A 72089-nucleotide genomic window follows, 5' to 3' on the forward strand; every position below is an offset into this window, starting at 1 on the left:
TCTTTTATGAACTTTTATAATTAATTATAGATTCATAATGTTTAACATAATAATTATACAAAGAATATAAACAAATAATTAGGATAATAAAAATATATAAAAAGTAGCATATTCCAAAGAAGCTAATGCATTTTTCTAATCAAAAATTAAATTTTGTAAAAAAATAAAATAAAATAAACAAATGAATTAAAAAATAAATTGAAATAAAACATAAATCTCTCCTCACAGTAGGATAATCTATTGTGATAGTTTTAAATGAGTACATATAATGATTGAATATTCTAAATTAATTTGTAAGTTTTTTAAAAACTTCATTATCTACCATTTGTTAATTAGAAGATAGTTAAAAAAATGTTATTATTACCCTCTACTCTTTTTAACAACAATTTTCTAAGATTATCACTGCTAGTGATTCATCTGTCCTTGTTTGGTTTCTCTTAAAAGTATTCAATTATTCGGGAAAAATTAGAGTACATTGTCCCGAACTATTTCCAGTTCTTATATTAGCACATTAGCCTTTGGTACTCTAATGTCTTTTTATCGACATTTTTCGAAACGTTCAAACTCGATAATTTACGTCCTAGAACTCACTTTTCTCTTGAATCTCGAATGAGATAAGAACCAAAATAGTGAGTGCGACTATAATTAAATTTTAATTTGTCAATGTTTTGCTAAGTCTTGTGTCATACATTTATCTCGAATCTCGTAAAACGAGACGAGGAAATGACTCTCTCGAATTCGCCTAAGTGTGTGATGATAAACCACAAATAGGACTTAAACAAAATTATACTAGCTTTGACTCTCTTAGAGTTGTTACTTAATTTACTTATCGAGAAATTAGGAAGGAAAAATATTATTTTTTGAGTTTAAACACGACTTAGAAATTTCGATTTGGTCCGGTGTTTGGTTACACGTGAGATAGGTCATCAATATTATGTCTCAAGTACCCACACAAATGAGTGGTCTCTACTACAAACGTTTTGTCAGATTTTGAAAATATGATTTTTATACTTTTATTTGATAATTTATTCAAATCATATCCACATGTTTAAGGCTCTACCTTCTTTCTTAAACTAGATTTAATTATTGTACTCATATATTCTTAAGGCATGCGTCTAGGTTCATCATTTTGCGATATAGAAAAAAATACTGAATTTTAGAGAAATTCAAACGCACTTGTGAGTTGTGAATAAGAAAGGGTAGGAACCTGAAAAGATTGCAAAAATATGAGTTAGATTTTCAAATAATTCATATTTTAATTTATAAAAATGAAGAATTTTTTTTTTTAAATTTTAAATGCAAGTTATTAATTTAAAGGCAAAGTGGAAATTAAGAAAATAAATCAAACAGGCCTTAAGCATAAATATTTTGTGTGGTTTTTAGAAAAAAATATTTTAAAACATTTTTATTTGTTTTGGATTTTTGTAAAATCAAATATACTTTAGAAATGAGAAAATGAAATACAACTAATTAAGTTGAAACAAATAGAGCCACGATGGTCCACATACTAGACAACAACCCATGGAGCTAGGCGTATTCAGGGCGGCAGTCCTTAAAATTGAGGTCCAAATACAAATTTAAATTTGGTGACCATAAAATTGTAAATAATTTTTATTTAATCTTTTAAGGAGAAAAAAAAAATAAAAAAAATTATATATAGATAGTATAATATATATATATTTAATATGAAAAAAAAGAAAAATGATATTAATAATATAATATATAATTAATTATACTATTATATTTGAAAATTTTGAGGCCCCATAAAAGTGGGCCTCTAAGTAACTGCATATGTTGTTTTACCCCACGACCGACTCTGGACGTATGGGTACGAGTCACTGGTTTGATTGTTGGTTCGGGTCCATAGACGCGGGTCACTAGGCATATAGTAGGAATGGTCGCGGGTCAAGGGTGAACCGCAAGTGTGGACTGATTCTGTGGGTTCAAGGATCTTCTCTTTCCTCTAGGGGAACGTAAAAACCAAAGGGCTTTTCGGTAAGGGTTATTTTGGTATAATGAAGTATTAGTGCTCTAGAGACTCTAATTTGTTGCCTTACAAGAAGACGTGAAACAGATTAAAAACAATAATGTGATGCAGGCAGATTGATAAAACCAAAATAAAAGATGTTGCAAAATTGAAAGGCTCCATTAGAGATATTAGTTATGAATTAATCAAAATAAGAGATGTCCATTGTCTAGATGTTTGTTTAAGAGCAAATAAACATTTAGCAATTTACATATCTAATTAAGGAGAGAATCTGTATTTTATCCAAAAGGGGACCATATAAACTTCTTTTCCTAAATACCAGGTAGAAAAACATTAATAATATTAATTTGGTGTAAATAACCATTTTTGGCAACAATTAATGTTAACAGCATACAACATACTGACTATAGCAGGTTTAACAACAAGGAACAAAAATTTCATTATAATCAACAAAAAAAAACTTTTAGTCACTAATTTTACCTTATGCAATTTAACTTCAGCATATAAACCCACTTAAATTCAATAGATTTTTTATCTTCTAATAATTCAATCAATACCAAAGTTTAGTTTCTTTTTAGAGCATCTAACTCTTCTTTTATTGCATCAACACGTTCCTAACTTTTATTGGCTTAATCATATGAGTTTGGTTCCAGTAAAATAAAAACATATGTAGAAAACACATATACGAGTAATCTTACCATGAAGAAGTGTAGTATGTATAAATTTGTGGTGTATGGTATGAGGTCAAAACAGTAGGTTCAGAATGGTTGATTTTCTTAGTTTCTGATGATATATATCCAGGTTTAACTATTGAATCATAGTTATTCATGTAAACTTGATAATCATCCATCAATTTAGATTTATATTTGAATCATGGTCATTTAAATCAATAGAAATATTTGATTTAGATGAAGAATGATCAAGGAATACTAAACTCTCATGTGATACTTGAGTTGAAACATTATTGATTGGAGACACTATTTGTAGATGGTGAATGTTGACTTTCAACAAAAGTATTAAAATTAGGTGATGAAATATTTTTATCAAGATTTTCAACAACAACATTAATATCAAATTCAGTAGAAGAGTGATCATAAAAATTAGAATCATCATCAATGTATAACAATGGAGTCCAATATTTGTCCTCTGTTTCACACAATAATGTGAGAAAAGGAAACACATATTCTCATGTAAATAATATCTCTACTAATAATTATTTTTCCAGAATCAAGATCATATGTTTTATATCCCTTTTTTTCATCATTATATTGCAAAGGGATGCATTTAGAGGCTCTCGAATCAAATTTAGACTTGTATAGGTGAGAATTCGCAACATAGCATAAGTAACCAAAAACTTGAATACTTGAATAATCTAGATCTTGTAAATTTAACATGTATAATGGTGTTTTACACTTAGGAGAAATATGTTTATAAGAAATGTAGCAATAAGAATTGAGAATAACCCTAATTTAGATGGCAGTTTAGATTTAAACATCAAAGCTCGAGCAACTTAAAAAAATGTTTATATTTACGCTCCACTAAACTATTCTGATGTGGACTATATACACAAGTCTTCTAATGTATAATGTCATGAGATTGAACAAATTTTGACATTTTACACTTATGAATTCACTCACATTGTTTGTTTGAATTATTTTAATAGATTTATCAAACAAATTTTGACATTTAACACTTATGAATCGGTCACATTACCTATTCGAATTATTTTAACAGATTTATCAAACAGATGCATCAACTGCTAACAACTTTAACTAGTACTACTTCTATAATCTTTTACAGCACTAACAACTCTTATAATCTCTTATGAGGCTGAATCTCTCGTGTTTATGCATTGCTGAATTTATGTACCTTCCTAGGTCACAACATTTGTCTTTCCCCTATTGTACATTATGATATAATTAAATTCCAATAACTTTGATAACCATGTTTGTTGAAAGACTGTAGTAATATTTTTCTTCATCAGAACATTTTATCCTGATAATGAAAATGCTTAACATAAAGGTAATATCTTCACTTAGATACTGCCAACAGTTTATTCTCATATGTATAAAAACATAAATGTCTCTTAGATAGTAATTTTCTCAGATATGCAATGGGTATTTCTTTCTACATCAATACCGCGCTAATGCAGGCATCTGTTTCTATTTTGAGATCAACCGAAAAATCAGGTAATACTAATATTAGAGTGGTAGTTAGAGCCTCTTTCAAAGTTTTAAATATCTTCTCTACGTCTTCAGTCCATTTAAACATATCATTCGTGTGTAAATCCATGTAATGGTTTGTTAATAGTTCCAAAGTTGCATAAGAATCTTCGATAATGACCTGCCCAATAAATAACCTAGATATTCCTACTTCATTAATCCAAATAAGCATTTTGATCATTTTACCAATAGACTATTTTTTTTTTAGAATTTTCATAACTTCATCAAAACACCTTAGATGTAATTCCATAATAGAACTGTATAAAATAATATCATAAAAAAATACCAATAAAATATTTTCTTAGCCATTCTCGAAAATATTTCAATTATTAATACTTAGAATGTTGCAGGTACATTTGATAATTGAATTCATATAATCTAGAATGAGTTCTAAAAACAGTGTTGTGAATGTCCTCTTCTCTGACCCTTATTTGATGATAATTCACACATAAGTCGAGGTTGATGAAAAATGTTGCTTCATAAACATCCATATGGTACTTATCCTTGATTGTGATTTCATTTAGTTGCATGTAGTCTACACAAAACATCCATATTCCATCATTTTTCTTAACTAAGATAACAGGATAAACAAATAAAGGGATAAAGGTATAGTCTCAGATTTGGTAGAATCGTTTGAGATTAATAGAATGACCAGTTTTTAGAATTGGAGGCAGGCAGCTGGCTTAGTTCTTTGAAAACATTGAGGTACTTTTCAATTACCTTTTGAACGGACAAGTCTAGTTGTACTTCTATGATCAGTTTGTTCTATTTGAAGACGATTTCTTAATTTTAATGTGGTATATTTGTCCCACGAAACAACCCAATCCTTTTATTGGCTTTTTGCTCACTAACTCGACACACATCAAATTGAAAGTTATCTTATCCTTAATCCCGTACAAACGTATTTTTAAACCATTGATCTTTGTCTTCATTCATTTCTTTTGATAATTCTAGCTTACTTGTTTAAACTTTGTCATTCAATCAACCCCTAAACTATGTTGCAGCCTCCTAATTTGAATGTCCATACCTTGAGTGTAATTTAATTTTCCTCTGCACGATCCTATATAAAGTACCTTCATTTGCAATGGTAACTACTAACGGATTATTTTCTCGTAGGTCAAAACCCAACCCAATTGGTGTGTGTTTCCTTCGTCTATAAACGCTATCAATCAAAATAAGAACTTTACTTTTTTTGAGTTGCCCCAAAATTTGTTGTATAGAGTTATTGGTTGGAACACTAATAAAATTGGTCCATCAAACAATTAGTCACCCATATTCTAAATCAGCCTGTAAAAAATAAAAGGGATATGTTCAATCAAGCTGAGAAATGATGACGGATCCACCAGAATTATCAGAGATGTTTGGTACATACCGAATATGAAAAAGAATCTCATTTCCTTTAGGGGCCTTGGAGTCAAAAGGTCTACAGGTGAAATTGGAAAATGGAATTCTTAAGGTAATCTCTAGAGCACTAGTGATGTTGAAAACTATCAAGAAAGTAATAATTTGTATTACTATCAAGGTAATACAGTTAATGGGACAACATGTATATCAACTTCCGGGAGCAGTAACGAATTAGAGGCAACAAAGCTATGGCATATGCGATTGGGGCATGCTGGTGAGAAATCTATGCAAACTCTTGTCAAGCAAGGATTATTAAAATGTACAAAAATTGTAAATTAGATTTTTGTGAACATTGTATTATGGGAAAACAAAGGCGAGTAAAATTTGGCACTATTATCCATAACACCAAGGGTATTTAGGATTATGTGCACTTAGATATCTAGGACCTATCAAAAATCCTTCTCTTGGAGGTATACATTATTTTGTTACTTTTATTGATGATTTTTCTAGAAGAGTATGGGTGTTTACTATGAAGAATAAATGTGAAGTGTTTGGGATTTTTCTTAAATGAAAAACTCAAGTTGAAGACGAGACAAGAAGAAAGATCAAAATTCTCCAGATTGATAACGGTGGAGAATACAAGAATGATCCATTCCAGAAGTTATGCCAAGAGTGTGACATAGTTCGACACTTCACAATCAGAAAAACACCATAGCAGAATGGAGTATCAGAACGTATGAACAGGACATTGGTGGAGAAAGTTCAATGTATGTTGTCTAATGTTGGGTTAGACAAAAAAAATTAGGCAGAAACTATGTCATACGCTCAACATTTGGTAAATCGCCTACCATCATATGCACTTGGTGACGAGACTCCATTAGAGGTATGGTCTGGAAAACCTGCAACTGGTTATAATTTTTTTGCATATTTTTGGTTTTAATGTATATTATCATGGAGTTGAATCAAATTTGGATCCACGAGGAAAGAAGGCTCTTTTTATGGGATTTACTACTGGAGTTAAAGAATATCGACTCCGGTGTTTGGATGCAAAGAAAACTAATGACATTTCTTAATTTTGCATGTTCTTGATCAAATAATACTTCGTTCGAGTTTGACCACCTCGTTGAAAATCAGCGAGACAATAATGCACATTTCGTTAAGGCGACATAAATCATTGAGTATGAGTATATGCAACATCACATAAATAATATTCATCAACAATTTAAAATAAACATATATAAAGTTATTAATATAAATAAATAATTTTAAAATATAGAATAATAATTTACTTGGTTCTAGAAAGGGAAAATTTGACAATGGAGTAAGCATTGTTTTAGTTAACACCTTAGAATCATGTGTCACTCCTTCTCATCCCGTCCAAATAAATATAAATATCCTATCGAAATCACATATAGCAGCAATACATTTTGATAGCATTTCCCCTTTCCTCTTCCTCTATATCGAACTTGTTCATTTCTCAAAACAACGACATGCACTAAAGTTTCATCTAATGCACCTAGTGCCCCTAAATAAATGTTAAAACAAATTATGAAATAAAAACTGACAAATTTATATATATACATATATATATATTAATATTTAAACATTATCTTAAATACTTCTCGAAGAATATCGTTAAAAAAGAATGGGAAGAATATTGTCAAAACTTACTTTAAGTTGTTTATTCTCAAAATTAATATGATAAAACTATAATATTGTCCGCGTGGATAGAAACACAAAGTTAAAAAAGAATGGGAAGAATATCGGTTAGTTTTATAGTGTAGAATAATATTCGGTTTGAAATTATAAAATTTATGTGTTTGAGAAAATTCATTTATACATATATATATATATTCTTCTTTCATATTATAGAATATATTGTTTGTTCGTATGAATAAATTAAACTACAAGATTTTCAACTAATTTAATAAAAAATAAATATTAAAGTTAGTTTCAAACTGAATTAATTAAATGTATGTAATTTAGATTAAACCAATTTATAAGTTGGTAATATTATGTTTTTTGTCAAATTATTTATCTATTCCCACGAATGAGAGTATGAAGCATTAATTATTATTTAGTTGTTGGGTTCTAATTAAATATTTGACGATATAAGTTTTATAATTTGTTTTAAAATAACTTTACATACACCACCCCTAAACCAGAATTTACAAATTAATTGAATATGTATTAATAAGAAATTAATATGTATTTTTATAAATTTCATTATAATAGAACAAATTATAAATGCATAAAATATATTTTAAAAATATATCGGACTTTAATTAAATAAACTTAATGAATTAATAATCGGAGGATGATTATAGGCGGTTCAAACAAATAAAAAAAAGTATAAATACAGCCCATCTCTATTTTCTTCTGCACCAGGTTTACGCCAAGCCAATTAGAGGAAAAGCAAGCGAGGGATGATCGATTGATCGATCAGAACCACCACCGAATCCTCCGCGTCTCTCAGCACTTTCAGATTGAGCCGAAGCATCCATTGAAGAAGAAGGAGAAAAAGAATGTCCTATTGCAGCTCCTGTATTACTTCTTATTAAACCAAATAATTAATTCCTCATTTATTATTTAAAAACTTTTCGTATTTCTAGCTTTTCATATTCTTAGCTTTTCATAGTCTTAGACTTTTCATTTTCCCATTTCATGTATATATATATGTCTATTGTTTATCGATAATATACACAATATCAATTCTAATCTTCTCTCTATCTTATCTTCTTACTATCTTTCTTCTTGGTATCAGAGCTTCTGATTAATTTCTTTTTCGATCCTAAGTAATGGCTGAGAGTAAAAATATTCCTCTATTAGCTTCTTCTTTCCTCCAGCCTATTTCTGTGAAACTGAATCAACAAAATTTCGTACTCTGGCGATCTCAAGTTATTCCCGTTTTAAAGGGGAATCGTCTTTTTTTCTTATGTCAACGGAACTCTTCTTGCCCCGAGCCCAACTCTTGCTCCGGCAGAAGAAACTTCAGAAGCAGTCATGATCGTCAATCCTGCTTTCGAATCATGGGAAGAACAAGATCAACGTATCATAAGTTGGCTTCTCTCCACCCTCACTGAACCTATATTGGCTCAAGTTGTTGGTGATGCTTGTGAAACGTCATTTCGACTATGGACGGCCTTGGAGAAAATGTTTGCAACTCAATCTAAGGCACGGTTAGTTCAGTTACGACTTCTTATTCAAACTCAAAAGAAAGGAACAAAAAGTATGACTGATTATCTGCAATCTGTAAAATCTATTGCCGATTCACTTGCCTCTATCGGCGAAAAAGTCTCTGATTTGGATCTCCTTACCTACGTTCTTAGTGGCCTCGGCCCTGAATATGATTCCCTTGTTGTTGCTGTAACAACACGAGTTGAACCAGTGAGCATTGAAGATCTCACGGGGCTTCTTCTAAATCAAGAACAACGTCTCGAACTCTCTCATTCTAACGTCTCAAATAGATCAGCGAATGTTGTTATTAAAGAAAACAGTCGCGGATGGAACTCGAAAGGGCAATCACGAGGCTTTTCATCTTCTTTCAGAAACCATCAATATTCCTCTTCTAATGGACATGGTGGATCTAACGAACAAAGCATTCTTGGGTCTGGCGTTGATAGGTCAAGCATGATTGGGCTGAAAAATAATAGGTCCAACAATGGTTATAATGGGCCTAGCAAACAGTCCTATAATGGACACAATAATTTTTCTGGGAATCGTCAAAATTTTGAAAATCGTAACGCAGGAAATAATAGACCAAAATGCAATACATGTGATAAAACTGGTCACACTTCCAACAATTGTCGTGCTCATATACAATGTCAATTATGTAACATTTTTGGGCATTCAATCACCAATTGTCGTCGTCGATTTGATCAGAATTTTATGCCTAGTAATCCTCATACAGCAATGATGGCATCAACAACGGTTATCTCCGACCCCGCTTGGTACGCCGATTCGGGTGCATCAGATCATATTACTTCTGATCTGGAAAACCTTCATACTCATTCTCCTTATCAAGGTAATGAAAAAATAATTGTTGGTAATGGTGAGTCTTTGTCAATTTCTAATATTGGCAACTCCAAGATTAATTCTGTGCCAAAACCACTACATTTACGAAATATTTTGCATGTACCTCACATATCGAAAAATCTTTTGAGCATTGCTCGTTTTACTGCCGATAATAACGTCTTCTTTGAATTTCATCCATCATATTGTTCGGTAAAGGACCGCAATACGAAGATAGAGGTACTTCGGGGCAAACTTAAAGACGGGCTATATTATCTTTCTCCGGCACCTACAAATAAACAAGCTCTTATTGGCACCCGATCATCAGCAACAACATGGCATCATCGTTTGGGGCATCCATCAGCTTCAACCACATCATTTCTTATTTCACGTTTCATGTTACCAATAATTGGAAATAAAAATGTTCCATTTTGTGAAGCTTGTCAGTTAGGGAAAGCACATAAATTGCCTTTCAATGTCTCATCGTCACGAACTAATGCTCCACTTGATTTAATTTATTCTGATGTATGGGGTCCATCTCCGGTTTTTTCAAACTCAGGTTGCCGCTACTTTGTTCATTTTGTTGATGACTTTAGCCGCTTCACATGGGTTTATCCCATCCAAAAGAAATCCGATGTTTTAATTACATTTACGAAATTCAAAGCTTTGGTAGAAAATCAGTTCAACAAGAAGATCAAAATACTTCAAACTGACGGGGGTGGTGAATACCGTAATTTTGGATCCTTAACTGAACTCAATGGAATTCAACATCGTCTTTCTTGTCCATACACAAGCGAACAGAATGGTGTTGCTGAACGGAAAATCCGTCATCTAACTGAGATATATCAAGTATTAATAGCTCAATCATCCATGCCATATGAATATTGGGATGATGCTTGTCTCACTGCTGCTTTTCTCATCAACCGACTTCCTACACCCGTCTTGAGGAATAAGTCTCCATATGAATGTTTGTATAAACGAACACCTGATTATGCATTTATGAAGGTTTTCGGATGTGCATGTTATCCTCTAATGAGACCATACAATCAACACAAAATGGACTTTAAATCCATTCGGTGCACGTTTATTGGCTACAGTCCCGATCATAAAGGATATCGATGTCTACATATTCCTACTGGCCGTATCTACATTTCACGGCATGTTACTTTTGATGAGCAAACATTCCCTTTTTCAACTCTATCAAACCAAACCAATCCTCCATCTGAACCACCATCACCAATATCATTCATAAATATACCTATCCCCACATCTCAAACAACCATCCCATCATCTCCATTACCTACTTCTACTTCTCCCCAAATCACCCTATCTAATTCACCAATTAATGAAACACCATCATCATCTCATTCCTCTTCATATGAACCCTCAACCTCATCTAATTCCTCATCATATGAACCCCCACCATCACCAACCACCAATAATCTACCTTCACTAGACAACTCACCTAACTCACCCATTCATACACGTGGGCTCTCCACCGCCATTCATGCTCCGGAATGCTCTTCTCATCATATGATCACACGTGCTAAAACTCGTGCTCTTCATAATGCAAATCTTGCCACAATCTCCATCTCTCCACCAACATGTTTTTCCGCTGCCAACAAAGATCCCCAATGGCGTTCTGCTATGGCAAATGAGTTTAATGCCCTCATTCAAAACAAGACGTGGACTCTTGTTCCTCAATCCTCTCAGAATATTGTGGGGTGCAAATGGATTTTTAAAGTCAAACAAAAAGCTGATGGTTCCATTGAACGACACAAAGCTCGGTTAGTTGCAAAAGGTTTTCATCAACAAGAAGGCATTGATTATCTAGAGACTTTTAGCCCGGTTGTAAAACATACTACTATCCGGACTATCTTATCTCTTGCTGTCACTCAACAATGGCCAATTCATCAACTTGATGTCAGCAATGCCTTTTTACACGGAACTCTCAAGGAAGAAGTGTTTATGTCTCAACCGCCTGGTTTTATTCATCCTGATTATCCTAACCATGTGTGCAAACTTCACAAAGCCCTCTATGGTCTCAAACAAGCCCCTCGTGAATGGCATACTACTCTGAAAACTGCTCTTCTTTCCCTTGGTTTTCATGAATCCAAAAACGATACATCTTTATTCATTCATCACTCTCCCAATACTACATCATTTTTTCTTGTTTACGTGGATGATATCATCTTTACTAGCAACTCCTCTTCTCACATCTCCTCCATTATCTCTCAACTCAACAATCTTTTTCCCATCAAAGATTTGGGACCACTACACTACTTTCTTGGTTTTGAAGTTCATCGTTCTACCTCTGGTATTTTTCTATCTCAATCCAAATATATTAAAGACATTCTCCTTCGAGCCAATATGAGTGACTCAAAACCTCTTCATACCCCAATATCTTCTGGGTCATCCTTATCTCGACATGATGGTGACATTCTCCCTGGTCCATTTCTCTATCGCAGTACTGTTGGAGCTTTACAATATTTAACTAATACTCGACCAGATATTTCATTTGCTGTTAATCGTGCTTGTCAATTTATGCAGTCACCTACTACCACTCATTGGACTGCTGTAAAAAGAATTCTTCGTTATCTTCGTAACACGTCTCATCATGGACTTCTTATTCGTCCATCATCATCAATTGAACTTTCTGCCTTTTCTGACTCTGATTGGGCTGGTTGTCCTGACGACCGGCGTTCTACAACAGGTTATTGCATATTTTTGGGTGATAATATTATCTCGTGGAATTCCAAGAAACAACAGGTTGTTGCTCGATCTAGCACAGAATCTGAATACCGAGCTCTAGCCCATGCCACTGCTGAACTCATTTGGCTTCAATCTCTACTACAAGAACTTCGTGTCTCTCTCATTCAACCTCCCACTCTCTGGTGTGATAATATTGGTGCTGCCTTTCTCACCGCCAATCCTGTCTTCCATGCTCGTACAAAACATATAGAGATTGATTTTCACTTTGTCCGTGAACGTGTTGCTCAAAAATCTCTCACCATCCGGTACATACCTACTGATAATCAAATTGCAGATATACTCACCAAAGGACTTGCGACAAACCGTTTTGCTCTATTACGTGACAAACTCACGGTGTGTGCCACTCCGTTTCGTTTGCGGGAGGATATTAAACCAAATAATTAATTCCTCATTTATTATTTAAAAACTTTTCGTATTTCTAGCTTTTCATATTCTTAGCTTTTCATAGTCTTAGACTTTTCATTTTCCCATTTCATGTATATATATATGTCTATTGTTTATCGATAATATACACAATATCAATTCTAATCTTCTCTCTATCTTATCTTCTTACTATCTTTCTTCTCTTCTGTCCAACGAAATCATCGGATTCAAACATGTAAGTGACTTCACTTCCTAGATTCACTCAATTCCTAACATTCTTCTTCTTCTTTAATAACTAATAGATCTAAACAGGAAAACATTCTTTCGTCTGCGTCTGAGGCGGAGAAATCGGTGTATCCGAAAATGAAGGCGTCAATGGTGCCGGAAATTGGGGAAATAGCGGTGAAAATGATGAGCGATGGTAGTAAGAGAAGAAGATTAGAAAACTTTCAGGTATGTGCTTTGTGCAATTGCTGCGGCGCTGGCGGTGACGGTTATTGTTTACCTTCTCCTTGCTGTTATGCCATTAATTGTAATCTTCCAAACAAGCCTTTTAGTTTCTGTTCTTTCACTCCTAAAACCTACAATTGCTTCGATTGCCATCTATAAGGCTTAGTTTGATTCAAACTTATTTGTTATATTTTATATGCGCATTATTTCACTTTTGTTTTCAATTTATTTGTCAAAATCAAACATGTTCCATTTCATTTAGCCAATTGAAGGATTCGGTCGGTCAGTTAAGAGGAGAAGTGTGATCGGAGAGTGAAATCCACCACCTGACAGGTGACCGTTCTTTCCAAATCATCCTCAGGTCGGTCAGTTCTTCTCATCTCATCTCATTTCTAATAATTAATGGCTCAGACAAACCCTAATTTCCCAAACTTTTTACCATGTTTGATCAATCAATGTATTCGAGTCAATCAATAATCATGTTTCTTTAATTAGTTGATCAATGAAACTCTTTCTTGACGGAAAATGGATGAAGGTTCGCCCCATTGCACCTCAAAACATTATTAATTGGTTTAAGGGTTTTTTTTGGGGCAAACTGATATTATTTTATTTTTTTTTTGTGTATGATCGAGATTTTTCATGTATAAAAACTCTGAATTGTCTGTCCTTGTACTTTGTCATTGTAGAACATATTTATAATGGTTGAATGTAGTCAATCTTCATGTCTTGCTTCAATTGGGCCCCGTTCGTCAATCACCTACTACTGGTCTCTATTTTTTTTTTTATTAGGTGGTCTGGGATTGTTTTTTAATCCAAACAATGATTTCTTCCTTTAGAGCATATCTGGAAAACCTTAGAAGTAACAATCAACTTATACTTAACGCCTATCATTTAAACTCCACTAAAAAATAATAGTACAAATACCCCAATGCTCTTCGTACCATTTTCATCATCATCTCTTCATCTTCCTTCAACCAACAAACATTATCTTCCTTCAACCAACAAACATTATGTACTAATTATTTGATATTATAAAAATTATTCAATATGTCTATATATTTCGAAAAAATATGTTTTTAAAGTTATCTAAATTCATTTATACACTAGTAAAGAATATGTTATTAGTGGAGAAATTTAACGGCGGTATATAAAACTATAGTTAATACCTTACATATAACTACAGTATATAAAACCGTAGTTAATCTTACTTTTAATTGCGGTATATAAAACTGTAGTTAATAGTCTTATTTTTAACTACGATACATAAAACCGCAGTTAAAAGTCTTACATTTAACTGTGGTATATAAAACCGCAGTTAAAAGTCTTATATTTAACTGCGGTATATATAAAACCACAGTTAAAAGTTTATAGTTAAAGTCTTAACTTTAACTGCGATATTATATACCTCAATTAAAAGTCAGGTAATATTATATACCTCAATTAAAAGTCATACCTGGTATATAAAACCACATTTAACGTCTTATTAAGATTATAAAACATAAAATATCTTATTAATAAATCTTAGTTTCTATTATTTTGGAAATTAATTGTATACAAGTTAAACTTCTTCATTTCTATTATTTTAAAAATTAATTAGGATAAAAGTTTGTAAAGATTTGTGTAGATAAAATTATAAAAGTTAAATGATAAAGTATTTATCATCAATCAAAATAATGTATAATAAATAACTATTATTATTAATATTATATATATATATATATATGAATATTTTTATTAAATTATTAGAAATGTATATTACTAATATTATTTATAAAACGTGTTATACTATTAAAAATATATATAAATTATTTATTTATGTGATTAAATTATTTTATTGATTATATAAATATAAAAATAGAGGGAATTCAAATATCCCTAAATATAGGAATCTTAACCATAATTGTTTAACTAGTAAGAAGAGATAATTCAAATATCTTTTAATATATTGTCAATCTTCATGATAAATAACATCATCAAATTTAATCTTAATTTAGAATATATGAGCTTATTGAAAGATAAATAAATAAATAAATAAATATTTGGATTAAAATTTTCAAATCTAAAATATATATATTCTTCATAAAATTGATTGAAATTAAGAAAATCAATATATATTCCTAATATTATGGTTTGAAATTAATAAAAAATATATATATATATATACCCAATAATATGATTGAAATTATCATAAATCTATACATATATTGTTATTCTTACAAAATTAAATTAGGACGGCTCCCATACTTATTGTTAGAATTATCTAGATCTTAATTTAATTTAATTGTGAGAAATTAAAATAAGAATGCGGAATATTACTTTAATTCTAATCATGAATATTTTCTTTAGAATGAAAATGTTCTTTAATCATCTCTTTCCTTAGATGAAATGTCTTCCAATTTAATAAGTACGTCAATTGTTTTTTCTCTCTCTTGATAGGAACACAAATGAGAAATAATTGTACTTCAAATGGGATCATTACCATTACAAAATAACCAACATTATGTTAGTTATTATAGTTTGGAAATTTCTAATTTAACCTTTCATAAAATTAGAAATGACACTTAAGTATCCTCACTTTATATTCACGACAATTACACTCATAAGACATCAACTTAATTTCACAGATTGCATTATTTTAGATTATATTAAATATAACATTTGCACAATTATTTATTATACTATTGACCTTATAAATTTCAATATACATCTCTATAGTTTAATTTTATAATGTCTTGGTTGATACGAGGAATGGATGGAGCTTAATGGTGAGGTGGTTTAAGCCCACTCCTAACTCATCCATAATTTTTTTTATACTTATATAATCGGGCAAGAAGGAAAAGAACGGGTTGTGGACGACGAAATTTGGTAGGTTTCAAATGTTGTTTGAGAGAAAAAGAAAAAATGTTAGATATATTTATTTTGTTTTTTATTTTATTATAATGATTATTTGGATTTTAATTAATTTTTATGATTTTTATAGTTCATTCTAGTGTTTTTATAATATATAAATATTTTTTTATTTTTTTAATTAATTTTTTTCTTTATGTTCAAATAATATTTTATAATAAATAATTAATTTAAATAATTAACATTAAAATAGTATATTCCAATCTTTTAAAAAATTATTATTATTATTTATTGGTTACAGTCACAATTTTTTATAAATAGCCCTTTATACATAATTTTTATAATAATTGTTGCTATATTATCTAGTAGTTACTAATTAGTTTATTACAGTTTATTTAACTTTTCAAATGTAGGACGATGGCTATATATAGCTATTTATTCCTTTAATAAACTTGGTTAGTTCTCTCTTATAAAATTTTCTTATATAACTCTTTAAATTAATTTGTCAATTGGTATTAGAGCAAGCTCTTCTACGTTCCAACGAATAAGAAAAGTGAAGTAATCTATGACAACCAAAAATAATTTTGTTTGATACCGAAGTTGAATGATCACTACGAGCATTGGTGTATGTTAATGGAGAATTTTTTTCGATCTAAAGAGTATTGGGGATTAATAGAAGAAGGAATTCCGACAATTGTTAGAGTAATTGAACCAACAAATGCAAGACATAAAGCTATTAATGAGACAAGACTGAAAGATTTAAAGGTACAAAAATAATCTCTTTCAAACTATTGATAGAACGATATTAGAAATCATTCTAAATAAGTATACATCAAAGGATATTTGAGAATCCTTGAAACAAAAGTATAAAGGATCTGTTAAAGTGCAAAGAGCACAAAGACAAGCTCTTCGCAAAGAGTTTGAAATGTTAAACATGAAGACATAAGAATTTGTGAGTGATTATTTTTCTAAAACTCTTGTTATTTCAAATAAAATGAGAGTCACTGGTGAAAAGATGGAAGATGTTATAGTTATTGAGAAAATTTTGAGATCTATGACATCTAGATTTGATTATGTTGTATGTTCAATCGAGGAATCAAATGATGTTAATACTCTATCAATTGATATGTTGCAAATCAATTTGTTGGTTCATGAGCATAGGATGAATGGACATGTTTTTGAACAAAAACATGCTCTAAAAGCTACATGTGTTGATCAAGGAAGAGGAAGAAGTCGAGGAAATGGTGGTTATAGAGGAAGAGGTAGTGACCGAGGGAGACAATCATTTGATAAATCTACTATTGAGTGTTACAATTGTCATAAACTTAGACACTTTTCTTATGAGTGTCCAACCAAAGAAGGTGAGATTAAAGCATGGTTTACTGAAACTAGTGAAGATGTCTATTAATGGAATATGAAGAAAACAATGTGAGGGATAAAGAAGAATCATGGTTTATTGACTCTAGCTGTAGTAATATCATGTGTGAGAAAAAGGAAATATTTTATAGACTCGATGAAAACATTTTTACAACCATCAGATTTGGAGATGATAGAAGTTTGGAGGCTAAGAGAAAATGAGATGTACGAGTCATTGTGGAAGCAGACCTTCAAGATGTTTTTTATGTTCCTGATCTGAAAAGTAATTTGCTTAATGTAGGCCAATTATTAGAAAAATGTTTGACAGTTCTTCTTCAAGATGGAAAGTGCAAGATATATCATCTAGAAAAGGGAATAATCATGACAACTAAAATGGAATGAACTTTCATTATTCATTCTCAAAAGATGGAGAAAGAAGAGACATGTTTCTCATTTATAGAAAGTCAAACTTGGTTGTGGCATTAAATGTATGGTCATTTGAGTATTAGTGGATTAAAAACTCTTCAGGAACTTGACATGGTGAAGGGACTTCCAAAGTTTGAATTTTTTTCAGGTTTGTGTGAAGATTAGAATTCCAACATTCATGGTAAATAATATAACTCTAGAAGAACTTTGGAGTGGTTATAAACCTATAGTGGAACACTTCAGAGTATTTGATTTTATATCTTTTGTGCATGTTCCTGATGTTAAAAGAACAAAATTGGATGAAAAAAGTTTAAAGTGTATATTGCTTAGAGTAAGTGAAGAATCAAAGGCTTATAAACTATATAATTCATTCACTAAGAAGATAGTTATAAGTAGGGATGTGAAGTTTGAAAAAGGTGAAAGTTGGAATTGGAATACTGATTTTATAAAAGAAAGTGGTGTCACATTTGTTTTGAAATAATATGGTGATGAAGTAAGAGAGACATAGAAAGAAGACAAAGTGGCAACAATTTATAAATGATCAAGGGAAAGACAATATTACTCTAAGTGATAATGTGCAATTTATTATTGAAGACAATACTATTAATGTTGCTGATGAAGACAATTCTTATAATGTTGTTACAGAAGACAATTCTGTTGAGAGAATATCTAATCTAAACACACGATAAAAGAATATATAGAGATAAAGGGGTAAAGAATAATAAAGAACACAAGATATAACGAGGTTCTACCAACAATGCCTACATCCTCGAGGAGTTGTCCATTCTATTGATATTCCATGGAATAATGGTCCAATTAACCCTATGTTATTGTCTTTATTTATAGGAGTACATCAAAAGCAAAAAGACTAAACTACTACTCTTAAGCTCAATAAAGGCTTAAAGCCCAATTACAATATATAAACTCTAATTAAATATGAGCCTAAAACCCAACAATCTCTACCTTGGGCGAATATCACGCTTATTGAGATGTAATGAATAAATTACAAATTCAACAATCTCCACCTTGACGAATTCACGTCCCTTAGGAAATACAAGAGTCGTACCCATCAATCTCCACCTTGACAAAAGTCAAGCCATCAAAAAATAAGTGGGTTCAACACTTCAATCTTCACCTTTGCTCGATCCATTCTTGAGATAATTTTTCGTACCTCCACTTCTACTCAAGAGCCCTTAGAAGAATAATAATCTCCACCATCATGTATATCACGCCATCAAAAAGTTATGAGTCTCACATCAATCTTCACTACTCAAGCCATTCATGAGATAAATCAGTATACCTCCATTTCCGCTCAAAAGTCTTAGAAGATAAAATTATAGAGTTTATAACACCAAATAAATTTGGTTAATCGCGTTATTTTAACGATGAGAGACATTCAACAACTCTTCCCGATCTTTGTTCATATCTGTTGACATATGCGGAAACTGGAATTAATCAAAATAATCTTTACCCTTGTTTGCCATAAACTGAGTGTCTTATTTTTTAAGTCCATCAATCGACTAAAATCAAAATACCGAATAGACTCAAGACAAACTTATGTCATCTACTTTTTCAATATCAGATATCTATCGAAAACTGAGGACACCCAAAACGAACTTCCATCGTCTACTTCCTCAAAAATAATATATTGATCGAAAGAGAGAAGACCCAAGACGAACTTTTATCGTCTACTTCATAACAAATAAATTAGTTTATCACGACATCTCTTTTCTCTAGCACAAGTCTGACAAAGTATTTGTCACCCATCTTGCCTTGAACGTTGCATACTCAAACAACTTGAACCTCATACTTCTCCTTAAACAAGTTTTCTTGCAATCTTCTAGTTTCTTGAATCCAAAAACGCCTAGCAATCCAAGAATATTATTTCAATATTCACTATCTCTCTTCAATTGTCTTCACCAATGCTTCAAATGATCATCTATAATTTCTCTAAAAGAAATCGAATATCCTTCCATTTGAATTGATCGAACCTCTCATCTAGCCCCTTTTTCATGACTAGGAATCTCATTCAAGGTCTCAATCATCTCATTAATAAGATGACAAATCAATCATGTCATTCATCTAAACTATGATCCATAATGTATAGACAATTAAGATAGAACAAAAAATAACAAAATCATCACCTTCGAATTAATTGAGTCTCCCATCTAGCCCCTTATTCATGACTAAGAATCCCACTCAAGGTTCTTATTTATCTTCTCACATTATAAGATAATGCAACGATTTCTTCTTGATTCGTTTGAGAGTTGCTCTTAAGATGTCTCCACCTCAACTTATAAGTGTCTTTAACTAGTCTTCCTCTTCCTGGTCTTTCATTCATATTGTGTGTTAACTGGAATTGTGTCAATCCTTAATCACCCGCCAACTCAATAAAATCTTGCAATTTGGCTTGAAGGATTACCCTATCAAAATGTCGACAATGTTGTCGTTGGTAAATACCATTTAGATAACAACTTTCCAGACTCGATCATGTTTTTGTCAAGTGTAAAGCACATAATCTCACCATCGTCTTCATCTTGATTAGCTCTTCTAATAAGATAAAAGGTCATAACCAAAAAGATACAAACTTTTGGTCCCAAATAAGTCAAATAAAACTAAAATTAGGCAGACAATTTAAGCCCCCAAAAAATAAACTTTGAGACGTCCAAACCTTGATCCGACCGTTTAAAATGTAGAAGAATGAGTTACCAACCCTCTCGACAAAATCTCAGCGCAATCAGACTTCGTTTGAATCTCTGATCGTCGATTTGATGAACTCTGTGCGGTTGTAGGCGAAAATCTACTGCTAGATTTTCTCTCTACCTCTCTTTTAATTTTGACTTCTTCAATAACCATTTTCCAAAGAAAAATCTCTCTAAACTCATTTTAGCCGAGAATTTCTTCAAGTCAAAGCCTAAACATAGTAAAATAACGTCACTCATGTATGCCAAGACAACAATCGATTATAATAAACCTCAAACTAATTTTCAACAAGCATGAAGATGTATCGTTTGTTCTCCACATTCTTCTAGCCAAATCATGCATAGAAAGAATCTAACAAACCATATATATGATTAGTGCACCCTCAACTCATACCTTAGAAATTATCATTCTTGGTAGAATCCTTGAGGCATCAATACCCACTTGACAACTTCGCACCAGTACTTACCGGGATTTCCAATCAAAACCTACTTGCAATGTTTGATGCAAATCCAAATCCGACCTTTAAACACACATATCAAAAACACACTCTTGCAAATAAACATTAAACCCACATGCTTTAATTAGAAAACTCTTTACATGTTGCATCAATTGTCTTCCACAATCTGCAACATCAAATAAGCACTCCACCTTCTTTTTCAACTCTAATTTTTACAACTCTAATTGTATCCAATCTAGCAACATGTGTAAATACCTCATTATATTCTACTCTATATTCTTGATTATATCCTTTTACGTCAATCCGAACTTTGTACTTATCAATTTTTCCTTTCTCATTCAATTTAGTCTTGAATACTCATTTTATACATATCTTCTCTACTTCAATCGGTAGATTAGTCAAATCCCATGTATTGTTTTTTCAATAACCTCGATTTCCATATCCATAACATTTCTCTATTTTGGTGTCTTCATAGCTTCAGAAAACAATATAGGATCACTAGTTACAAGAAATGCTTGATATATAACATCATCTTCAAAATGATCATCCTCAACTAGATAGTCTCTCAACCATATTGGTGGTCTTCTAACTCTTGAAACCCTCCCTTCCGTTATAGTGGTATTGTCTTTTGCAACAACATTAGAAGAATAGAAGAATTGGTTGGGTTTGGGGCTCATATTTAATTAGAGTTTATATATTGTAATTGTCCTTTAAGCTTTTATTAGGCTTAGGAGTAGTAGTTTAGTCTTTTGGCTTTTAATGTACTCCTATAAATAGAGACATTGTAACCTAAGGTTACTTGGACCATTATTCCATGGAATATCAATAGAATGGACGACTCCCCGAGAATGTAGGCATTATTGGCCGAATCTCGTTATATCTTGTGTTCTTTATTATTCTTTACCCCTTTATCTCTATATCTTCTTTTATCGTGTGTTTAGATTCGATCTTTTCTCAACAAGTGGTATCAGAGCATGTTTTGAAAATGTTTAACATAATCTATTTGTGAAGATATGACGAAAACGCTAACCAACATTGAAGAAGTTGTTGGAATTTGTGTTTTTGCTGAAGATTATTGGTTATTTGAGAAAACGACATTGGTTGTAGAAGAATTAGCCGCTGTGAAGATTTGAGTCGAAATCTTCAATTGCTAACGAGATATCAACGGTCGTTAAAATATTTCATAGTTTTGGGTGACGCTCTCTTGAGAAGAAGAGATAATAAGACAATGGGTCTTTTGTTCTTCTCGAAGGCGCCAATGAGTGCAGGTGACAAAAAGTCATCGTGTAGGTAGCGACACCAGAATGAAGAAGATGAGGTACATTCTTTTGACTTATTTTAATTTGGGACATATGGTCTATTAAAATATAAAAAAGAAAAAATATATATCTCCATATATATCTCTATATATATTCTATATATATAAATATTATATTATGATATAATATAATATATAGAGAGGAGCCAAGAATCTTTAAAATGGTCAACACTAAGACTTTTTCAACTAAGACATTTTATTTAAGTCTCATTTGATTTCATAAAATAGGTTTAAGACCTATTTGATTCCAATTTTCACAAGTAAATCCTTGTTTAATTTTAATCAAATTCTCAAAGCTTCAAATTTTCACAATAGACATTTGATTAATTTTAATTATTTTCACAAGTAAATAATTCACAAGTAATCTTATTAGTTGTTATATTTATTTTTTCAGGAAATTTTGTTCTTTGTTCTTGGTTTCCTTTCCATCATTCTCAATAATCTTGAAGTATCTTTTTGGTTATGACCTTCTCAAATTTTGTGTCCCTTTATCATTTTTTTCTCTATTGTTTTTGAGTTATTTTGACCCCACTGTTGATCTGAACTATATTTCATTATCATTGCAAAATTATCAGTTTGTTCAGACATTAAAACTTCCATTTGTCTTTGAATACAAAACAACATTGCATATGCTCGATTCAGACTTGGTTTTGGATCCATAAGAATTATATGTTATCTTGCGTTATCGAAATACTCGTTCAGTCCCATTAGAAATTGTGAAAGTTTGTTAAAAGTGTCTAACTCAATTATTAACTTTGTCTTTCTACAACAGCAATGAGTTCTTGGATCACATTCACAAATAGGTAATGGTTCAAGAACCATCAGTTCATCCCATAGCTTCTTTAACTTGGAAAAATATTTTTCAAGTGTCAAATTTTCTTATCGTAGATTAATACCACTCCCAGACTTCCTAATATAAGGCCCACTCCTAGGAAGATTAAAAGAAAATCATGTATTGGTCCGGGTAAATCCATTATATCGAAAATAATAAAAAAAATAAATGAAATATCATGACTTTGTTGACCTGATCAGGAAAAAGTTATTCTATTTTTTAATACTTAGAAATTTTGAATTGATATGTCAATAGATATAGATTGCTGTAAGCACAACAAATATTTTTCTTTATCTGAAATGTGAAATGAAAGAATAATTTCTATATTTTTATTTTGAAATCAGTCCTAGAGAAAATGGATTTTCAGTCCAAATAAGGAATGGTCTTCTAGATTTGGTATGCTTGTGGGCCATTATTTTCTTGATAACATTCTTTAATATATGTCCACAAATTCAAGGTTATGGTCGTGGATGAGTAGTTAGCCATGATTTCATCCTACACCGTATTTGGAATCCAAGATCGAACTAGACAGTCCATCTTTTTCAATCGATCGAAGTCATCTACTTCTCTTGGAACTATCAACGACCCATCTATAAATCCTAATTTCGATTTTGCTTCTAGGGATAAATGAACACCACTACTCCACCCTATATAATTTCCACCATTGAAAACAATTGTCCAAATTATCGCATCTGTATTATCGGAGTTACGCATAGTGCATAGATCATTGTCGTGTTTCTTCTTGTCGGTCATCTTGTAGTTGTATCTCTCAAACAATTAAATGTGAATGATGAAGAATAATTGGTTGATGAAGATTCCGGATATTCATCTTTTTCTTTTGGCTCTTCTTCTACTTAGGAAACAGACGCTCTATCCACTGAGCTACAGGCGCAATTAATAGAGTAATTTTCCATTATCAATAATTAATGATTAAAAGAGTGAACAAATTGAGATGCAATATTAACAAAATCAGCTCTAGGCATGGCCGACGCTAGAAGTGTTTATTATTTGGTCTGAACCGAATATCTGACTGAATTCATATTCACCGAATTCAAATTACATTTTCTGTTTTTGAATTTAATTCTAAACCGATTCGAATTCAAATATGGTTTTTGGTTTGGTTTTCAAGTTTATGTTTTAACTCAAAAACCAAACCGAAAACCGAATTCAATTTTTATTATTTATTTTTATTATATATTATATAATTTATTACATATTATATATTAAATTATTATGGTCATCCTATTAGATCCCTAATATCCAGCCCAATAATTCAATAAATCCATAATTCATCATTTATTTTCCCATTTTCTAGTCGTCCATTTTTCTGCCATTTTGTTCATTCCAATTGCTCACCTCATATAACTGTAAGAATATTTAAATTCTTCACATATTTAGCTATTTCACTAGTAATATCACAATTGTCATCAACACATGTCCACTGCCATATATTGTCGTCATCAACACTGTTTTACTATCATCGTTTAATTGTCGAATATTGACGGTGAGATTTTTTTAACAACTTATTTATTTAGTTAACTTTTTTAAGAAAATTTATTTTATCTTATGGATAGGTGATGTTCAATATATGATATAAACCGAATATCCGGCTAAATTTGAACCGAATTCGAATTCACCGAATTCGAAATTATTCAAATTGGTTCGGTTTTCGAATTTGTTTAAAAAAATAAAAATTCGAAGAATCTAAACCGAAAACTCGAATAACCCGAAAACCGAACCGATAAACATTCTTATCCGATTCTAAATAATCCTAACAAACTCATGGGCTATAGCAGCACATTTAATAACAACAAAATAGGATTATTATTTAAATTTATTATTTTTTAACATAAAAATGTTTAACATATTGGTTTAAAATGATTTGTTTTATTTAGTTATGATTCAACTTTTATTAAAACAATTTTATTTTTAACATTTTTTAAACTAAAGTTATGACAATTAACTTTTTTTCATTTTTTCTACCGACTTGGGCAAACCAATTCTCGGGCCGGATTGAGTATTGTTAGAATTCATTAGGTGATATACGAGTTTTTTTATAGTTTTTGGGAACTTTAAATTGATGTATCTGATATCTGGATTTCCATTCAAATTTTTAACGATTGTCCGATGTGTATCAATTACAATGTTATTATTACGACGTTTTCTGAGATTTTCTTTCAGAAAGTGGGTGAAATTGATTGGGGAAATTAATCTAGACCGTCTTCTCGATAACTTATTAGCTCGATAACTGATTAGGTAACGTGATTGTATTTATTTTTTATATCATTTTTGTCGTTACGTTTAAACGATTCTTATCATTTTTAATTTCCATAACCATTTTTAAAAAAATAATTAATTAAGATAAACAATGTATTAATATATATTCTTAATTTAATATACAAAAGCATTTCCCAATATATAATTAATTAATTATATTCTTAATTTTAATATACAAAAGCATTTCCCAATATGAAAATGGTCCTTCCAATGTTAGATAATTATCAATTGGTTTCATTATTATTCTGTTGAATTTAAGAAAACAACATAAATTTTTTTATTTTCTAATTACGTTTCAAGTTATTGGTGATATTATTATTATTATTATTTGTGATGAGAAATGTTGAATTTCCCATTGCAGATTTCTTCTTCAGTTTAGTAGAATTGTATGAATTGGCGAAATCTTTAATTATCATCATCAATCAGACTCATAGTCCATAGCGAAGCCAAGAACAATAAACTTTGGCCAAAAGTGTAGACCAGATCAGATCAGATCCTCGTCATCTTCACTTTTATTACACACACGGCAATGGAAAGAGACATCTATATATTATTTATTAATCACTCTCCGGCAGGCCGACAACTCCAGCGGCAGCTTATTCTAGCTAGGCATCTGCAGTTTCAATGCCGCCCTCCGCCGACGCCAGCATCAATTCCGGCCGGATTTCTCCGACGACATTCGATTCATCATCCAATGCGTTCGGAAGTCCCAGTGCCCTCAAAGCCAAATGAGCTGCTTTTTGCCCTGATATCATCATCGCCCCAAATGTAGGCCCCTGCAAATTCAACAACAAATTCATATCAAAAATCACAATCAAGACACCATTCCATACCAGTCACATTAAGTATATATAATAAACTACCATTCTCGGAGCACCGTCGATCTCAGCCACCTCCATACCAGTAACAATCATCCCAGGAACGATCTCCCTCGTCAACTTAACAATAGCATCCTCAGCCGCGTTCATATCCAAAGCTTTCATTCCAGGTACACTATCAATCATTCCAATACTCTTCAACCTCTTCACACCAGTGGCACCAAATGGTCCATCATGTCCACAAGAACTCACCACCACTTTCGCCTCCATCACATTCGGATCCATACACGACTGTGTATCATGGTTCATTGAAACTAAAGCCCAGTTCGTCACCACACCTCCAACTCTTCCTTGTTTCACGATCAAATCCTCTGCAGCCACCGCATTGAATAGCTTCACATTCGGCCTCGCCAATAGCTTACTCATGATCGTCGAAGTAAACAAAGCCGCGTGCTTGATCACAACGTAGTTGTCCTGCTCATCGTACTCAATTTCTAATTCATCCAGAAAATGATGTGCCGGCTTCCGAACGATCATGGCCGAGAACAGCTGTCCTCCCAGCCACGCACCTCCTCCAGGGCTGACGGATTGTTCCACTATGGCCACCTAACCGATGACAACAATTTCAGAAACAATGATTGATTTTTAGGGAAGTTTGATGTATATATACCTGAATATTAGGGTTCTTGCTGAGCTCGTAGGCGCAGGAGAGACCGGCGGAGCCGGCGCCGACAATGACGACGTCGGTATCGGCATAAGTGATCATATCAGTCATGTATCGACGGGTCATCTCTCGGGAAACGATTGATTCCTTGATGGGATTGAAGGTGAATGAATTCAAATCGTAGGGAGGAGATGAGGAAGCGGAGACAGAAAGAGAGAAATTGTGATTGGAGGATCTGATGGGCTGCTGGGGAACTCTGATGGGAGATGAAGAAATGGCGATTCCATGGAAGGAAGAATCTAAGAAAGATGGGTTGGTTTTGGTTGAGAGAGAAGATGTAAGTGCAGTGGCCATGGTCGCCATTTTTTGTTAATATAGAAGATGAAGGTTTTCAAGTTTCAGTGATTTATGAAGAAGAACGAGTGATTTATATTGAAGAAGAAGATGAAAAGAAAATATCTGACTTTTCATGTCAGAGAGAGGATAGGACTTTAACGGTCTAGATTGCCCGATCTCTTCTTTCTCTTTTGGATTTTAATTAATACTATCATTTAATAACTAAATTAAATTTTAAAAATAAATCAGACATATTTTTATAATTTAAAAAGTATTAATATGATCTGAAATCCATACAAAATGGAAGAGTTTTTTTATAATATTTAAAAAGGGTTGAAAGTTTGTGATTTTAAAAATAAAAGTATAATATTTTTTTCTAAAAAAATATGATTAATAAAAAGGAAAGTTAATCAGGTCAAAGATTTATGTTCTTTATTTTATTATCATACAAAATATAAAGGATTAAAGTTTGGTTTGTTAATTTTTCAGAGAGTTTTGAAATAAATTTTTTAATAAAATATTTTATTTTTTATATAATGAACATTTTTAATTTAAAGTAATTTCCATATATACTGAAAATTCAATGAATACCAACCACATTTTCTCTACATGAAAAAATCTACTCACAAGTCCCATCTGAAAAAAGTTTGTGAAGATATTTTGACAAATTGTTTATTATTACAAGGAGGACTATGATTCATGGTCCACTTTTATTTTTTAAATAATGTAATATATAAATTTATTTTTCGAAAATAGAATGTAATATACAATTAATGCCCTAAAACCTATATAAAAATTGGAGTATAACCATTAGGTTAGATTGATTCCAACTTCATTGTTTTTGTTAATCGTTTATAGGGATGATAACGGGTACTTTATAGTGAACTACTGATCACCTTCGAACCCGATTTGTATTATACTACCCGACCTCGACCTCGAATCCGACAAGTATCTTTATTTTTATCCTCATCCCCGATTCGTCGGGTACTCGATCAATGACGGGTACCCCATTACCCGATTTAAGAACTTATAAGATTATAGAGTAGTAAGAAAACAAATTAAATATTACTTAGCTACCTACTTATTTTGTAGATTTTGTTGTTACAAAGTGAAGAAAATTTTGAATGTGTTTGGAAAAAATTAAGGATTGAATATGAAGATTAATGTAGAGAAATATTTTTTTGAAAAATATAAAAAAAATTAAAGTTGGAGAGGAGTGTGGATAGAGTATGATGACATTTATAATGAATATGCATTTGAAAAGTCACATTAAGTTTTAATAAAAATAAAATATTTTATTTTTCATATTAATATATTTATTTGGGCATCTCTTTCGTACACTCCACGACTAGGTACCTTCTCTCCCTCCCCATACCCGACCCTAAATTCGATTTAAAATACTCGAACCGACTATCGGGTATCCACGAGTATCGGGCATATGGGTACTCATTGTCATCCCTAATAATTTAAGTACTGTTTGGTCAAGTTTATTTGTTAATTAAACAGGTGTTATAGAGAAGATATAAAAATACTCTCGTCGTTCCCATATTAACCCCGCGAAAAGACTAACATTGATAGCTCTCTCCCACCTTGAAAGAAGGAGTGACAAATGATCCCTTTGTCTAGCCACTCGAGCTCTTGAAAAACTTAGACACTATGTCGTTGATAAGAATTAAGAACTTATGTTCAGTAACACATCTACCTCCTCAATTTCACTCCAAAACTCATATTCTCAAAGAGAGAAAATAGAAACTCTCAACTGATGATTGAAATCTTTTTCGATATCAAGGTTTCAAATACATGATGTTTCATTATTTTTTAGTAATAGAGTCAATACACTCAATTTCAATGAGAGAGACGTGAGTGATCTATCTACCTTACACAAAATACATCTGATTATGAGAAATGAGTTATGAAAAAAGGACTTTGAGCTTGTTAGCTAGAGTTTTCGCCAAAATTTTATTTAAACTCGTCACGAAGTGTTTGAGTTTTTTATCCCCTTCAATCTTTTTGACAAGGACAATAAAGTTGTAGAATTAAAATATTTGAACGAGCTCAAATAATCCTCCTTAATAAATCCCAAGACTCCTTAATGAAAACGAATTGGATCATCGAACTAGGTGTTTTATCTCCATCACAATTTGTAATAGTTTCCAAATTTTCTCAATTGTGAAATATTGTTCAATAAAGAATTTTTGTTACTCGCTAATTTTGTTAAAGTTATTTCCTCCCAAATTGGTTTCTCACAAGTAGACTCTGTGAGAGAGAAGACTATTGTAGAAAGAGAGAATAGAATCCTGAGTTGAGTTAGACTAGACGATCTCGTTCCCATTCACCTTAAATATATATATATATATATATATATATATATATATATATATATGATTATATGTTTTTTGGTAGTTCGTAAAGTTATAAAAGAATCTGTAGTTAGAATTTCTCATTAAGTCAATTACACTGCGATCTTTGTCTTGTGTTATCCTGTCCCTTTTATAAAAAAAAAATGAGTTTTTCTATGAGGGTGAATCTGCTAAAGATTTCAATTAGATCTCGTTATTCCTCTGATATGTCAATGTCATTAATAACTTGAGAAACGTTACAAATGTTAGAACGAAGAGAGTCAAGTTTGCTCGCCTCTATTCTTTAATGAAAATTTTGAAATTTTAAGTTAAAAACTAAAAAAAATATACAATGGTCTCTCTATAACTAGTGATTGATTCTCCACCATTTCCCCACTTCCGACACAAAATAATTACGAGAGGAGCATTTTTTAATCTGAAAGGTGATTTAGACTAGGTGGTTTGGTCGCAGTTTAGAAAAAAATTCTTGTTTTAGCATATTGTCTTGTTGGGTGATAAAGGTTTTTCATCTTGAGTTATAAATAAATATATCGATTGGAGACATACTTCTTTTGTTGCTATCGCTTCTCCTTGTAAACTTGACACCCTAAAAAATATGATCAATGAGAAGCGAGTCGTTAATGAAAGTGTTAAATAAGTCTATCTCCCTTGTAAAATTCATCAAGTTTTTTCTTTCTCTTGACGCCCTAACCACGTTGAAATCACCAAAAAAGTATCATTGTATAAGCCATTGATTTTGGATCTCATATTGCTCCTAGATAAAAGTAGGCTCGTTGTTATAGTCTATCGGACCATAAATAACATCAAATGCCCAAATATTCCCTTTAATGAGGTACCTAAACTTAATGGAGATTGAAAATGTAAAAAAAATAGTTTCTTCCGCTTGAAAATATATGTGCTCCAAACAATAAGGATCCCACTTGAATGTCTATTAGCATTCAAATTTCCCATTTAAAATTTTCATTCTAATTAAACTAATAAGAAGTCTTTCCTTGAGATTTGAGATCAATGTTTCTTGGAAGGAAATAATATCACAATATAATTAGTTAATGAAAGAGAAAATGAACATTATTTTTCTAGGGTTATTCAAACTTTTACATTCCATGAAATTATCTTATTTAACATAAAGATCCTTAGATTGATTGAGGTTATGGAATTACCATTTTGTTGGGTATTGGTTGGCCCAACATTGTGGCCCAATCTCTAGTAACCCGCTTATTGGACTTGACCTAATAATATAAATAAATACTATTCTCTTGGTGCGAGGCAGATGTCAAATTCCTTTGTGGTGTTTGGATGCTAGTGAGAGGGTTGCCTCCTTTGTGTGAGATAGTGGTGCAACGGAATCGATAAACAAGAAGACTGAGTCAAACTCCAATCGCATTCACACCCAACAGTGGTATTAGAGCTAGGGTTTAAGGTTTCTAATTGGAGTTTGAGATTGAGTTGGAGGATATAAGTTGTCTTCACCAATAAGCGTAGATCGGTCTTCTGTTTCTTCTTTAATCCTCTAGCTTTTATTCTCTGCTTCTTCTGCTACTGGAGGAAGAAGAAAGTCGATGCCGCCTTTGGAGAAGAAGTCGTTGCTGTCATGTTCAACCGTTGTCTGTGTCGCGTTTGTCGCAACCGCTGAAAATCAAAGCCACCGCCGTGCCACTACTGAGAAGATGAAGTAGCAAATCCCCGAGCGGGGTGGGTAAGTCAAAACTTTATTTGAGTTTCGCAAAGTATCATAGCTTGAACCTTCCTATTAATTTATGTCAATTGATTGTTGATTGGTTTTAATTTGTTTGATAGCATGTCTAGTGTTAATCAATATGGTATGGTTCCGTTTGACGGAAAAACTGATTTTAGCATTTGAAAACAAAAAATGAAATGTGTTTTGATTTAGAAAAAATGCTTTAAAGTTGTTTGTCAGGTTTATGCTACTACTGATACCGTTGAGAAAAATAGTGAAATGAATGAAAATGTGAATTTATCTAATTCTGTGATGAGAAAAAATGGTAATTTAGAGTGTGCAAAAACCTTGTGAGATAAATTGTCTGAACTTTATATTGAAACTTCTCTGCCTAATAAAATGTTCTTATTTGAAAAGTTTTTCAAATTTACATTGGATATGTCCAAGGACATTGAAGATAATCCGGATGTTTTCACTAAACTTATTTATGATATTTGTTGGGAAAAATCCTGACAGAAACACAAAAGAAGAAAAAACAAACTGAAAGAACACTAACAGAATTTGATAACGGAGTTCGGCCAAAATGTTGCCTACGTCTCCGAGCACTAAGGCTATCAATTAATAAGGAAGAAGAGAAACAAATTTGGGTGCAATAAACCAAAGAGGGGAGAGTTTCTTTTATACACTAAGAAACTTCCCCAACTCCCATCATCTTCCGATGTGGGATTTATACAAATTGTGAATATAGTTTCTTTTATATACTAAGAAACTTTTTTCACTCCCATTATCTTTCGATGTGAGATTCTAATTGTGCCAAAAACAACAAATCTCCACCTTGGCACAATATCCAATTACTAATTTTCAATATTAAAAGTAGCTCTTCAGTGCTTCCAAATGGCGCTCTTCAGCGCCGGCTCAAACGCGGAATGTGTTTACCAAATCTAAACAATTAGATTTGGTTTTCTCCATGTCTTTCATCTCGAACTCTTTACCCAATTGAGCTTTCAATTTGTCAACTTCATATTGGCTCTTTGATGCTATCAACATATCATCAACGTACAAGAGTAGATAGATATAAGACCCATCTTGCAATTTGTGCAAATACACACATGAACTGAATCTGTTTCTTGTGTACTTGTGCTCAATCATAAACTTGTCAAGTTGCTTGTACCATTGTCTCGACGATTGCTTCAACCTGTACAATGCTCTATTCAACTTGCAAACCCAATTTTCTTTATCAGCAACATTGAATCCATCTGGTTGATAAATGTAGATTTCCTCATTCAAATGACCGTGTATGTCTGCGGTCTTCACATCTGGTTGAGCTAGCTTCAAATTCATTTGCGCTACCAAGGCCAACAAAATTCTAATGGAAGAGTGTTTAACAACAGGAGAAAGTACCTCATTATAATCACCTCCTTCCTTATGAGCGTAGTCTTTAACTACCAATTTTTTCTTGTAGCGAACATCAAATTTTTCAGGAAATCCTTCTTTCTTAGCAAAGATCCATTTACATCCAATAGTCTTCTTCTCTTTTCGTAGATGCCTCAACTTGCATGTCTCATTCTTCTGAATAGATTTCATCTCATCTTCCATAGCACCTCTCATTTTTCCATTTTCAGTACTTCGACTGACATCTGAAAAGGTGGATGGAACATCATCTACGACTAGAAGTGCATAGGCCGCCATGTCAACAAACCGACCTGGTTTTTGAATAACTCGTCTTGGCCTATTCACAACAATTGATTCACGTTGTTCTGAAGGTTCTTGGGTCGGAACCTCTTCCACATTTAACTCTTCATCTGTCGTCGGAGAGTCACTTCTAGTTGGTCTTATCTTTATCTGCTCAAACTCCACCTGTTGCGGAGTACAATCAATCTTGTCTGGTGTTACCTTATTCAACATTGAATAATCATCAAAAGTAACATCTTTTCTGATAATGGTTTTCTTTGCATCCAAACACCAGAGGCGATACTCTTTAACTCCCGTAGTAAATCCCACAAAAAGAGCCTTCTTTCCTCGTGGATCCAAATTTGATTCAACTCCAAGATAATATACAGTAGAACCAAAAATATGCAAAGAATCATAATCAATTGCAGGTTTTCCAGACCATACCTCTAATGGAGTCTTGCCACCAAGTGCAGATGATGGTAGGCGATTTACCAAATGTTGAGCGTATGACACAGCTTCTGCCCAAAATTTCATGTCTAACCCAGCATTAGACAACATACATCAAACTTTCTCCACCAATGTCCTGTTCATACGTTCCGATACTCCATTCTGCTGTGGTGTTTTTCTAACTGTGAAGTGTCGAACTATGCCACACTCTTGGCATAACTTCTGGAATGGATCATTCTTGTATTCTCCACCGTTATCAGTCCGGAGAACTTTGATCTTTCTTCCTGTCTGGTTTTCAACTTGAGTTTTCCATTTAAGAAATATCTCAAACACTTCACATTTGTTCTTCATAGTAAACACCCATACTCTTCTGGAAAAATCGTCAACAAAAGTAGCAAAGTAATGTCTACCTCTAAGAGAAGGAGTCTTGGCAGGTCCCCAGACATCTAAATGCACATAGTCCAAAATACCCTTGGTATTATGCATAGCAGTGCCAAATTTTACTCGCCTTTGTTTTCCCAGAATACAATGTTCACAAAAATCTAACTTACAAACTTTTGTACCTTTCAATAATCCTTGCTTGACAAGAGTTTGCATAGATTTCTCACCAGCGTGCCTCAATCGCATATGCCATAACTTTGTTGCCTCTAATTCCTTACTGCTCCCGGAAGTTTATACACATGATGTCCCATTAACTGTACTACCTTGATAGTAATACAAATTATTACTCTTCCTGATAGCTTTCAACATCACTAGCGCTCCAAATATTACCCTAAGAACTCCATTTTCCAATTTCACATGTAGGCCTTTCGACTCCAAGGCCCCCAAAGAAATGAGATTCTTTTTCATATTCGGTATGTACCGAACATCTCTAATAATTCTGGTGGATCCGTCATCATTCCTCAGCTTGATTGAACCTATCCCCTTTATTTTACATGTATTAGCATCTCCCATGTAAACAACTCCACCATCTAACTCCTTAAAGTCAAAGAACCACTTTCGAACTGGTGTCATATGATAAGTGCAGGCTGAGTCCAATATCCACGCATCAGGATGTGATGTTGTGTGTGACATCGATAAAGAGTATTCGGAATCTGCATCACCTTTGTTTTCTGCAACATTCGCATCTTCAGAATCTTTCTCTTTCTTCTTCAACTTTGGGCAGTTAATCTTCCAATGTCCTTTCTCACGACAGAAAGCACATTCATTTTTGGCAACTCTACTTTCAGATCTTTTTCCTTTCCCTTTTGATTTGCTCTGCTGACGGCATCTGACCATCAATGTTTCATCTGCTGTACCTACTTTGCTTTTCCTTTTATCCTGCTTTCTCAATTCATGACTATATAAAGCAGAACTTACAGCATCAAAAGAAACATTTCCCTTCCCATGAAGTAACGTTGTTTCTAAGTGTTCAAATTCATCAAGAATGGACGATAGCAACATCAAAGCCAAATCTTTATCCTCAAACCTAACGTCAAGGTTTAACAAATCCGCTACTAACTGATTAAACTTAGTTATATGCTCATTCATTGTAGTACCTGATTGGTATTCAAACCGAAACAGTCGTTTCTTCATAAGGAGCCTATTCTGACCACTCTTCTTCAGAAACTTGTCCTCCAATGCTTGCCACAGTTTATGTGCAGAAGTTTCATTCTTCACAGCATACTTCTGCTCTCTGGACAGGCACGACCGAATTGTTCCGCACGCCAACCGATTCATGATACTCCACTCCTTTTCTTCTATACCATCTGGCTTTCCGACCTCAATAGCAACATCTAGACCGTGCTGAAAAAGACAATCTAGAACCTCACCTTGCCACATGCCGAAATGCCCAGTTCCGTCAAAGATCTCCACCGCAAACTTCAAATTCGACATTGGTGTCCTCGTCTAGGATGACGAAGGAGTTGACGCTCCTTTTGAAGACTCCACCATGCCAAGGACGAACCTTCGGCTCTGATACCACTTGTTGGGAAAAACCCTGACAGAAACACAAAAGAAGAAAAAACAAACTGAAAGAACACTAACAGAATTTGATAACGGAGTTCGGCCAAAATGTTGCCTACGTCTCTGAGCACTAAGGCTATCAATTAATAAGGAAGAAGAGATACAAATTTGGGTGCAATAAACCAAAGAGGGGAGTGTTTCTTTTATACACTAAGAAACTTCCCCAACTCCCATCATCTTCCGATGTGGGATTTATATAAATTGTGAATATAGTTTCTTTTATATACTAAGAAACTTCTTTCACTCCCATTATCTTTCGATGTGAGATTCTAATTGTGCCAAAAACAACAATATTAAGTTGTGTGGTGAAAAGAACATTGATGAGTATGCCCTCATTGTCTTGTTAAATGCTATTCCTGATTCTTTTAATGATGTGAAGTCTTCCATTAAGTATGGTAGAGATAGTGTCACTCTTGATATTGTTGTCAATGGTCTTAAGAGTAAGGAGTTAGATTTGAGACACTCTGAAAGGGGTAAACAGTCTGGTGGGGAAGTCATGCATGTGAGGGGTAGATCTCAGGGTAGGTCGAGTGCCCAAAAGAATGTCAGTAATGAGAGTTCTAGTAAGAAATCTCATCCTGCTAATAAAAGTAGATCTAAGTCTAGGTCTAGTGCTAGAAAATGTTATAATTGTCATGAGTTTGGTCATTTTATCAAGGACTGTCCTAAGCCTAAGAGAAATCAGCATGCTGAAAATGCTAATGTGGCTATTTGTGAGGGCAATATGAGTGATATTTTTATGATTAATACACTAGTAAAATATGTGTTTTTAACGGCGAAATTTTACGGCGGTATTTAAAACCGTAGTTAATACCTTGTTTTTAACTGTGGTATATAAAACCGCCTTTAAAAGTCTTACATTTAACTACGGTATATAAAACCGCCTTTAAAAGTCTTACATTTAACTGTGGTATATAAAAACCGTAGTTAAAAGTCTTATCTTTAACTGCGGGTTTTTATACCGTAGTTAAAGTCTGTTTTTTGTTTTTTATACCTCAATTAAAATCTTACGTTTAATTGCGTTATATAGATCCACATTTAAAAGTCTTATATTATTATAAATCATAAAAAAAAAAATTTAATTTTAATTTTTTAAAAAATTAATTGAGATAAGTTTGAAAAGAGAATATTAGATAAGTTAATTAAAATATATATACTTGTAAAATATTATTTTACCAGTTCAATAAACATATCTTATATGAATTAACAATGAAAAAAAATGAAATAATAAAATATTATATTGAGACTTCATATTTATATATAGTTTTATATCTTATCCATTTGATTTAGTTTATAAATAATTCTAAAAATAATATTAAATCTTATTAATATTTTTCTCTCTCATAATTAATGACTTATTAAATAATAGGCTAATTTATTACTAATTATTTATAAAATAATATATATATATATATATATTAAGATAAAATATTTATTATTTTTTAATCTTTATAATTTAGTATGTATTATTATATTTTTTAATTCAAATAAATTTTAAAAATATAGAAAACTAATTTTTTTATTTACATTATTAAAATATGTTTAATGAAGATTTGATATTGTCAAGACTATTTTTTTATAATTAATGGAGATAAATTGTTATCAAATATTTATTTAGAATTTTTGTTGTATTATTTTTTAAACTTATATTCTAATTGAATTCATAAAATAATGTAATAAATAAATAAATATATATATATATATATTAACAAATATTAATATTAAGACTTTTAAACCGTAATGTAGTTACTATGCTAGTATATTTATTAATTAAAATAAAATAGTGAAAATATATTATATATATATATATATATATATATATATATATATATATATATTGAGGAGTGATAGAGTGAGGGAATTTAGTGAGGGAATTTGGTGAGGGAATGACGTGGCATCACCTTCATTGTAAAATGTAAAAGTGGGAGGAAAGAGAGAAAAGAGAAAAATTATTTGATTTTTTCAGCTAATAAGATTATGCCACGTCATTCCCTCACCAAATTCCTTCACCTAATCATTTCTCACAAATATTATATACGATGAAAAAGAATGATTTAAAGTTGAAAAAATGAAAGAATATAAGGAAATAAAAAATAGAAGAGAGAAAGTTGTTTAATTTTTTCAACCAATTAACACGTCATTCCCTTCCCTAAGTTCCCTCCAATCTTCTCTCATATGTATATAATTTTTTTTTTTTATAAAAGTAAGTTAAAAATAAATATTAATTTAATTTTAAAAAGCTAAATAGGATTATTTCTATGCATTATCTTAGAAATTTAATTTAAATATAAGCTTAAAGAAGTTTACTTTGTCAATAATTATATATAATTATAAATTAAAATATTAACCTATTATATCGATTAAATTTAAATTAAATTAGTTTCATAATTTTATATATATTTAGTTTATAAATAATACTAAAAATAATATTAAATCTTATTAATATTTTTTTTTTCACTAATTTAATAGACTAATTCATCACTAATTATTTTATAAAATAAAATTCAAAATAATAAAAAAATCTAGTTTATAAGTTTATATTTATATATAACAAATGTCTTATACAAAGTAATTTGTTATGTGAATCACAATTATATAAAGATTTTAAATATTTTTTTATTTAAGATTAGTTAATGTAATTATCACAATTAATGGTAAATAATTTAATCACATTTACAAATATTATATCTAAATTTCAAATAATATAATATATATATATTATATTTATTTTAATTGAAGATAAACATTTTATCATTTTAATCAAAATTTATATTTAAATTATGTCTTTTATAAAATAATATATAAATATATATTAAGATAAACTATTTATCATTTTTGTATAAATCTTTATATAATTTGGTATTCACTATTATCTTTTTAAGTGAAATAAATTCTAAAAATATGAATAATTAGTCATTTTTATTTCATTTAGATTCTTAAAATATGTTTAATGGAGATTTGATATTGTCAAGATTATTTTTTTTATTGATTAATTGAGATAAATTGTTATCATTTATTTACTTAGCATTTTGTTGTATTATTTTTTTAACTTATATTTTAATTAAATTCTTGAAATAATATAATAAATATATATATACTAATTAACATTATTAAGATTTTAAACCATAATGAAATTAGTTATAACTACTAATATATTTATTATTATAAAATATATATAGTGATTGATTCAATAATTATATATTATTATAAATTTAAATATTAAACTATTATATCGATAAAAAAAATTTAATTTCATAATTTTATATATATTTAGTTTATAAATAATGCTAAAAATAATATTAAATTTTATTAATATTTAATCACTAATTAAATAATAAATTAAATAATAGACTAATTCATCTCACATTAATTCATAAAATTAAATTTTAATTAATAACAAAAGTCTAATTTATAACTTTATATTTATATAAATAATAAACGTCATAAAAACTAGGTAATTGGTACAGTTCATCACAATTACATAAATATTTTTAATTTTTTTATTTTAGATTAATTTTATATTAAATAATTTAATCATATTTACAAATAATATATCTAAATTTCAAATAATATATATATATATATATATATATATATATATAATATTCATATATTTTAATTGAAGATAAACTCTCTATCATTTTAGTCAAAATTTATATCTAAATTACTTTTATAAAATTATATATATATATATATATATATATATATATATATATATATATATATATATATATAATTTTAAAATAAACTCTTTATCATTTTTGTGTAAACTTTTATAATTTGATATATATATTATGATAAACTCTTTATCAAATAAATTTTAAAAATATGGAAGACTAGTCATTTTTATCTCATTTACCTTCCTAAAATATTTTAATGAAGATTTGATCATTTCAATGACTATTTTTTTATTGATTAATGGAGATAAATTGTCATCAATTATTTATTTAGCATTTTTGTTATATTTGTTTTTGAATTTAGTTTAAACTAAAGGTATTTGAAATTGTAATTTGTTTAATTATTAATAATATTTTTTGTATTTTAATTTATAAATTATAAAATAAAATAAAAATATTTTTGGTTTTTAATTGATGAAAATTAAAAAAAAAAAAAACTAATTAAGAAAGTGTGTGAAAGTATTTTTTTATTTCTAATTTATGTTTAGATAAATATTTAGGATTGTAAATAATCTGGTAATCATAAGTAATAATAAAAGCGACGAAAAAATATAAACTTTTTAGTACGAGAATATAAATATTTTTTAATAAAAAATTATTGTTTATAAAATTTATAATTATATATCAGTTTTAATTAATATTAGTGTTTATTTTTTATAATAATTGTATTTTATAAAATAAAATAAAATTTGTAATTTTTAAATATGAATAAAAAAATATAAGAATTTAATTAAAAAATGAAATTCATACAATATCTTTGAATTATATAATATGTAAATTTATAAATATAATTGAGAATTATTGTATTTAATATTATGTTATTTTTAATTATATAAAACAATAAAAATATTAAGGAATTAAGGGTTATTTATTCCACTTCACCCAGTCTTCCATTTTCTTCTCCACGATTTCACATTCCTATTTTTGTGGAACTTCAACTCTAGTTGATCGAGCACTATCTAAATTCTATTCTCTTTTGCGCATTATTTACATTCCCTATTATTTTTATTTTATAGCGCTTTACCTTACTCGTACATTTGAAGAAGATTTTTGCATTGCTTCATCTGGCTCCCTGGTACATTTGAAGAAGATTTCTGCATTGTAAGTATAGTTCTCCTTGGTACATTTGAAGAAGATTTCTGCATTGTAAGTACAGTATTTTTGTTTTATCGTCCAGATCCTCCATCTTGTAGATAATGATTATTTGTAAGTTTGTAAAGATGCATTTATTAAGTTGTGTTATGGTGTATTAATAGAAGCATGAAAGAAATTTGGTCATTGAATATAATTAACTTTATTTATGAATTTTAGGTTATCAAAATGTGGTTGTCATTGATATAAATTTGAAAAAACTAATGAATATTCTAAATTCATTTCCTCATTTTTCTCCATAATTTTATTTAAGTGATAGTGATCTCTTTTTGAACAAGGACGTCCAAGACGTTCAATTTAAGACAAGGACAAATAGATGGAACAATAAAATTTCTTTGAGGGAAATTTACAGCACCACATTAGCATGTTAGTATGAATTCTCTCTTCCAATTAATTTATCAAATGTAATTTATATCAATTTATTTAATATAGGAAATATTTTACTTTCCAATTAATTTATCAAATGTAATTTATATCAATTTATTTAATATAGGAAATATTTTACTTAGTTCTTGCTTGTTAAAAGAGAGTAAAAAAGTGTAATTTGTATTTGAATCTTTTATAGGTCGGGAGAAGGAAGAAAATTGATGAAGAAAAGGAGGAGGGAGAAGAAAGAAAATGAATAAGAAAAGGAAGAGGGAGAAGGAAGAAAGAAAATCAATAAGAAAAGGAAGAGGGAGAAGGAAGAAAGAAAATGAAGAAGAAAAGGAAGAGGGAGAAGGAAGAAAGAAAATGAAGAAGAAAATGAAGAGGGAGAAGGAAGAAAAGGAAGAGAAGTTATTTCAAATTTTGGAATTTCATCATTTTTATTGATATAATAATGTTTATTTTGTATGACTTTAAATAATATATAATTATATTTTGATGTAATTATATTTGTATATAATTATATTTTTAGGTAATATTATAATATAAAAATGAAGTGTTAATTATATAATATTATTTTGAATGATTTTTATTATTGCCAATTGACTATTAACTACACTTATAACTATCAGCTATTTTTAAACTCTAATTAGTAATTAGAGACAATTATTTGTGGTAAAATATCGCATTTATATATAGCCACTATTAACTGCGGTTTTTAAACCGCAGTTAGAAACTATTACTTGCCGTAAAAATCCCGCCTTTATAAGTAAACAATTTACTACGGTTTTAGGAACCGCAGTTAGAGACTATTAACTGCGGTCTTATAAACCGCAGTTAGAGATTATTAACTGCGGTTTTATAAACCGCAGTTAAAAGCTAGTATCTGCGGTAAATTTACCGCCCTTAATTGTCAAAATCTCTTTAACGGCGGAACTATTAACGGCGGTTGGCTACGGTAATTTTACCGCCGTAATTGTCTTTTAGCAGCGGTAAATTATACAATAACGGCGATAAAAACTGCCCTTAAATGTTACTTTTTTACTAGTGATAATCTATGTGATTATGCTAGCTTGAACTTTGTGTTATCTGACTCTTTGTGCAAATCTGATTGCTAGTTCACTCTAGTTGTACTTTTCATGTCTCTATTTAGAAATTTTTTTTCTAACTATAAAGTGATTGACCATGGTTTAGTGTCTATGGGAAATTCGAAAAATTGCAAGGTGTTAGGAATAGGTGATGTATGCCTAAGGTTCTCTTGTGGTTCTGTGTTTATTTTTAAGAATGTGAGGCATGTTCCTGATTTGCGTTATAATTTGTTGTCTTGTGCATCTCTTGAGAATGATGGTTTGTAGGGAAAGTGTGGGAAGGGTGTTATGAAAATTTTACGTGGGTCTCTTGTTATCTTTACTGCTAAAAAGATGAACAATCTATATGTGTTTCATGCTGAGACTGTTTGTGACTCTGTGAACTCTGTGATTGGTGATAAATCTGTTCTTTGGAATAATAGATTAGGTCACATGAGTAATAAAGGTCTAGAAATTTTGCATAAAGGTAGTCACTTTGGTATTGATAAATTGTCTCCCATCCCCTTCCTTGAATCATGTGTGCTAGGAAAATAACATAAGGTGAGTTTTCCCATCTCCACTTACCAAAATGTGTCTAAGTATACTGATATCCTTGAATATTTACATGCTGATGTGTGGGGTCCCTCTAGTGTTGTTACACATGGAGGGAACTAATATTTTTTGTCCATCATTGATGATTATTCTAGGAAAGTTTGGGTTTTACTATTGAAACATAAATCTGATATTTTGAAAAGCTTAAGGAGTGGAAGATTTTGATTGAGAATCAAACAGGTAAGAGAATCAAAAATCTTAGAACAGATAATGGTCTTGGGTTCTGTAATAAACAGATGAATGATTTATGTACTACATGGGGTATTAAAAGGCATAGGTTTGTGTCGTACACACCACAACAGAATGGTGTTGCTGAGAGGATGAATATGACATTTCTAGAGAGGGTGAGAGCTATGTTAGCGTCATCTGGGTTGTCTAAGAAGTTTTGGGAGGATGCTTTGCATACTGCTGCTTATGTAATTAATAGGTCCCTTAGTGTTCCCTTAAGAGGGAAATGTCCTGAATATGTGTTTTTAGGTAAACCTCATGATTTGAGCAACTTGAAAGTTTTTGGTTGTGTTGGTTATGTGCATCAGAAGGTTGACAAGTTGGAGCCTAGGTCCAAGAAATGTGTGTTCTTAGGCTACCCTGAAGGGGTAAAAGGTTATAGGCTTTGGGATAGAAGTGAACCTGGTCTTAAGATTGTGATAAGTAGAGATGTTATCTTTAATGAGAATGATTTTCCTTTCTTGTCTATGTCCCCCACTCCTGTTAATGATGCTCCTAATAAGGTAGAGCATGTTCCTGTAGTTTTTGATTAACCTGCTGAACATGATGTGAATGTTCTTAATGAGGTGGAGCATGATATTGATGATTTGCATGATTCAAATGTTTTGTCTGATTCACATGATTTTCTTGATAATTTGAATGATTCAAATGTGTTGTCTAATTCACATGATTTATCTGATGATTTGCATGACTATCAACTTGCTAGGGATAGAAGTAGAAGAACTGTTAGAATGCCTACTAGATTTAGGGATGATAATTTAAATGATTGTAATATGTATGAATTTGCTTTTAACATGTTTGAATCCCTAGACTGTAATGAGCCTAGCTCTTACAAAGAAGCTTTGAGGTCTAAGTTTTCTACTGAATGGATTGTTGTTATGAATAATGAGATGAATTCCCTAAGAATCAATGATACTTGAAAACTTGTTCCTAAACCTCATAATTTCTCCTTAGTGGATTGCAAGTGGTTGTAAAAGTTAAAGCAAGAGTCTAAAAAAGTTAGATTCAAGGCTAGGTTAGTAGCCAAGGGATTTGCTCAAAAGGAGGCAATAAATTATGCTGAAATTTTCGCTCCTGTTGTCAAATTCACTACTGTTAGAATTATGCTTACTTTAGTTGCTCACTTTGATTGGGAATTGAAGCAAATGACTGTTACTACTGCTTTCTTACAATGCTAAACTTGATAAGAATATTTATATGCATCAACCTGAGGGGTTTGTTGACCCCTAATTTCCTGATCATGTTTGTTTGTTTAAAAAAACCTTGTATGGTTTAAAAAAATCTCCTAGGCAATGGAATATCAAATTTGATAAGTGCATGCAATCTTTGATGTTTAGAAGAAGTTCTTCTGATCATTGCCTTTACTTCAAGAATATAGACTCTATGCCTGTATTTCTTTAATTGTATGTGGATGACATGTTGATTGTTAGCCCATGTCTGAAGTCTGTTATGCATGTGCAAAAATCGCTTTGTGAAAATTTTGACATGAAAGACTTAGGTGATGCTAAGAAGATTTTGTGCATGAATATCATTAGAGATAGAATAAAATTTTCTCTTGTGTTGAATCAAAGTGCATATGTTGCTAAAATTTTGAGTAAATTTTCTATGTCTGATGCTAAATCTGTGAATGTGCCTCTTGCTTCCTACTTTGTGTTAAATAAGGATCAGTCTCCTAAGACTGAAACTGAAATAACTGAAATGAAGAATGTGCCTTATTCCAATGCTATAGGATCTGTTATGTATCTCATGATTAGTACTAGGCCTGATATTGCATATACAATTAGTTTCTTGTGTAGATTTATGTCTAACCCTGGTATGTCTCATTGGAATGCTTTGAAATGGATTTTGAGATATCTAAAACTACTGTTGATGTTGGCTTGACTTTCTCTAAGTGTTCTATAGGTACTAATTTGGTTGGTTATGTGGATTCCAATTATGCTAATGATAGGGATAATAGAAAGTCTACTACTTCCTATGTGTTTACTTTGTGTGGCTCTTGCATAAGTTGGAAGTCTCAACTTCAACCCATTGTTGCTTTATCTACTACATAATCTGAGTATGTAGTTGCCACTGAAGCTTTTAAGGAAGCAATTTGGCTTAGAGCTGTTTTGTCTAAAATTGGTTTTCTTGACAAAAATGTAGTTGTATTTTCTGATAGTCAATCTTCTATTCAACTGTGTAAAAATCCTATTTTTCATGATAGAACTAAACACATTGATGTTAGGTTTCATTACATTCGGGATATTGTTGAAAAGTGCATTGTTAAGTTAGATAAAATTCCTTCAGAATTTAATCCTGTTGATATGGGTACTAACTGTCTACCTGCTGAAAATTTTATTTCATATCAACGAATTTTAAACTTTGACTTAGGGAAAACTCTTTGAGGTTCGTCCTTTGTGGACATGGCATGCTTTGTGATTTTGCTTTCAATTTTTTGTGATTTCTCATGCTTTGTGCTCTTGCGTTTGATCTTTGTGATTTTCGTTGTGCTCTTGCATTTGATCTTTGTGATTTTCGCATGCTTTGTGCTCTTGCGTTTGATCTTTGTAATTTTCTCATGCTTTGTGCTATTGCGTTTGATCTTTGTGATTTTCCCATGATTGTGCTCTTGCGTTTGATCTTTGTAATTTTCGCATGTTTTGTGCTCTTGCGTTTGATCTTTGTGATTTTTCGCATGCTTTGTGCTCTTACCCCTGGTCTTTGTGACACAAGTTTACCTTGGGTATTCTCTTTGTTGCCTATGTGGTAATAAATTGGAGATGATGTGTCTTGTGATTCCGTGATTGTATTTTGCACTATTTTGGGTCAAAGGTAGAGATTGTTGGGTATTGGTTGGCCCAACATTGTGGCCCAATCTCTAGTAACCCGCTTATTGGAATTGATATAATAATATAAATAGATACTACTCTCTTGGTGGGAGGCAGAGGTTAAATTCCTTTGTGGTGTTTGGATGCTAGTGAGAGGGTTGCATCCTTTGTGTGAGATAGTGGTGCAACGGAATCGATAAACAAGAAGACTGGGCCAAACTCCAATCGCATTCACACCCAACACATTTCAAATGATGTTTGGGTAGTAACGATCGTGTCAATTGCCTCTACACGAATTGTAGTTTCAATATCATAATCGGAGTTAATCCATTATTTAAACGTTTGTTTTAGGGTATTTGATTCATTCGAGCTTTCAACGTGAACAATATTCGCAAAACTCAATATTTCTTCAAATTCCCCTTTGTATTCGTCGTTAGTACTCTCTTGAGATTTGTTGACATTCAATTTTTCTCCATAGTTGGGCTAGTTTCTTTTGAGGGAACAAATGTTGAAGGGATAGTGTGGGGAAAGAATGTGGGAATATAGTTGAGTGACTTTGATATTGGATATATGGAAGGATAGTTTACGATAGCGGGGTCAAGAGGTGAGTTTCTATAACGGGAAATATTGAGGGAAGGGTTGGTATAAACTATGGGAGATGATGTGTTTGAGGTGGAAGTTGATTATGTTATGGTGTATGTTGAGGGATGTGTTATCCTTTTGTCTTCTTGTGTATGATATTGTGGGATTGTTATAACAGTTAAGATTTGAGTCTAAGAGATATAGAATAGTGTAAACATGTGTTAGTGAAAAATGAGGTTGAGCAGTTGTTGTGTCAGGAGGAGGCGGAAAGTTGAAGCGGTTAAATATAGTGATGGAAGGTATGTGGGAATGAGGAGGTGAATGGGCAATGGTTTGTGTGTGTGATGTTCTAGTTTCAAAGTTTATTGGCATTGTTTGGTTGATAGATGTTGTGGGATTGTTTGACTTTGAAGGATGTTTGAGCTAGAAGGTTTATTATGAGTCGGAGTTGTGTGGTTGGTTGGTGGACTTCACTCTACCCTAACTTGCTCGCTAGAGCTTGCATGTGTTGGACCTCTATCCACAATTAATACTGCTAGAGATTATTCCGGACATACCATGATTTCGTAGATAAGGCCCACATCCTCTATCTTAATCTAAACCAAAATAGATTGTCTCGTGCTATTGACCTTTATTCTGACTCATTGTAGGTTGGGTTTAGCCAAAGTTGCCTTCGATTTCTAGTAAACCACCACAATAGTTATCGATCATTGTCATTGCTTCTGAATTCCATAAATGGACTGGTAGACCGACCATGCGAATTTAAGAATATTTCAACTTTTCTATGGTCGGACAACCTGTGAATTTACTATAGTTTTGAAATTTGATTTAATGTCTAAAATTGTCAAATCTTGTCAACTATCTTGACTTTGTCTCTATTGTTTATAAACGTGAATAAATGGAATGAGCCGTAGAGATCTCTAACCACGACAAATTGCTCAATCGGAAGAGCATCCATGACCCAAGATTGAAGATAATCTAGCGTGCAGCTAACCCTGTCTCAGGGTTCTTAAAAAAGTCACAAGACTCGACTCGAGTGAGATGTTAGCAAACTAATAAATTTCTAAAATATTATCATTGTGCATAGAAACGTAATGTTTTATTCCTTATGTAATTGTGTTAAGTAATGATCCATCTATCTATGTTGAGAGGATTGATGATCTGAAATATATTATCTTCATTGCGCTTAATTTTGTAAAAAATGATCGTGTCTATTCGAGCCAACCCATTCTAACGTGTATTTTATGTCTATGAATCTTTCATTTTTGTAAAAACGAGATTGGGGGCTTTTATACCACTTTTCTAATAATCTTGTATCCGTAAGGCGCAATTGAATATTTCGGAGACGACGCAAACCCATCTTGGTCCATATGATAGATATCTTGGCATTGCCAAATCTAATAGGGTGACACTAATATCCAAGTGGAGAGTCCTTTAGAAACCACGAATAAGAGAAACCCTCTTTAACTTAGTAGTCAACTCAGGGAGATTCTCTGAAAATTTCAGTGATGATTTCTAAACAGAATAATAGATTGTGTAACTCGTTTTCTAAGTAATAATCCCTTAAAATCCTAGATATAGCCAACTATTGGAACGAATGAAATATTCATCAAGAGAAACTAGGTATGATAAAACTATGGGTGGGTCAGTTCTGTATACATTAATATTTTATCAATACTTTATATCTTACCGAAAGTTTCGGTATAGAAAAATTCATACAATTACCTTACCTTGATTTCGATATACCTTAATTTCGGTACGGTATCGACATTAAACCTTTGATCCCTAAAAAATATATTAACTTAAATAAAAAATCAATTTAATATGATTATTACATAAACGTTACACAAAAATAAAAATTAAAGTTATTTATCAAAAAATAAAATCTTTTAAAAAAACTCTAAAATTCAAGGAAACAAGCAAATGTTAGTAAATAAATTTAGTTACAAAACTTAGATTTAACAATAATAAACATAAGTATAATCAAGGGAGACTAAAGTGGATGTGATAGAGTATTTTTTTTATTTGAAATAAACTTGGTAACATATTATATTCTATTTATTAAGTCTATTTTTAAAAGAAAATAAACCAAACACAATATAATGAAATAATTAGTTTTAGAATAATGATTTAGGGACCGAAAGTGGGGCTCCGATCGTAGAGCGAATCTACGTGGCATTGACACGCTGTAATGCCATATTGTAATTTTTCAATTAAAAAATAAAAATTAAATTCAAACAAGTGTGCATTAATACTCTTAGCCTGCCCCTTTCTCTCACTAGCATTAATGCGCGACTCTTCGCCTGCCTTAGACTTAATCCCAATCAATCACTAACTACATTGTCTCTCTCTTCTCGCTCCTGTCTAAAACCCTAGTCCTCGCCGTGAGTTCTTATCTGTCTCGCCGTAGAAGTGCTCAACTCAAATCTCTTCTTATCGTCAGTTGTTCTCTGTCTCGCTATGGATGCCCCTCGCCGTCTATTCTTTCTCCCGTCTCGCCTCCTATTGTATTCTCCAATATCAAATTTCTTCTTGTTGTCTATTCTCTCGCCGCCTAACATCAACATCAATGGATTCTCCCACCGACAACATCCCCTCTACCGTCCCCATTCCAACATTGTTCTATTCGATGGAAACCTCGACACCAACGTTGTAATGATCCCGAACGCACGAAAGAGGAAGACCAACGGTGTTGACGATAAAGATTTTGGAAGGTAAGTTATCATTTGCGTGTTAGTAGTTATATTTCGTAATAAGTAGTTATATTGAGCGTAAAATGTAGTTATATGAAGTATAATTTGTAGTTATACTATTCAATGACTCAGCTACTATACCACACAAACAATCATCTCTACTAAAATAAATGATTCGACTATGATACCATAAACAATAGTCTCCACTAAATTCTCTTTTACCAAATTATTGTAGTTATTTTATCATGGGTTTATGTTATAGTAGTTATATTGAGTTTATTTCAGCGTTATATTGAACTTATTTCAACGTTATATTGAGCTTAATACACGGTTATATTGGATAAATACATGGTTATAAATATTCTAAATATTGAATAAATATTATAATTAAATGTATAAATATTTTAAACAAATGGATAAACATTCTAAATACTTTAACTAGAACTTGGAAGATATAAATTCAAAATGGCTCGTTCATTGCCGTGGGTGTTTAAAGGGGATTTTAACAATTTGGCGCTGTAATGAATCCTCAACCAATGCATATTATTGACGACATCTTTTGGATTCGCCCATAAATTCCAATCTTTCAATTCGACATTGTAAGTCTTCATGTGTCTCATGGTAAAAATTCCACAATCAATTGCGTTTATAGTATCCTGCCACTTCAATTTCAACAATGCAAGCTTTAGCGAATAAAGTGGACAAACCGCTCGATAATGTTGGCAATGGTACACCCCTTTGAACGAAGAAAGTGGACAAACTACTCGATAATGATGTTATGTTTTTCGTACTTATCTTCAAATTTTATACCTTTTGGGAGACACCGTTTGTCTATGACATCCACTTTGTATTTATATTTCCTATTACTTCAAATGAGGTTGAAAACAATGACGTAAAAATGGTGATGTCTATCAATCGGAAGAAAAATCTGCACGCAAACAAAAAAATATAACTAGGTAATACACTCAAGATAAACATCATATATCTATCACTTAAGCTCCATATAACTAAGTTATACGCTCCATATATCTACCAATTACACTCCATATAACTAAGTAATACACTCAATATATCTATCACTCATTCTTTATATATCTACTAATTACGCTACATATATCTAGCACTTAAACTCTATATATCTACCACTTAAACATATAACTACCAATTACTTATCCATATAAATATAAAATAATAGGTCAAGATAACTCACCAATTCAGCTTGATCGATGTCTTCACTTGTTATGTCGAATAACCTCCATTCATTTTCTATTGATTGATTGTAAATTTCATGATCATTTTTCGTGTATTGAGCTCAATATATTGTGTATTAAGATCAATAAAAAGTGTATTGAGCTCAATATAACTGTGTATTTAGTTCAATATATTCGTGTATTGAGCTCAATATATCTGTGTATTGAGCTAAATATAAATGTGCATTGAGCTCAATATAAATGTGTATTGAGCTTAATATATCCTTGTATTGAGCTCAATATAAAGGTGCATTGAGCTCAATATATCCGTGTATTGAACTCAATATATCTGTGTTTTGAGCTCAATATTTAGTTCAAAATATTCGTGTATTGACCTCAATATAATAGTGTATTTAACTCAATATATCTGTGTATTGAGCTCAATATAAAGGTGTATTGAGCTCAATATACAGTGTATTGAACTCAATATAAAGGTGTATTGAGCTCAATATATCCTTGTATTGAGCTCAATATATTCGTGTATTGAGATCAATATAAAGATGTATTGAGTTCAATATAACAATGTCAATATAAAGTTGTATTGATCTGAAGATGAAGTGAGGATAACGGTTAAAGATAACGATGAAAAAACACAATATCAAAACATATTAGTCATATGGAGTTACCTGAACAATGTCAATATAAAGTTGTATTGATCTGAAGATAAAGTGAGGATAACGATTAAAGATAACGATGAAAAAACACAGTATCAAAACATAGTAGTCATATAGAGTTACCCAACCACCGTCGATATGGTTCTCCGGAGCAGCCACCGTCGAAATGTATTTATATCGAGTTATATTCTGGCCACCGTTGATAAGGTTCTCTGGAAGAACCGAATCTATTCTAGGGTTTACAAGAAATTGGTTGTCTGGGAGAGGATAGAGAAAAGAGAGAAAAGAGAAAATACAGCCTGGCAAGAGAGAAAATAGAGAAAGTGGTTCCGTGCGCTTACATTTCTTTTTTATATAATTTTTTTTTACAGCCTGGCAAAGCACACATGGCAGCCACGGAGGATTCGCTGTATGGTCGGAGGCCCAGCATCGGCCTCCCTATCACTGCTCTTTATAATAATTACTAATTCACTCGTTCTTCTTTCATTGGAACATATCATTTTTTTAATACTATTTTTTAATTAAGATCTTAACTTATTTAAGAATAATGATTTGGGGCCGATGGTGGGGCTCAGATCATAAAGCGAATCTATGTGGCATTGCCACGCTGGATTTTTTGAATTAAAAAAAATTAAATAGCTTTAATTCGCCTGCCCTTCTCTCTCATTACTCTCTCTTCTCGCTCCCTCCTGTGTAAACCCTAGTCGAGCCGTAGTCTAACCATTGATTCTCTCTCATTACTCTCTCTTCTCGCTCCCTCTTGTGTAAACCCTAGTTGAGCCGTGATGTATTTTCTGTCTCGCCGTGGAAGCGCTCAACCATTTCCATCAATCTCTTCTTGCCGCCACTTGTTATCTGTCTCGCTGTGGAAGCCCTCGCCTCCTCTTATATTCTCGTCGTACGTATTCTCCAATATCCAATCGCTTCTTGTTATTTATTCTCTAAGATCAATGGATTCTACTACCGATATCAACATCCCATCTACCGTCCCCCCTAATTCCAACATTGTAACGACTCTGAATGCACGAAAGAGGAAGACCATCCCGAAGACACGAAAGAGGAAGACCAACGATGTTGACAACCAAGATTTTGGAAGGTAAGTTATCTTTTGCGTGTTATATTTCTTAATAACTAGTTATATTGAGCGTAAAATATAGATATATGAAGCGTACTAAGTAGTTATATGAAGCGTAATTAGTAGTTATATGAAGCGTAATAAGTGGTTGTATGGAGTATAATATGTAGCTATATGGAGCATAATAGGTAAATATATGGATCGTAATAAATAGTTATATGGAGCGTTCACCTTTATCATTTTTTCAGTTCGAAATTGTCAAAACAAAGAAGATTGCCGAAAACAACGATTCCAAACATCCGCACTTCTCCTCGGGGCCTATGTAAACTCGTGAATGGACTGTCGGACCTCCAGAAGCAAGCTGTCAAGGCTATCGGCTTCGGCTCTCTCCTTTCCTTACGTGTCTCCAAATTGCCATCCTCAATTGCAATGTATTTGTTTGAACACTTTGATAAACTAACGTGTTCCCTGAGTCTGAGCAACCATCAAAATATGGTTATTGACGAGTAAAGCTAAAAAAACTTAATATAATGCTGAATTATGCTCTATAGTTTATTGTTTGTGGTATTATAGTCAAATAATTTATTTGAGATCTATATAATGAGGCAATCAGCTCAATATAACGAAGCAACAAGTACAATATAACGAGTCAATGATCTCAATATAATGAAGCAATAAGTACAATATAACGAAGCAATGATCTCAATATAACGTAGCAACAAGTACAATATAACGAGTCAATGATCTCAATATAACGAAGCAACAAGTACAATATAACGAGTCAATGATCTCAATATAACGAAGCAACAAGTACAATATAACGAGTCAATGATCTCAATATAACAAAGCAACAAGTACAATATAACTACAATAATGTGGTAAAAGAGAATTGAGTGGAGACTATTGTTTATGGTATAGTAGTTGGGTCATTGAATTGTTGCGCATCTATTGGTTCATCCCGCATTTTTTCTATAACAAAATTTAACAAGGCAATTAGTTAAATATATTACATCAATATAACTAGGCAATGAGCTCTATATAAAGAGTAAATGAGCTCAATATAACAAAACAACTAACACAATATAACGACTCAATGAGGTAAAATTAACCTTTGTTGAATGTTTGGACCTGTTAATTACTTTTTCTACGGCAGATAATTTTCGTTTCGTTGGTGGCCTACCTCGAGCCCTCACTCTAAGCTTAGTGTATTTAGATCAATATATATGTGTATTGAGCTCAATATAACTGTGTATTTAGTTCAATATATCCGTGTATTGAGCTCAATATATTCGTGTATTGAGATCAATATAATGATGTATTGAGCTCAATATAACAATGTAAATATAAAGTTGTATTGATCTGAAGATAAATGGAGGATAATGATTAAAGATAACGATGAAAAAACACAATATCAAAACAAAGTAGTCATATGGAGTTACCCGAACAATGTCAATATAAAGTTGTATTGATCTGAAGATAAAGTGAGAATAACGATTAAAGATAACGATGAAAAAACACAGTATCAAAACATAGTAGTCATATGGAGTTACCTGACCACCGTCGATATGGTTCTCCGGAGCAGCCACCGTCGAAATGTATTTATATCGAGTTATATCCCGGGCGCCGTCGATAAGGTTCTCCGGAAGAACTGAATTTATTCTAGGGTTTACAAGAAAGGTTGTCTGGGAGAGGATAGAGAAAAGAGAGAAAGTAGTTTCGTTTTCTCAGATCATAAAACGAATCTATGTGGCATTTTTTTACAGCCTGGCAAAGCACACATGGCAGCCACGGAGGATTCGATGTATGGTCGGAGGCCTAGCATCGGCCTCACTATCACAGCCCTTAGTTTTATACATTATAAAATAAAATGTGAAGAGATTGTATATATTTTATAATACAGTACAATTATATTTTGAATTAATTTTAAACAATAATATTTCTAATTAAATTAATATTAAATTTATTTATTTTCTTATAAGTATTATATATATATATATATATATATAATTTATCAATATTATTTTGGTATTTCGGTATATTTCAATATACCAAAATTTTGAAAATTTAATATTTTTATCGTACCTTTAATTTCGGTATCGATATCATACCTTACCTTTTTCGGCATACCGAAAAAATCGATATTTTTGACATACTGCGGTACGGTATTTTTGATATACTTATAATATTGGTAATTTTTTTCACCCCTAGATAAAACTAACATTTCTTCACGTCCATCCATATTAGGGTTGCGACGAAGGTCGCGATGGACCAACTATTGTCGTCGTCAAGAGAATGGTTACGACGGCGGTTGTTGGTGAAGAGGGCGACGAGAGCTGCTGGTGAAGAGGACGGCAACTGCAGCTGTTAGTGAAGTGAGGAATTGAGGTAAGTTAGGTGAAAAAACAAAGTAGTTTTATTCATTTATTTACTAAGTCTAGGTTTGTTTGAAATGAAAAAAAAATAGTTTAAAATATAAAATAAATACGGGAATGATATGTGGACGTCACTTGGATACAAATCTAACTTGTTAAATGATTCTATTATCTTATTTATTTTTTACATTTATTTTTGATAATTTTATATAAAATTTTACAATTTTATAAATAAACTTATTATATGGTTGAAACTTTGTAAATAAAATTAATATTCTTTTTTAAAATATTTAATTAATTAATGTAAATAATACTTTTTAATTAATAAAAAAAAAAAAAAAAAAAAGGTAATTAGAGAAATTGCGGCAAAGACTTGTATTTATTTCCCGGATGCCCCCGTTTATCTTGGTTTACGGTATCATCGAAAGGGATTGCGGTTTTCTCCGACCTCACTCGTTCAAGTTTTATAATCGCCCGTCTTCTTTCTTATTCTCACCTCTATTGGTGCACTTAGATCGTTGCTGAAGTCTGAATCTCGTCTCTGTGGACCTACGAAAACCTCGAAGCGGCGAAAATTTTGGAGGATGGATGATCTTTTTGTGGCAATTCTTTCTGTGTTTCTTATCGTTGCACTGATACCTCTATATCTATGGAAGCGACGACAGGATTCTGGCTCTTCTGATGATGTTCAAGAAGAACAACCACAGGTTGGGGATCATTTTTAGGCTTTCCGGTTTTTGATTGTGGAAACTATGAGTATGATATGTATTCTGGAAACTGAAGCAGGTTCGGCGGAGGGAAACTGTTGTGAGAGCTACTGGCGCAGCTCGTAGGATGCGTAGAAGACCAGCCTCGGGTGCGAGCACTTCATCTGCCCCGGTGGAAGGTTCGTGTTTTCCTATTGCATTTATTCTGATAATCAGATTGAATTGGATATGAAAAGTATAGTTTGTGGCATCACAATCAGAAATAAGTGCAATTGTAAGAGTATAGTTATTAGTTATTAACTTAGCACCTATGCTTATCAAGAAAAAATGCATCGTGTAGCCAAACTTTGATTGTCTGTGGTTTGTTTGCAAGTGGAGAGTGATCATTGTTGTTCTTCCTCTTTTTCTCCAGTTCTATTTTCGAATTTGGTTGCAGATACTTATTTTCATCACGCTAGTGAGGCAACTGATAGGCAGACTAAGGACTGAACAGTATTTGGATTTACTATAGATCTGTATCTCTTAAGAATGCATGATAATACAAAGAGATCTGATACACCTGCTGTTAACTTTCCTTCTGAAAGCCAGACGATTTGTCTGAGTGAAACCTAGTTCTGATTTACTTGTTTTGTGCTGGCATTGATTCATCCCATAGTACATTTATCTCATTTCTCATTGACTAAATGAGACAAAAATTTCTAACAACAGAAACAATTGATGAGAGCGACGAGGAAGCAGATGGAGGGGACTTTTATAATGGTAAAGCTCCAAATAAAAAGGAGAAGAAACGACAAGAAAGGGAAGAACAAAGACAGGTGGTGGCCCAACTATATCATCTTTTATATTACTCTAGTATCCAGACCCACTTGTTCTTCTGATACTTCTAATTAGAATTGCCAAAAGCTTCAGTTGCAATGCACATAGTTCACGAACTGCACACTGTACGATTCATTCAATAAATTTGTTAGGAACTCTTCTATATACCTGAATACCGTTTCTAAAAATTGTTACTTATATTATTTCAGTCTCTTTTCTTTCTGCAAGCATGAATAACTCCGTTTCCTTTTCTATTGATATCCTATGAAGGCTGACGAAGCTGCTCGTGAATCAAGACAATCAAAACAAAATCGTTACGATGATATACGGAGGAAGAAGGATGAGGAGAGGGAGGCACAAGAAAGACAACTGGTTTCTTGACTTCCCTTACTCCATAGATTTGTAGGACAGTATACTCTATTGGTATTTTATGACACAGTTGGATTATGCAGGAAGAAGAAGCCAAGGCTCGTCAAGCCAAGGAGGAGGAAGCTGCTTCTCAGGAGTTTGATCAATGGAAAGGAGAATTTTCAGTTGATGCTGAAGGTACAACAGAAAATGAAGTGCAAGATGGAACACAGGGATTGCTTTTTGACTTTGTGGAATACATTAAGGTAGTGTTTGGTTCTGTGACAACCCCATGCTTTATCGTTTTTCAGTTCAGTCCAGTTTGTATGCTGCTTACTCTAGACATATCCAGTTGGATAACTGGAAGTTAAAACCTCTGAGATTTTGAATAATCTCAAGAAACTTGGTGCATAGTTTTCCTAATTCTTATGGTTCATCATTTCTCACCAGTGATCATTTTGCAGAAACACAAATGTGTTCCATTGGAAGATCTTGCTGCAGAATTCAAGATGCGAACACAGGTAAACCTTGATTTACATCATCTCAGCAACTAGTACAGAAGGAGTATTCTTTCCCTATACTCTGTGCAATCATGAATATGTACTCAATATGGTTTCCTTTGATGAGTATTTTTATTTCTCATATATTACTGATTCTGTGAGATTTATTTTTCTGGATGCAGGATTGTATTAACAGGATCACTTCTCTAGAGAATATGGGTATGAGACATTTCATTTCCTTTTTGTTTGTCTTTCTGATAAAGGTAAAGAAAATATTATTAAAAAATATGAGAACAACAAATGGAGAGCAACAAATGGAGTACTCTTGTGACCTGAAAAAGCATTTTTGTGAAAAACATCAAAATAAGTCCTATTGTGCAAACTAACTATTAATCATTTTGTTAACGATGTTAAAACTTCCCACCCTGAGATGTTTCCGCCCTTTATAAATAATTGATGAAAAAGAAGTGAAAGACAATCCTTTGATTCTATCCTGCTTAAGAGTTTTTTCTTTGTTCTCCTGTATTTTCACCCCATATGGCATTTGTGATCATTTTCCAATCCTTATTGAGTTTGGTTGTTTTTGCCTAGCCAATCCATTGGTCCCCAAAATTCTCCAACATAACCCAATGAACCTACCTTCAGCAACTATCAAATCATCCCACAAAGATCTATCGAGTGAACAAAAGATATAATTAACCTTGTCTCCTTCAGGACCAATAGCAGTTGGATTGTGTTCATTCAATGTGTAATGTTTCTCCCATTCTTCCCTTTTTTTTGTTATAGGGCGATTATCTGGTGTGATGGATGACCGTGGAAAATACATTTACATCTCCATGGAAGAAATGAAAGCTGTTGCAGATTATATCAAGCGTCAGGGTAGAGTTAGCATCTCACACTTAGCCGCTAAGTCGAACCAGTTCATAGATTTGGAACAGAAACCTCAGTTTGTTGAGAACATAGAGGAGATAACTACTGCTGCTTGACTTGATCAATGTAAGTACTCTGTATAACATGACATATGATCAAAGAGGAGGGAACAGCTGGTTGGCTGTATGATGCTCTTTTTTTTGCCCTTTTCCTTTTTTGAATACTACTTCCTTATATATATGGATAATACACTACTCATAGAAAAAGTTGGTTCTGCAAATGTCACATAGGGAGTTGATGTGTCATGTGAAAACTGCCCATAAGGTTTAGTTTACTGGATGAAATGAGATGCATGTAATAGCTTGTTTGGAATTATGCACATTTACTACATTTTGTTGTCGTTATCTGCTACTAACTAATTCCATTTGGAATTATAGATGTTTTTACTCTTTAGTTGGCAAGTTTTGCCATCTTTAATTTTTCTCATTTTACCCTTAATAAATGAGGAAAAATAGTTTCCTCATTTAGGATTTTGATTTTATTTTGATGTGTTCGTACTTCATACATGTCCATTATGTCTTTGTTTATTCTTATTCAGTGTAAATTAGAATAATTTTTTTTGGATTAAATTAGAAACTTATGAATGGTTAATAAGCATACACTAACTAGCATATTTGCCTGGTAAAAAAGCAAAAATCTCTCCAAACCTCCTCTCTCTTTCTCACACACACACTGACTCAGCATGGACTTCTTTCACCTGCCAAGTTCATTCACCATTTTTCCAGAAGATGTGGAGAAAATCGGATGCTGGGGAGGAAGATGAAGATGTCGATGTCAAGGCTTCTTGGCCTGCTGCAACTTTAACTTTAACAACAGATGCAGATTCAGAATTCAGAAGAAGAAAGGTTATTGGTTAAATCCAACTGAGGTTAGTATTTATGTTTTTACCTTCAAGTATTTCTTGTGTAGCTTCATTGCCCCATTGCAAGCTTTTCTTGCGTCAAGATTTCCAGTCATTTCATTCAAAATCTACAAAGACAGACTGAGATTAGTGATAAACCAACAATCAATCTTTCTCACATAAGACTCTTACTTACCGTAACAACATCATCCAGTCCTCTAGCCTCGCTCAGTAACCTGGCGCTTTTATCCTTAAGAACACTGGCTACCAGGAAAACCGATATGGGGAGCGGAGCTTCCCCATCTTTTCCACCACCATTTTTCATCGCCTCCTTCTCGTACTTTCCATAGTTTCGTATTGACTTTGCCCGCCCTTTACATTCATCGTCAGGGTCTTCATATGTGGCGAACTTCTCCGGATCATACTCCAGAGCCCACATCATCTGTTGTTTGTTAGATAAAAAAAGATGCACATCAACTGTATGTGATAGACATGTAATCTCTCTTTTTCAGTTTACATACCTCCCAAAGGTAGAGAGAATCTCCAAAAGAGAATTCTCTTCTAAACAAAACCATAAGCATTCTGACAGCAAATAGATAATTGCCTCCTCCCAGTTCCTCTGATAGAGAAAGAGAGAACGAACATTTACATCCATAATCCCATCGCAAAAGTATGAACACGATAATATATGCATACCTAGATGGTGGTGAAGCTTCGGGTCGATGACTTGAGTAACTGTGGCCAAACTACAGAGTTGTTTCTCGACCCCGACAGATCTTTCTGTATATCTGAAATTTGCTCTCTTTGAGTTTCAATAACACACAGGTAAGCAAAGCCAATTGTTATACTTGTGCGATTCTATGGAAGAATGACAATTTGTAGGGTGACTTACGCACCGTTCTGCGCATAAAGCGTTCGAAACACCAAAACGCGTCTGCTTCATCTTGGAAAAGCATTATCATTGGCGAACATAGATCACTCATTCCTGTTCCACAAACACAACCAGTAGTCCAGTTTTAGGTAGATAATATATATTCAAGTGTTGGAATGGCTGGTGGGCTCACCTTGGCAATAACCGACCTCTGTATCAAACCAAGCGTAGACAGACAGAATATCCCAAAGCTTGGCCAAGTTCTCTTTCTTCTCGTAGAAAACTAGAGTCCTGTCTGTACGAACCACGTCAAGACCTATTTGATGAAGGATGTACTTCCATTCTATGATCTTCTTGTCTGTCTCCTTTTCCAGTGTTATACACTGTCCATTCTCCATGGTCAGTTGCTCGAGCGCTATAGGTTCTTGAGAAGGCTCGCCGTCTTCAGTTATAATGGGCGCCGTTACGTATTTGCCGCTCCCTATAAGAGGGAAAAGGCTGCTGCATTCCGCCTTTAGAACCGTGTATCTAGCCCTGAGAATGAACAAACGAATGAATGAATAGACGGAACAACAAAGGGAAGGAGAACGCAATTGAATTGAATTATACCTTCTGTCTTCTCGTATTTGTTCGCGCTCATCGTATGTGCTCTTGGGATCGTAGCAACCCAATAGAAATTCCCAAACTTCTCCTCTGATATCGGGGTGAATACCCTAATTAAGTAATTAAGATTCATCATGGATATGTTATATTATGATAATAAAAAGAGAATGATATATGATGATGATGATGATGACTTACACCCTGGTAGATTCTGGTAAGGGTCCTGCCTATATCTACATAACCTTCTGGACTGAAGGAAGACTTCCATTTCCGTATGCTTAAGGTCTTACCAGCCTTGATTTTGAATTTGGTTTTGGGAACATCGGTGCATTCTGCTCGGACCTCGTAGTATTTATCAGTGGGGATATCAGCTGCCCTCCACATCGGAGCTGAATCCCGATAAATGAAAAACCCAGATTATATGGAAATTTAATCTCTCGACCAAAACAAAAACATAATTATTAGTTTGTTTAGTTTCCTTGAAAATGGAGAGTATTGGGATTTCCTCCCGTCTGTCTGTCTGTGTGTGTCTGGTGGTGAGGGATAAACCATTAACGTCTGGTCATCTTCTCTCTTCCTCTCCCAACCCCTTAAAACACAAAAACACCATTTTTTTTTAATTTTCTCAACTCTCACCCATAATTATATTCACGACAACCCTCAAAATGAGGCATGCATGTGTGTATATCTGTCATTTGTCACGTGTTCTATTATATATATTCACAACAAAAATACTTTTTGTTTTGATACTGGGTTAAAAATAAATAAAAATATGATTCCTATAAGATTTTTCTTCCTGTGATATTGTTCTTCTTATCTATGTTTCTTAACAATAAAAACCAGAGACGAAATGAAATTGTCATTCCTAATTCACAGTCTACGTGAGACATGGTAACGAGTATGTGCTAAGGGAACTCGATTATTATTGTGCTAAGGGAACTCGATTATTATTTTATCACCTGCATTTGATTTCTATTTCTATCTTCATTTTTAATTCGTGGTGTACTCGATTAAAGTATGTATTTATATATTTTATTTTAAAAAAAAGTTACAAAGGATTGAAGATTAACTAAATAATATATTTTAAAACTAATAATATCAAAAATTTTAAAAATAAAAAATAAAAAACATTATTTACCTATATAGATATGTTGTCAAAGTCGAATAACTCTAACAATTTTGTTGTTATTATAATTAAGAAATAAAATAAAATTAATAGTATGGTAATTGAAGAGAAATAATGATGAAGAGGAATAATTTTATTTTAGTATTAGGAAAAAAATTGATGTGAAATGTGGGTATAATTAAAAAAAAAATTATTAGTTATTAGGATGGAGGTAATGATGGAAATGTGAAATATTATATTAATACTTAATAGTAATTTTTTTCTCGTGTAAGTTTTGCATATACATCTCTAATTAATTATTGATCTTTTTCACTACCCATCTCCGATTTCGACTACGAATTCGATTTAAAATATCTAACCCGGTCATCAATTATCCATGAGTATTAGGCATCCGAGTACTCACCTTACATAATAGTGATTGAGAAAAAGACCGAAAAGATGGTTAATCATTAGACTAGACGCGTTGTCATGAGTTGAAAAAGCCAAAGTTACTGCACAAAATCAAAACTTGAGAGAAATGATCAACATGATTGACAACAAATGTATTTGTTCTTGCATGGATGCTATAATCTTGTCTTGTTAGATATTCAAAATGAAAACTGGCTTTGACATTGGGTTGGGCATTGGGTATTTTTTTTATTTTTGGAAAACGGGGTTGGGCATTGGGTTGGGACCACATGATTAAGACAAAGGTCAGGTAGCTAGCTACCCTTATTTAGCCTACAATAAGAAAAGCATCACTTAACTAAACGAGAAATGTGCTTATCCAATCCTAATTTCATTCCACCTAAATCACAAGGCATCATTATATTCTTCACACTAACTACTCAAGCAAAGTATAATAAAAGCCTAGAAAAACATACCAACAAAAAACTATAAACCATTGATATACTATACTTTGTACTAGATGCTAAGAAAACCAAAGAATAATAACAAAAAGGAGGTGCCAAAAGCTTCACTACATAAACCCCTTTCCCCATTACTTCATCTCATCAACCATCGCACCTTCTCCTCCTCCCTATTCCAAACATTCACTTCTCCAATGGGTGGCACTAAAATTCATCTTGCTTTAAGCATAATAGTATTTAGTCTTCTCATCGGTAATGGTTCTACTTACGAGTTCAAGGTTGGAGGCTCAGTCGGATGGACAGTTCCCGCAGATTCTAATCCTGTCGACTACAAACATTGGGCAGAAAAGAATCGGTTTCAAATTGGAGACACACTTTGTAAGTTATTATTCATTTGTAACATATGAAGGAAATGTTAAGAAATGTATTATTCATTTTTTAAGAATGTTCTCTTTTGCAGTGTTTACATATGGAGGAAGCAACGACTCTGTTCTATATGTAACAAAGGAAGACTATGACAATTGCACCACATCGAATCCAATCGACACGTTCACCAATGGTTACAGCGTGTTTAAGTTCCAACATTCCGGACATTACTATTTCATAAGTGGAAACAAAGATAACTGTCTTAAAAATGAGAAGATTGAGGTTATTGTGTTGGCTGATCGGAACAACAAGTCAGCACCTCCTTCCCCTGCTCCGGTTGGCGAGAAATCTCCATCTCCGCCGCCAAATAGATCGTCGGAGGACGATAATCCTTCACCAGCTCCCAATGTTCAACAAGACATACCTACTTCAAATACAGCATCTTCAACCGTTATGAGTTCCATGGGAGCTTTTATTATTGGTTCATATGTTATTGTTTCTTTTGTCTAAATGATTCCTTGTTTTGAGGATCCTCTAAATAAAATAAAAGATCATGTATATTATTTATATTTTTTTTGGTTTGGTTTATGTTATATATCTTTTATGTTATGATACAATAATAAAAAAAATACTTAATTGTTATTTTTTAGTTTTGAAGTCGAAACTTTTATGTTCCTAATTAAGACTCAACTTTGAAATGCGTTAGAGTTCTCGAACTATTACAATTTTAACAATTCTTAGGCATTTTTCAGACAAAATATCTATTTTCTTATTCTTATATATCACTTTTGTTTTTTCTAATTAATTTGACACATTTATAAATAAAATAGTATTAAATATTTTATTATTCTTATGTATCTTTTTTGTTTTTCTAATTAATTTGATATTTATAAATGTATTGATTGTATGGTTATTTTTTTTTTGAGATATATGCATTATAATTTATCAAAAAGACTAAAAAAAATATCGATATAAGAAAATATTTTAGAAATTTTGAAAAGATTTTATGTTTATTTTTCGCATAGCTTCGGAAGATATATACGTTTACCATTTTGGACGTATTTATGTATTAAATTTGATATTTTTTAAAATATATGCGTTTCAAATTGATGAATAAAATTTGAATGCCTTCAAATGTTTATTGTGTAATAGTAATTGAAAAAAAAAGTAAGAAGTGAGAAAATCTAATTAATTTTGTACAAATGTGATAAATTAAGTAAGAAAAAGAAAATTACATTAAAGTAAAAAGTGGACTTTCGTTTGTGGTAAAGTATTGTTTGATTAAAATTACAATAGTTCGAGATCATTATAACACAATTTAAAATTTGAGTCTCATAACATAATAACGACTCCATTTTGGGCAATTAAGGCCGCCCTTTTCCGACAATGGAGCAAAAAAGATTAAAAAAAGTTAAGTCAACAACTTTTTTACTATTTCTTCCTCACTTATGGCACGGAGCCCGAAACCCAAGCCATTGCAGACTCAGATTTCACCTTCATGTTCAACTTATGCTTTAAGCTCGCCAAATGGAATGGATAAATGAACATCAATAACAAACCGTCACAATCCAAACAATGTGGGTGAGATTGAGAAACATCACACATACCCACCGCACGTTTGTAATGCCAAAGTACTTGTCTACCTCGCCGGACTCATTGGAAAGCCGCTTAAGCTCGATCCCGACTTTGACTCGTTTGAACGGATCACATTTGCCCGCATTTGCATTGAGATCGACTAAATAAGTGCAAAACCGGAAAAAGTCGGACTAAGATGCCGGAATGGAATCACGACCACCATTGAGGTCATGTACGAGCAGCCGGCCAAAAGAGGACAGATAAAAGAAAAAGAAGCCCGTGGCCACCCCCGAACAAGAGAATGTCAAGGTGGTCAAGAAATTCTATATCGAAGTTCTCAAGGCAAATGAAAGCCACAACAAACACGTGAATGAGAACAAAATCAATCCCGATCCCACCAAGCTTGAAACTGAGGTCTCTTTCCCACTGATTAGGTTTGAAAAGCTCGGCGTCGACGTGGATGATAGTGAAAGCCAAAAAATCTTGAAAATCATGAGCTTCGAAACCAAAGAAAGATGCAACGTTGTCAAAGTAACCACTTCAAAGGAAACAACTCATACGCTCAACTCCAAACTCAAGCCCAAAAAGAAAAAAATGACAAGAGAATCTAGCGAAGACAAAGAAGTCGATACTCTATCCCGAAATATATCTCAAAAAGATCTATGGTGACAAGAAAGAACAAGGCAAAGACAAGAGAGACGAGTTCGAGGAAATCTTCATTCCTTATTCACTTTTGTATTTTGATCTCATTTCTGTGTGCGTTTCTTATGCCAATTGTGGAATCCTCATTGTCATCGTGTTTTGAGCAAACTATTGTAAGCTCAATTTCAACCCTTTCGAATCTTTTTTAATTATTGGCGTAAACCAATTCTAAAACAAACCTAAAACGACCCGAATTGAAGTCTTAAATAAAATTAGTTCATAAAAAAAAAGTCATTTAAATTTATTATTATTTATTTTAAAAGATTAAATGCCTAATTTTGATTTAATTGTAACCATTTCCAGATGTCTAAACATGCCTTCTTCATGGGGTCGCTCTGAATGAGTGAGACCTCCTTCCATGGCGTTCCTTTATTTCCGCTCAAAGCTCAAAGGGTTTCGGTTCTAACTTTCTAACCCAGATCCAAATTCACAATTTTTTTCACTCACCTTTGATCCTCTTTCGTTTAACATGGGTATGATTTCCACCATAAATCGATCTACATTGATCATCGCTGGTGGTTCTAACATTTACCGGAAAAACCCACCAGCGCCGCCGCCGCGTAATGTCTCTGTTTCACTACCACTAACAGCCCTGAAAAGGGGACAAATATATTCCCTTTCTAAAACCAGAAAACCCTTGTACATTATTTCATCATTAGAACCATTTGATTCTGATCTTCCAATATTAAAGAAACAAGATGATTTGAAGAAATCATCTAGTTTAATCACATGTCATGTCTACACCCCAAGTCGTCCATTCGATGACGATCAACCGCCAAGAATATCAGAAACAGCTCAAAAGATTAAAATCGGAATCTATTTTGCTATATGGTGGTCTCTAAATGTTGTCTTCAACATCTACAACAAGAAAGTATTGAATGTTTATCCTTACCCATGGCTTACTTCAACTCTATCTTTAGCAACTGGATCTATCATAATGTTAATCGCTTGGATCACCAAAATCGCAGATGCTCCCAATATTGATATGGATTTTTGGAAATCCCTCTTTCCAGTGAGTTTAAATACATTTTTTGATCTGGGTTTATTAATTTGCTTATAATGATTCTGTTTGATTGTGTTTTAGGTTGCAGTGGCGCATACAATAGGACATGTTGCTGCTACAGTTAGTATGTCAAAAGTTGCTGTTTCATTTACACATATAATAAAAAGCAGTGAACCAGCTTTCAGTGTTTTAGTATCAAGATTGATATTGGGTGATAGATTTCCTGTTGCGGTTTATCTATCGCTTATTCCAATCATTGGGGGTTGCGGCCTTGCTGCTTTAACAGAGATGAACTTCAATTTGACTGGTTTTATGGGTGCAATGATATCGAATTTGGCTTTTGTATTTCGAAACATATTTTCAAAGAAAGGGATGAAAGGAAAATCCATAAGTGGAATGAACTATTATGCTTGTTTATGTATGTTATCTCTAGTGATTCTAACCCCATTTGCGTTTGCTGTTGAGGGATTGCAAATGTGGATTGCTGGATGGAGATTGGCCTCGTTTGAGATTGGCCCACAATTTGTTTGGTAAGTAAATTTATAACTAGATTAGATTTGAATCATTTGATTATTTGATGTTATTTGATTATACAAGTTTTCTGCAGGTGGGTGGTGGCTCAAAGTGTGTTCTATCATTTATACAACCAGGTTTCGTATATGTCTTTGGATGAGATTTCTCCATTGACGTTTAGTGTTGGAAATACAATGAAACGGATATCTGTTATTGTTTCTTCCATTATTATCTTTCAAACTCCGGTTAGGCCTGTAAATGCTCTTGGAGCTGCCATTGCAATTCTTGGGACTTTCTTGTATTCTCAGGTTATTATCATATCTATCTATCTATCATCCTCATTGTTATCATTCAACACTGAGTTTTTAATTTGATTTGCAGGCGAAGCAGTAGAGAAGAAGTGATTAATCCAATATATAATCAGTTAAGAATCATGTTATTTCATCTTTTAATCCAATAAAAATACTAATTACTTGTTGATTACATATTATTTAGCATGAATTGTTACTCGACTTTGGATAGTTTTATCAAATGGGCTCTAGAACAGTGCCATTAAACTCGCGGGTTAAGCTAAGTGTAAAATTCACGATCAGTTAAAATCTTTGAAATTTAATGAAACTTAAAATTTTTCTTATTTCTAAAATAAATATATATATAATATTGAAATTTAAACTGATTACTTCAATTTCTTTAAAATATATAATTTCACATTCCTTGTTTGAAAAGAAGAAACTGAGGAAAGCTTTTTTATTTTACTTATTTGGTATGGGTTTATTATAATAAATTCAAATTATTCGAATAATGTTGAGTATTAATATAAACGAATAAAGATTGAACCAAATCAGTTCAGATCTTCTGCTACCGATTGCCGTGTTCCCCTGTGGCGGACCAATCAGATTGCAGCATTATTAATTTAATAATAAATCAATCTGGGCAGGAGACGGAGGGAGGGAGAATCCGGAATCCGGGTTTAGGCCCGGGTTCACACAAGACGCCGTTAACGGAAGCGCCTTTTAACGCCAGGAAATAATATAATATTCAGATGATAAACAGATAAGATATCTTCGCTCCGGGCACCGTGTCAGAGGGGAGGGTGAGATGCGATGGGAGCGAAGATCTACACGCCCGTTGCCATGACCCTCATGTAAATCCCCCATACCCACCCATGAGAAGACCGCCTGCCTTCCATGAAAATACACTAACACGTCTATGTGAAGACCGAATTGACAGGGATTTTATATTTACGTTTATTAAATATTAATTTAATTTATTAAAAAACACATGCAGCGATATAATATTCGCTTCAATTAATTCATTCAATTTTTTTCTAGGAATTTTATTTAATTTTTTATTTCATTTTTTGGTCTTGGAGACCCTCTGGAGCGAATATATATTTGCTTCAATTAATTTTAATAATTATATTTCCGTTTATTACATATTAATTCAATTAATTTATATATTTTTTTTTAATTTTATTTAATTTTGTTATTTAATTTTTTTTGCCTCGAGACACTCTGGAGCGAAGGTATATTTGCTTCAATTAATTTTAATAAAAACCTCATGTAAACCCCCCAACCCACCCATGAGAAGACCGCCTGCCTACCATGGAAAGACACTTACCCGTCTATGTAAAGACCAAAATGACATGGATTTTATATTTCCGTTTATTAAATATTAATTCAATTAATTGAAGATGACATGCAGCAACCGAACAAATCTTCGCTTCAATTCCTTGGGTATTTTTATTTTTTTTATTTTTTTTCCGTTTATTAATAAATGTTAATGTAATTAATTTAAATTGACAATCAGTAAACGACCAAATATTCGCTTGAATTTTGTTTTTCGAGTAGACGATTGAAAGCGAAGATTTCTTATTTTCAAATAATTTTAGCCTGACGTTCATGTAAAACCCACCTCCCCTCCCATGAGAAGCCAACTTGCCTGTCATGTAAATTCACTTACCCGCGCATTTACATTCCGCGAATAAATCTTCGCTTCTATGAATAGTTTTCATTTTACATTTTTTTTAATTTTTTTTTTATGAATTTACGATATCGAACGAATATTTATTCGCTTCCATGACTAGTTGATATAATTTCAATTTCCCGCTACAAACCGACTATCCCTCAATTTCATTTTCATAAGCAACTGTTCATATTCTTCTCTCTCTATCTCCCGGCGATAATCCAAACACTGAACGTCGAAACCCTAGATATTTCGTTTATACTACAAGGATTTCTTCTGAACATGTCGGGTAACCAAGGCAACAACATGGAAGTGGATCATCCCATCGACTCCCGAGAGGTCGTCTTGCAAGTTTGTAGGAGCATAAACGAAAACGAAACTGCACCCACTCCGGCATCCACCGTCAATCCCAACACTAAACCAGAGAGGTATGTTCATCTTATTGTGTTTATACTCATTTTACACATGTTTATTCAATTTATTTCGTATAATACTGATTTATGCTATCCCACCAAAATTAATGACTTCGAGGACCTATGAAAGGAAGAGGAAGAGAAATCCGAAGACGAATACTAAGTCGTCATCGACTGCTGAATCAGTTTCCACAGTTGTTGTCGAAGCTACTGATGTTGCTGCAAGTACTGATGAGATTTTACCACCACCTTTTCCTCCTAAAAAAAAACCCAATGTTATTCCTACCTCCACTCCAACAGTCGATGAAGAGTTACCAGAACCACCCCCAGAAACCACTAATATTTCTCCGTCTACTACCCCATTCGATGAAGAGTTTCCCCCATCTCCCCAAAAAACCAAAACCCGCAAGAAACGTAAACTGACATTTCTAACCAGATCATCACCTCATGGCCTCGCTCAACTCATTCCTCAATTGAGCGTAGAACAGAGGGAAGCCGTGAAGGAAATCGGGTTTGGTTCTCTTCTTACAATGGGCGTCTCCAAGTGCCTGGCTCATTTTTCCAGACACGTAGTCTAATGTTTTGACCCGGATAAGAGTTCTCTGGTATTGTCCAACGGTGATGAGATCCGTATCGATGAAGATCTCGTACAGCTCGTGATGAACCTCCCTAGAGGGGCAATGAACGTAGTCGAGTCCGTTGGGTTGGACAAGACTAAGGACCCTGATTATTTTAATTTCTTGAGGGATTGGAAGACCAGATGGACCGGGGAAGACTCAAAAGCTCCCGAAACACTTTCTATGATCCCCAAGATATTAAGTAACACAAGTGCAGACAACGATTTCAAAATAGACTTCGTTGTCTTTGTTGTCTCTAGTTTTTTATGTCCAGTTCAAAATTCACGAGCCAGGTAAACATGTATTCAAACCTATTATATATCTAATTGTATTTGTGAATACTGACAAATGTATTTTTTTCATTTCAGGTTCAAAATTCTCAAATCCTTAATGGAGGTTGATAACATAAAGGAACTGAACGGGTGCCACTTTACACTACAACGATTGGTTGACAGTGTAAGAAGTTGGAAAGAAAAAGCAAGTAAAGATAAAAATCCATATTTCGATGGACCTATAACCCTTTTATCGGTAAGTATTGTTGCCTCTCTTATATATGATTTATAGATATGTAATATTTTCTAACATGTTTCCCACTCCTTTACTCCAGATTTGCTACCTAGATGGTGTTTTTGTGGAAGGTGAACGTATCCCCTACGAAAGAAAATTTCCAATTATCTCCTGTTGGGATGACGTCAGCGTGTTAGAGTTTACCAACTTAGAAGGTCGTGCCGGTGGTTTTGGGCTGGGCAGGGCAAGGGCGCGCCTAGCAGTTAGACAACCCGAGAATCTAGTTGACTCGGTTGAAGTAAAAGAAGACGATAATGAGGTATGTGGAAACAATAAATTGACTCCCATTGTTCTTTATTATCCTGTTTTCAAGATTAATGAAGTCTGTTTTTCATAATGTACAGTTGTTGACATCCAAAATCCTGCAAACTTTTAAAGATACAGCCCAACAGCTGAATTACCTATCAGGGGAGTTGGAGAAACGCAACATCGATCCCAAGCCCTTTTTTGAGGCCGGTTTCCTGAACCTCAGAGAGTCTGAAGGGTTCATGAAACACTTGAAGGTGGTGATCGATGGTCCGGTTCATGTAGGTGTGGAAGATCCTACAAGGGATGCACTTGGGGACACTTTACAGTGTGCGGGCTTGAAATTCAATAGTCCCCGGGTTGATTACACATGTCAGACTGCAGTGGAGGACCATGCAGACAATCCACCAGCACAGGCTGAAGTGAATGATTTTGAGGATGCAGTGATGTCAAATGAAGAAAATCCATCAGATCACGTTGAACAGAATGATCTCGATGTTGCCGTTCTGGCCAATGAAGCTCCGTCAACCCCTGTTCAACCGAAATCTGTTGAGGATGTACGTGAGGACATTGAAAATGAATCACTCCTTGTTGAACAGGAAGTTGTACATGCTGCATTTCAGCCCATTCAAGCCAAGTCACCCCCTTTTCAACCGGACGAACCTGAGGATGCAGTTATGCCCCATCAAGAAAATTGTTCGGATCACGTGGAACCGAATGATCTCGATTATGCAGTTCTGCACAATGAAGATCAGTCACTCCCTGTTCAACCGAAAGATGTTGAGGATGTAGGTCATGACATTGACGATGACTCACTCCTTGTTGAACAGGAAGATGTACAGGCTGCATTTCAGCCCATTCAAGCCAAGTCACCCCCTTTTCAACCGGACGAACCTGAGGATGCAGTTCTTCCCAACAAAGATGCCTCACCCCGTGTTGAACCAACTGATCATGAGGGCGAAGTCAAGGAACCGGATGAGGTACCCCCAGTGCAGACACCCACTCTTGAAGACGATGATCAGGGTGAAGGGAAGGAACCGGTTGAGGAACCCAAAGCGCAGCATGTTGAACCAAATGATCAGGGTGAAGGGAAGGAACATGTTGCGGCACCCCAAGCTCAGTCTGTTGCACCAACTGATCAGGGTGAAGGCAAGCAACAGGGTGAGGCTTCTAAGGCCGTTGAATCTTCTGAAGATGAAGATGAATGTGATGGGGGGGATGCATCAACATTAGAGAATATCCCAAGAGGAAGATCACGAAAATTCCTGTGCACCTTCGATCCCCTTACATGCAACAGGTTGCGGATATGTTGGACCACAACATAACCAACAAGGAACAGAGATTAGCCGATTTTGTGTTTGATGAAGACCTGCCTCCAATGTAAGTTACCTCTCATGCTTTTCGGAATTTCAAATATGAAATTAGTTAGTTATGGTCTTGTAAATGAATGTATTTTGCAGGGACGTTCTGTACGTAGGTGCACCGGGTAATATCACCCGTCAATTACTTCGTTCAATGAAAATGGGTGAAGAAATTTCGAGCGAAGTGATTGACGCTTGGTCCATAATCGTGCACTTCAAATGCCGTAGGTTGCCGAGGCATGAACCAAGAATAATTTGTTTCTCATCATGTTCACATGTAAGTGCATCACTTTTTTTTTTCCTATGTATCCTTCAATGTTCATGACTTTGATGCTCTGCCCTTATTTTGCAGGTTAATATGCAGCATGATGCCACCTTATTTTCCCAATCCATTGAAGAAGACATGAGAAACTACCAAGTCACAAAAGAAGACCTCATCTTCGCTGACGTGGTCTGTACATATCCCTCAATTCCAAGTAACGAATATGCAATAAAGTAATAAATGTTTGTGTTCTTTTTGCAGATACTCCTACCCGTTGTCTTTTCCCGACATTTCTTCCTTGTTTGTGTGAATATTAAGGACTCCAAAATCGTTGTACTTGACAACTCCGGCCGTCCTCATGGAATGAAAATTATGGACAAGTATGTCACTTTGAGTAAACAACTCGATTGTTTTGTGAAATTCTTGTCAAGTCAAGGCATGGAAAGAATGGCTGCAAAGGTTAAAAAATACAGGATAACGGCCCCAAAGCTGGACTGGCAAGACAAAACAAACAAGACAGACTGTGGTGTATATTTAATGAGACATATGGAAACATATAGAGGAACGGCGAAGAATTGGTCTATTGACATCAACGAAAATAATGTAAGTGTTATACCATATTTTAGTAGATGACATTGAACAATTTTAGATGTTCTTATACTTTCTCTTGTTCTTTTGAAGGCCGGAGAAGCTTTGAGTACGTTGAGGATAAAATATTTATACAGAATTCTTATGTCTGAGCACAATGTCAATAGGTTCAAGTTAAAGACTGCAATTAGATCAAGATATTAGGGATTTTTATGGCTTATACGGAATTATACTTGTACAGTAATTATTATGTTTACACAGGTCAATTCCCATTTTTTTAATGTATGGATGTTTGATAGTGAATTATAACTTATAATGCAATTCAGATCTTAATGTATGGACTGCAATTCAGATGTTAATGTATGGAGTTATAATGTATTGATGTTTGATGTGTCTTCTTGTACCAATTTTCTTAAAATCATAAACGAGGATATTTTCTTCACTGGGTGTTTTAATATTCTAAAACGAAGATATATTGTCAAC

At 32.8% G+C, this 72089-nt stretch overlaps 6 protein-coding genes across 7 annotated transcripts; 4 read left to right on the top strand and 2 right to left on the bottom strand.

Moving 5' to 3' along the window:
* Nucleotides 1-25749: 25749 nt before the first annotated feature.
* Nucleotides 25750-27257, bottom strand: LOC124920589 (thiamine thiazole synthase, chloroplastic-like). Its single transcript, XM_047461102.1, has 3 exons — nt 26854-27257; nt 26229-26789; nt 25750-26141 (listed from the first exon to the last, which is right to left on the bottom strand). Exons 1-3 carry the CDS (start codon nt 27208-27210, stop codon nt 25971-25973), a joined length of 1089 nt encoding a protein of 362 aa, XP_047317058.1. The 5' UTR covers nt 27211-27257; the 3' UTR covers nt 25750-25970.
* A 16793-nt stretch (nt 27258-44050) lies between these two features.
* Nucleotides 44051-44496, top strand: LOC124933808 (secreted RxLR effector protein 161-like). The gene is made up of 2 exons (XM_047474281.1): nt 44051-44258; nt 44348-44496. Exons 1-2 carry the CDS (start codon nt 44051-44053, stop codon nt 44494-44496), a joined length of 357 nt encoding a protein of 118 aa, XP_047330237.1.
* A 9743-nt stretch (nt 44497-54239) lies between these two features.
* On the top strand, nt 54240-57536 carry LOC124919602 (DDRGK domain-containing protein 1). Of its 2 annotated transcripts, none has more exons than XM_047459873.1 (8): nt 54240-54545; nt 54622-54724; nt 55254-55360; nt 55632-55733; nt 55814-55975; nt 56174-56230; nt 56392-56428; nt 56996-57536. In XM_047459873.1, exons 1-8 carry the CDS (start codon nt 54423-54425, stop codon nt 57193-57195), a joined length of 891 nt encoding a protein of 296 aa, XP_047315829.1. In that variant the 5' UTR covers nt 54240-54422; the 3' UTR covers nt 57196-57536. The 2 variants fall into 2 exon arrangements, with proteins under 2 accessions (XP_047315829.1, XP_047315830.1); XM_047459874.1 differs by having other exon boundaries at nt 54241-54545; nt 54625-54724.
* Nucleotides 57537-58155: 619 nt separating this feature from the next.
* LOC124933906 (TBC1 domain family member 15-like) lies at nt 58156-59838 on the bottom strand. The gene is made up of 7 exons (XM_047474386.1): nt 59653-59838; nt 59461-59564; nt 59045-59385; nt 58877-58965; nt 58677-58782; nt 58502-58599; nt 58156-58422 (listed from the first exon to the last, which is right to left on the bottom strand). Exons 1-7 carry the CDS (start codon nt 59836-59838, stop codon nt 58156-58158), a joined length of 1191 nt encoding a protein of 396 aa, XP_047330342.1.
* A 1727-nt stretch (nt 59839-61565) lies between these two features.
* LOC124920654 (early nodulin-like protein 1) lies at nt 61566-62375 on the top strand. The gene is made up of 2 exons (XM_047461194.1): nt 61566-61806; nt 61889-62375. The coding sequence occupies exons 1-2, from the start codon at nt 61623-61625 to the stop codon at nt 62302-62304; spliced, it is 600 nt and encodes a 199-aa protein (XP_047317150.1). The 5' UTR covers nt 61566-61622; the 3' UTR covers nt 62305-62375.
* A 2038-nt stretch (nt 62376-64413) lies between these two features.
* On the top strand, nt 64414-66024 carry LOC124920653 (glucose-6-phosphate/phosphate translocator 1, chloroplastic-like). The gene is made up of 4 exons (XM_047461193.1): nt 64414-65083; nt 65156-65604; nt 65682-65895; nt 65969-66024. The coding sequence occupies exons 1-4, from the start codon at nt 64541-64543 to the stop codon at nt 65978-65980; spliced, it is 1218 nt and encodes a 405-aa protein (XP_047317149.1). The 5' UTR covers nt 64414-64540; the 3' UTR covers nt 65981-66024.
* The last annotated feature ends 6065 nt before the right edge of the window (nt 66025-72089 follow it).

The sequence above is a fragment of the Impatiens glandulifera genome, chromosome 1 (genome assembly GCF_907164915.1).
Source record: "Impatiens glandulifera chromosome 1, dImpGla2.1, whole genome shotgun sequence".
Classification (NCBI taxonomy): Eukaryota; Viridiplantae; Streptophyta; class Magnoliopsida; order Ericales; family Balsaminaceae; genus Impatiens; species Impatiens glandulifera.

Coding starts and splice junctions, on each gene's coding strand:
- LOC124920589 (XM_047461102.1), bottom strand. CDS start 27,210: ATGGCGACCATGGCCACTGCACTTACATCTTCTCTCTCAACCAAAACC. Junction 26,790..26,853: donor GCAAGAACCCTAATATTCAG/GTATATATACAT, acceptor GTCATCGGTTAG/GTGGCCATAGTGGAACAATC. Junction 26,142..26,228: donor TCGACGGTGCTCCGAGAATG/GTAGTTTATTAT, acceptor TTGAATTTGCAG/GGGCCTACATTTGGGGCGAT.
- LOC124933808 (XM_047474281.1), top strand. CDS start 44,051: ATGTCTGATGCTAAATCTGTGAATGTGCCTCTTGCTTCCTACTTTGTG. Junction 44,259..44,347: donor TAGATTTATGTCTAACCCTG/GTATGTCTCATT, acceptor AGTGTTCTATAG/GTACTAATTTGGTTGGTTAT.
- LOC124919602 (XM_047459873.1), top strand. CDS start 54,423: ATGGATGATCTTTTTGTGGCAATTCTTTCTGTGTTTCTTATCGTTGCA. Junction 55,361..55,631: donor AAAGGGAAGAACAAAGACAG/GTGGTGGCCCAA, acceptor TATCCTATGAAG/GCTGACGAAGCTGCTCGTGA. Junction 55,976..56,173: donor ACTTTGTGGAATACATTAAG/GTAGTGTTTGGT, acceptor ATCATTTTGCAG/AAACACAAATGTGTTCCATT.
- LOC124933906 (XM_047474386.1), bottom strand. CDS start 59,838: ATGTGGAGGGCAGCTGATATCCCCACTGATAAATACTACGAGGTCCGA. Junction 59,565..59,652: donor TTACCAGAATCTACCAGGGT/GTAAGTCATCAT, acceptor TTACTTAATTAG/GGTATTCACCCCGATATCAG. Junction 58,423..58,501: donor ATTCTCTCTACCTTTGGGAG/GTATGTAAACTG, acceptor AACAAACAACAG/ATGATGTGGGCTCTGGAGTA.
- LOC124920654 (XM_047461194.1), top strand. CDS start 61,623: ATGGGTGGCACTAAAATTCATCTTGCTTTAAGCATAATAGTATTTAGT. Junction 61,807..61,888: donor TCAAATTGGAGACACACTTT/GTAAGTTATTAT, acceptor TCTCTTTTGCAG/TGTTTACATATGGAGGAAGC.
- LOC124920653 (XM_047461193.1), top strand. CDS start 64,541: ATGGGTATGATTTCCACCATAAATCGATCTACATTGATCATCGCTGGT. Junction 65,084..65,155: donor TTTGGAAATCCCTCTTTCCA/GTGAGTTTAAAT, acceptor ATTGTGTTTTAG/GTTGCAGTGGCGCATACAAT. Junction 65,605..65,681: donor ATTGGCCCACAATTTGTTTG/GTAAGTAAATTT, acceptor AGTTTTCTGCAG/GTGGGTGGTGGCTCAAAGTG.